Source organism: Zalophus californianus, chromosome 8 (genome assembly GCF_009762305.2).
Source record: "Zalophus californianus isolate mZalCal1 chromosome 8, mZalCal1.pri.v2, whole genome shotgun sequence".
NCBI classification, from domain to species: domain Eukaryota; kingdom Metazoa; phylum Chordata; class Mammalia; order Carnivora; family Otariidae; genus Zalophus; species Zalophus californianus.
This window is the reverse complement of record NC_045602.1, coordinates 78,117,542-78,177,185: the sequence shown is the minus strand read 5'-3', so window position 1 is coordinate 78,177,185 and position 59,644 is coordinate 78,117,542. Positions and strand designations below refer to the sequence as shown.

At 44.6% G+C, this 59,644-nt stretch overlaps 1 protein-coding gene across 1 annotated transcript; it reads right to left on the bottom strand.

Moving 5' to 3' along the window:
• Positions 1–11,348: 11,348 nt before the first annotated feature.
• CNGA3 (cyclic nucleotide gated channel subunit alpha 3) lies at positions 11,349–58,653 on the bottom strand. Its single transcript, XM_027620450.1, has 8 exons — positions 58,496–58,653; positions 57,769–58,023; positions 41,078–41,199; positions 33,078–33,191; positions 30,675–30,854; positions 19,391–19,495; positions 17,080–17,186; positions 11,349–14,401 (listed from the first exon to the last, which is right to left on the bottom strand). Exons 3-8 carry the CDS (start codon positions 41,161–41,163, stop codon positions 12,990–12,992), a joined length of 2,004 nt encoding a protein of 667 aa, XP_027476251.1. The 5' UTR covers positions 41,164–41,199; positions 57,769–58,023; positions 58,496–58,653; the 3' UTR covers positions 11,349–12,989.
• Positions 58,654–59,644: the final 991 nt, after the last annotated feature.

Sequence of the window (59,644 nt, the reverse complement as noted above, 5' to 3'; positions counted from 1 at the left end):
AAATATGCAATTATAGGCTCTCACCACGTACCAGCTCCTTACACTTCTCCCCCAGAGTCCTGTTTTTTCATGGGAAAGAAATATGTAATAAAAGTTTTGGGAGAAATTTTTCATTTTAATATGACTTTAAACTTTAATATTTCTGCTTGAGCAAGGATAAGTACTGGACTGACTATAAGCATGTATTTATTTTGAAGTCTTTAAGATACAGAGAGAGAGCATGAGTAGGGAGAGAGGCAGAGGGAGAGGGAGAAGCAGGCTCCCCGCTGAGCCAGGAGCCTGATCTGGGGCTAGATCGCAGGACCCCGGGGTCATGACCTGAGCCGAAGGCAGATGCTTAACCATCTGAACCAGCCAGGTGCCCCATGAAGTCCTTAAATTTTATTAGAAAAAAATTCTTAAGTGAAAACTATTTTAATTCAATAAGCCAGAACACTTATCAGTTCATATTCCTCAGCTGTAAAAGCAAGCATTTATAATTTGCTTTAAAAAGAAATTAATTAGGTAGAAACAAAAATTAAACAAGAATTCTCTAATCTCATTTGGAATTAGATCTAAGCCTCCCCGTGTCACCAAAATCCAAATGCAGGCAATAGTTTGGAATAAAAATAAACATAAAACTATTTTTAAAGTTCAATTTCCTTACTGACTTTTTATTTCTCCTCTGAAAAGGAATTTATTAACAAAACACTTTTTACTATTTCTTCAGATAAATAGAAAAAAAGATTGACTTAGCCCTAATATAAAATTACAACCAAGAAAATCAAACTTGTGGAAATGCAAAAATGTTTTTATATCTTATTTTCTAAAATTAGGGTGACCAATATACCTGGTTTACCAGGGACAGCCCCAGTTTACACCTTTTATCTAGCAAAAGTTTTAATAAGATCCGCTTTACATCTCAAAAGTGTTCTAAAAAGTGTTCAGACAGCCCTATGGCCCTCCTAGCATTAATCAAGCCAAGAATGTTTTTAAATCATAAGCTTTAAAAAAAAGAAACAAATTCACAAATATTTAAAAAATAGACATCAGTCCAATTTCAAAAATTCATTTAGCATAGTAATGAACACTGAATGAAGATCAGACTTCCAATAAACATTTGTCAATTGACTGGCATGTAATTCAGGATACTCTTAAAAGAATAATCACGTTTCAGTATAACAAAGAATGGGGCCCCAATTCCACCGTAGAGAGAACATTATCAAGAGAAAAGGGAACCAAGCTTGTTAGCATACATTGTGCTATGCATTCCCTAAGCATCACAACGTGATAGAAGAAAGTATCCTGTAAGTGTGCTGGGAGGAAATTATCCTTTAGAAGCTCTCAACATGAGGTCCCCAGCCAGCAGCATTAACATCTTCAGTAATTCTAGAAAGGCAAATTCCCAGGCCCCACACTAGACCGGCTAAATCAGAATCTCTGAAAGTGGGACCAAGCAATCTGTATTTCAATAAACATGTGGACCTAGATAATCTATATACAATAAATAAGCTGATTTAGATAATCTACATACAATAATTGAGAGCTGAGCAGTGTTATTTTGGGGACTAGAGCCAACCAACTTGAGAATTTCTTTTTGGGTCATTAAATATATATTTATATTTATATGTGTTTTCACTAGAGAATACATGTAGCCTTGAAAACCAACAGCCCTGCTGCCAAATAGCTGTGAAAAACAGTGGCCACATAGCTACTAGAAGGGGCCAAGGGATCTGGAGCACCTCGAAGAGCTCTATCCCCAGAGACATGTCACTATTGGACTCGTGTGGCAGCTCACTGGAAAAGCTCTGTTCTTGGGGCTTGATTTTAACCGACTTGACTCAGAGCTTACTCTCTGTGAATGGTCCTACCCACGGAGTATTTGGTAAAAGCAATCAGTGGCAATTGTTTAACACTGCAACTGCCTAAGGTAGTGATACCAGTTAGAGCCAACAAGAGACTGACCAAATAATAGGAAGTAATCAGTAATTGCTATCCCTTAGGGGACTTTGGAAAGATCTGACATACTTCTGGAAAGATTGTAGAACCTTTAGACTCTGGGAAGATTGTAGAATCTTTAGATTCTGGGAATATTCTAGAATCTTTAGATTCTAGAAATCTAAAAGGACACACACAAAGGGTGTCGGGGTGGCTCAGTTGTTAAGCATCTGCCTTTGGCTCAGGTCATGATCTCAGGGTCCTGGGATCAAGCCCCTCACTGGGCTTCCTGCTCAGCGGAGAACCTACTTCTCCCTCTCCCTCTGCTGCTCCCCCTGCTTGTGCTCTCTCTGTGTCTGTCTCTCTCTCTCTCTCTGTCAAATAAATAAATAAAATCTTAAAAAAAAATAAAAGGACACACACATGTGTGCAAATGTACCCATACTCAGGAAAGACTTGAGAAGACCATAATCTCTCACTTTTGGCTGACTTTGAGGCTTTGAGCAAACAAGTGAAGACTCAGGCAGAATTGTAAACTGCCTGCCTAAGGATTGAAGACATGCCTCAGCATATACACACAACTTCCCAATAAAGGCAGAAAGACATATTGGTTCCAGTGTTTGAGAATATCTTTGTCTAATCATTAGCAAATCATTAAGCTAACCAAGCCAGGGTTTCAGTGGCTAAAAATGACAAAGAATATAGACTTACAGAATTATTCCCATAGAGTTACTAAACAAACAAAAAGTAACAACAAACTTTGGGGTAGAAGGAAATATGATTTCTAGAATTGCCCTATTACATTAAGTGTCCAGTTTTAAACAAAAATTTATGAGACCTATAAAGAAACAGGAAAGGACCTAAGCTAAAAGTTAGTGAATAGAATGTCCATAAGAAAACACCAATGTTGGACTTACTAGATGAAGACTTTAAATCACTTATTATATATGTCCAAAGAAAGAAAATATATTCAAAGAATTAAAGGAAACTATATCTCAAAAATTAAAGAAAAGTACAAGAGCAACAAAAAGATATGAATAAAGAGACAGGAATTATAAAAAAGAACAAAATGGAAATCCCAAAATTAAAAGGTGCAATAACTGAAGTAAAAATTATCTCAGAGAAGTACAACAGCAGGACTGAGCTGGCAGAAGAAAGAATTTGCATTTTAGATAGGTCAATTGATACTGCCTAGTCTGAGGAACATAAAACAAAAAGAATGAAAAATTTGAACAGAGCCTCAGAGATTTGTGGGACACCATCTAGTATATCAACATAGACATACTGAAAGTTCCAGAAGGACACAGAAAGGTACATAAAGAATATTTGAAGAAATAATGGCTAAAAAAAAATCCCAATTTGATGAAAAACACTAATCTATTTATCCAAAAGTTCAATAAACTCCAACTAGGATAAACTCAAAGAGATTCACACCTAGATACATCGCAATCAAACTATCAGAAGCCAAAGATGGAGGGAATCTTAAAAGCACTGAAAGAAGCAACTCATTATGTACAAGGGATCCTCAATAAAATTCAGAGCTGTCTTCACACCAGAAACTGTGGAGGCCAGAAGGCAGTAAGATCCCATACACAAAGTACTGAAAGAAAAAGGCTATAAATATAGAATTCTATATTCAGCAAAACTCTTTCAAAAAAGGAGAAATTAAGATATACCCAAACAGAAAACTGATTAATTCATTGCCAGCAGAGCCACCCTATAGGAAATACTAAAGGGAGTCCTTCAGGCTGAAATGAAAGGACACTGGAGAGTAACTCAAGTTCACATGAAGGAATAAAAACTAAAGGCAAATATAAGGTAAAAGTCAGTTTGTAACACTTTTCTCTGATTTAAAAGACAACTATATAAGACAACAATATAATTTGATTTGCTGCTATCATAATATGAAAAAGATATAATGTGTATGGCAATAATAGCATAAAGAAGCAGGGATAAAACTGCCTGACTGGAGCAAAGTTTGTATATACCACTGAAATGAGGTTAGTATTAATACAAACTAGGTTCTTTCAAATTAAGATGATAATTATAATTCCCAGGACAAACACTGAGCATAGAAATAGATGTAGCTACAGATTAAGAGAAAGAAGGGAATTAAAATAGTTACTGGAACATAGCTATTCACTGCAAAAGAAGACATTAATAGAGGAACAACAGATAGGGCACCTGGGCGGCTCAGTTAGTTAAACGTCTGCCTTCGGCTCAGGTCATGATCCCGGGGTCCTGGGATCAAGCCCCGCATAGGGCTCCCTGCTCTGCGGGAAGCCTGCTTCTCCCTCCCCCACTCCCCCTGCTTGTGTTCCCTCCCTCGCTGTGTCTCTCTCTGTCAAATAAATAAATAAATAAAATCTTAAAAAAAAAATAGAGGAACAAAAGAGATGTAAGATATGTAGAAAACGAATAGCAAAATGGCAGGCATAAGTCCTACCTTATCACAAGTCATATTAAATGTAAATAAACTAAACTTTCTAATCAAAAGGCAGAGATTGGCAGATGCATTTTTTTAAAAATCCAGCCATGCACTGTCTACAGAAACAAACTTAAAATTCAAAAGTATGAATAGGTTGAAGGTAAAATAATGGACAAAAGTGTACCATGGAAACACTAACCAACGGAGTGCTGCAGTGATTACACTAATATCAGACAAAATAAACCTTAAAACTAAACAAAAACTATAAACAAAGAGGAACATTTTATAAGAGGGTCAATCCATTAGGAAGATATAATCATTATAAGGATCATGCATCCAAACACATGAGGCAAAACTGACAGAATTTAACTAAGAAGTGGACAATGTAATAATACTAATTGCAGATGTCAATACTCCACTTTTTGTGATGGATAAAACCATGAGGCAGATCAACAAGGAAATAGAAGACATGAACAAGATTATAAATCAACTAGCCTTAACAGATATCTATAGGATACTCCACCCAACAGTATCAGAACACACGTACATACTACTCAATTATACATGAAATATTCTCCAGGATAGAGTATGTGGCAGGCCATTAAGGAAATTCAATAAATTAAAAAGGACTGAAGTGATACAAAGTATGTTCTTTGATCACAATGCTGTTAAAATAAAAATCAACAACAGAAGGAAACAACAGGTAAGGGTAAATTAAACAACACAGCCCTCAATAACTAAGGGATTAAAAAAGAACTCAAACGGAAAGTGAGAAAATATTTTATTTTATTTTATTTTACTTTATTATTTTTTTAAGTAGGCTCCATGCCCAGCATGGAGCCCAAAGAAGGGCTTGAACTCACAACCCTGAGATCAAGACCTGAGCTGAGATCAAGAGTTGGATGGATGCTTAACCAACTGAGCCACCCAGGCACCCTGTGTTTTATTTTATTTTATTTTATTTTATTTTATTTTATTTTATTTTATTTTATTTTATTTATTTATTTATTTAATTAATTTTATTTAATTTTATTATTTTATTTTATTTTATTTTATTTTTTATTTTATTTTATTATTTTATTTTATTTATTTTATTTTATTTTATTTTTTTAATTTAATTTAATTTAATTTTATTTATTTTATTTATTTTATTTTATTTTATATTTTATTTTATTTTATTTTATTTTATTTATTTTATTTTATTTTATTTTATTTTATTTTATTTATTTTATTTTATTTTATTTTATTTTATTTTATTTTATTTTTTATTTTATTTTATTTTATTTTATTTTATTTTATTTTATTTTATTTATTTTATTTTATTTATTTTATTTTATTTTATTTTATTTTATTTTATTTTTTTATTTTATTTTATTTTATTTTATTTTATTTTATTTTATTTTATTTTATTTTATTTTATTTATTTTATTTTATTTTATTTTATTTTATTTTATTTTATGTAGGCTCCATGCTCAGCGTGGAGCCCAACATGGAAAGTGAGAAAATATTTGAAGAAAAATTAAAATAAAAACTCAGCATACCAAAACGTTTGGGATGCAACTAAAGCAGTGCTTAAAGGAAATTTTATGGCTGGAAACACCTATATTAAAAAAGAAGAAAGAACTAAAATCAGTAACCTAACCTTCGTCCTTTACAAACTAGAGAAATAAAACCAAAAGAAGCAGAAAGAAATAAAGATTAGAATGAAAACAAATGAAATACAAGTAGAAAAACACTAGAGAAAAATCAATAAAACTAGGGCGCCTGGGTGGCTCAGTTGGTTAAGCGACTGCCTTCGGCTCAGGTCATGATCCTGGAGTCCCGGGATCGAGTCCCGCATCGGGCTCCCTGCTCAGCAGGGAGTCTGCTTCTCCCTCTGACCCTCTTCCCTCTCGTACTCTCTATCTCTCATTCTCTCTCAAATAAATAAATAAAATCTTTAAAAAAAATCAATAAAACTAAAAGTTGGTTCTTTAAACGTATTAACAATTTTTACAAACCTTTAGGTAGAGTGACCAAGAAAAAGGAAGAGAGAAGATTAAAATTACTAAAACTGGGGATGAGAGGGGCCCTTGGATGGCTCAGCCAGTTAAGCATCTGCCTTCAGCTCAGGTCATGATTTCAGGGTCCTGGGATCAAGTCTGCCTCTCCCTTTGCCTCTGTCCTTCCCCCCTGCTCTCTCTCGTTCTCTCTCTCTCTCTCAAATAAATAAAGAAAATCTTAAAATAAAATAAAATTAGGAATGAGAGAGGAGACCTCACTTCTGACCTTACATAAATAATGATTACAAAGGAAATTCTGAACAACTTTATTTCAACAAACTACATAACTATGGAGAAACTCCTGGAAAGAAAGAAAGAAATGAAACAAACTCTAAAGGAATAGAAAATCTGCATAGACCTATGACCAAAGAAGAAGAAGAAGAAGGAGAAGGGGGAGGGGGAGGAGGGGGAGGAGGAGGAAGAATCAGTAACTTTAAAACATTCCATCAAAAAAAAAAATCCTTTCTCATGGACTCTGAGAAACAAACTGAGGGTTCTAGAGGGGAGGGGGTGGGGGGATGGGTTAGCCCGGTGATGGGTATTAAAGAGGGCATGTGCTGTGTGGAGCACTGGGTGTTAATAGGCAAACAATGAATCATGGAACACTACATCAAAAACTAATGATGTAATGTATGGTGATTAACATAACATAATAAAATTTTTAAAAAAAGAAAAAAATCCTTTCTGATGGCTGAGTAATAAGGCTGAACATCTACCATTTACATTGACATGGTTGGAACTGGAGGGGATTATGCTAAGTGAAATAAGTCAATCAGAGAAACACAATTATCATATGGTTTCACTCAAATGTAGAACATAAGGAATAGTGCAGAGGACAATAGAGGTGGGGATGGAGGAACTGAATAGGAAGAAATCAGAGAGTGAGACAAACCATATGAGACTCTTGACTGCGGGAAACAAACTGAGGGTTGCAGAAAGGGAGGTGGGTAGGGGGATGGGGTAACTGGGGGATGGGCATTAAAGAGGGCACAGGATATGATGGGCACTTGGTGTTATACTGAACTAGTGAATCATTGAACATTATATCAAAAACCAATGATGTACTATACCTTGATTAATTGAATTTAAATTTAAAAAATTAAATTAAATTAAAAATCCTCAGGCCCAGATGTCTCCACTAATGAATTTTAACACATATCTAAAGAATCCTTTACAAACTTACAGAAATTAGAAGAGGAGAAAAAACTTCCAAACTCTTTCTATGAGGCCGGTATCGCCAAAACCAAAACCAGACATAGACATCAGAATAATAATAAAAACTACAACCCAATATCTCTTAAGAATATAGATTTTAAAATCCTCCTAAAAATACACTAGCACACTGAATCTAGTAACATATGGAAAAGGTTATACACTGTGACCAAGTGGAATTTATCCCAGGAATACAAGTTTAGTTTAACATCTAAAAACCAATTAAGGTAATCTAGCATATTAATAAAAGACAAAAAATACATGATTATCTCATTAGAGGCAGAAAAATCAATTGATCCAATTCAACACCCAAAACTCGAAAAACAAGGTATAGAAGAGAATTTCCTCAGGTTGACAAAGAGAACTTTTGAAAACCCACAGCTGATGAAAGACTGAGTGCTTTACTCCTAAGACCAGGAACAAGAAGACAAGGATGTCTCCTGCCACGTCGATGCAACATTTTATTGGAGATACTAGCTAGAGCAAGTGAGCAAGGAAAAAAATAAAGGCATTCACACTGAAAAGGAAAAGTAAAACCATCTCCATTTGCAATAACATGATCTTGTATATAGAAAAGCCTAAGAAATCCATTTAAAAGAATTAGAGTAAACCAGATCAGCAAAGATGTGGGATACAAGATCAGTATTTTTTTTTTTATAAAATAGCAATGAACAACCTGAAAATGAAATTAAGAAAACAACTCCATTCAATATAGCGTCAAAAGGAATAAAACACTTAGGAATATATTTAACAAAAGAATCCAAGACTTCTATGCTGAAAATCCAAAACAGCGTTCAAAGAAATAAAGAAAACCTAAGTGAATGGAAAGACATCTGGTATTTATGGATCAGAAGACTCAGTAGTTATAAGATGGCGATATCTCCCCAAATGGATCTACAACCCAATGCAATCCCTATCAAAATCCAGCTGCCTTCTTTGCAGAAATGGACAAGGTGACCTAAAATTTTTATGAAAATGGAGGGGACCCAGAATAGCCAAACCAATCTTGGAAAGGATTAACAAAGTTGGAGGACTATCCTGACCAAAAATTACTTAGGTCATCATTTTACCCTAAATCCTTTAGTGAGGTTATGTCATATTTTTTAATGCAGTTAAATTCAATTGTCACAATCATCTTTCCATCCTGGGATTGTCCCACATCCTGGTTGATACTTTACAATTTGCATACATTAAAGGTCACTCTTTGTGATATACGGTTCTGAGTTTGGACAGATGCATCGAATCCTATACCCACCACCTCAGTACCACACATCACTCTAAAATTTCCCCTATGTGTCCTCTTTGTAATCATATGTTAAGTGTATTTTTAACTTTATAAAATATACCAAGTTGTTGTCCAAAGTAGCTGTACCATTTTGCATACCTACCAGACAATGAATGAGAATTCGTGGCACTTCACAACCTTGAAAACATTTGGCATTGCCAGTTCTTGTATTTAGCCATTCTAATAGATGAGTTTTAGGAAAGCAATTCTTTTTTTAATAAAGATTTTATTTATTTATTTGAGAGAAAGAGAGCAGGAGGAGGAGCAGAGGGAGAGGGACAAGCAGACTGTGCTGAGCGGGGAGCCCCACGTGGGGCTCGATCTCACAACCCTGAGATCATGACCTGAGTTGAAATCAAGAGTCTGATGCTTAACCGACTGAGCCACCCAGGCGCCCCAGAAAAGCCACTCTTAAACTCTGCTTTGCACAGAATAGGCGTACATTTAAAAAACCAATTAATGAATGATGTTGATTATATTTAAAGAATGAATGTCTAAGGAAAGACGTTTCCCCCAACAGGAGCGATTATTAACTGAGGAAATTCATACTTTAGCATGAAGAGCAATGCCCTCACACAGGAGATGCTTGAGGAATGATCCTTTCCCTTGTTCCCATCCTGCCTTTTCTCAGGGATTTCCGCATTCTCCAAAGGAAAAAGCTTCAGGACAAAGGAAAAAACCATTGACGGTAGGCTTTCAGACATCAGTCAGTGGGAAGAGGGTCTTCACCGCCTCGTCTAAGTACATCTGAGGTAGGGCCTCCAGTCTGCGGCAGACATTCTGTCAGCGAAGTCCAAGACCTCCTTCCTCTCTGTCTTCCCTTTCCTAGGACTCTACTCGGCAACAGTTAGGGACGAGTCCTGTTACATAGCCAGAATAGCAGTAGATGGCCCTGGCAGTGGCAGTTGGATCCAGCCTCCTTTGGGAACTTCTTTTGGGACTCCTCAGGACCGGTGCCACCACACAATGCCCCTTTTCAGATAATGTCCAAAGTCCTACCTCTTCCAAACTCCTCTGAGTTCCTACAATACCAGTAACCGCCAGCAACAGCCCCCCTTCAGAGGTCTGAGTTACAGCTCCGAGGGGCTCTCCTCCGAGTACCCCTTCTCCTTTGCTCCCCCAGCCCTAAGGGTAACAGCTGCTTTCTGTAGTTACTCTGGATAACCTCAGGGCTCCCTTTATGCTCTCTCAGCCCTCTGACGCCCATTCGATTAATTCCCTCTATTTAATTCTCTTTGGTGAAACACCTAACATATTATATATTTACCTAATTTGTTTTTAGATTCTGATCTGTGAGTTATTTCCTTTTTTCTATTAAAAAAAAATGCTGCAATGAACATTTGTACATGCCTCTGGGTACACATATCTGAAATTTTTTTCCTATAATATGGAGCCAGAAAGGGTTGCTAGGACACAGGTATGAGAATCTTCAACTTTACTAAACAAAATTCAAACCCTGCACTTCAAAGAAGCATTTTTATTTTCCATTTTGTTCATTACATTACATCTTCCCTTCCTCAGGGTATTACCAATGGCCCTGAGACCAAGAGGGAACTTCGTTGGCTTCTATTTCGTAACATCCTGGAAGAAGGGTCTGAGATGGACCTGAGTTTGCTGATAAAGCTATATTAGATCCCTGGTCCTGTTTAACTTTGATAGTTGGTACCATTAGATCTCTGAGGGCCAATGCTTCAGGGGGATGGAGCAGACGTCTCTCTTGATGAATCAATTGATTTACAAATATTTCCAGACACTTTTTATACTGGTTACTGACAAGATACTCTGTCCAGCTCTGTGTTGTTCCTTGTTGTCTAGCAGCTTTGGTATTTTCCAAGCTTGAGACGCTGGGATCTTTGCCAGGCTGGGTTCCCCAGAGCCAAAGTGTCCAGTCCTCTCATCCAAAGTCCTGCCACCTCCCACCTCCCTAGCGTTCTGCCAGACAGCCTGCATCCATCCACACCTGGGGGGTGCTCACCAATATTTCCTTCCCTTCTTGTCTCAGGGACTTTCTGTTCTGAGAAACACACACACACACACACACACACACACACACACACACACACACACACACACTTCCATGGGCTTAGACTCCCACAAAAGGCACCAAGAGAAGCTGTCTCCCTGTCTCCCAGCATGGCTCCCTGTGGCTGAACCCAGTGCAGTGGGAGGGATGGCCTCCAGTGGGCAGCCACAGTGGCTGGGAGAACACAAACCTTGTCTCAGGTTCCGAGACAGTGAATAGGAGTCCTGAAAACAGCCGGGGACTCAACCTCCCAACAATCTTGGCAGCTGGAGACTAATGACATGAAACCAAATTCATTTATTCCTCAAGGAAAACTGTGATGTTTTCTGCACCCAAGGGCTTTCACAGGTTATCCCCTGTTCACCAGCGCCTGTTTTACTCACTGCCTTAGACACATATCCCAGAACTAAATCTCCCCTTTGATAAAATATGAAGAAGGAGTCATTCAATATTTTTTTAATCCAGGTCTCTTTCCTGTGCAAATATAAATGTATATATAATTAATAGTTAAGGCTTTTAAAATATATGCATTTTGAGAATACATTGCTAGTTACAATTTGTTGATGGTGTGAGCTTGGATCACATCTTCCTTTAATAGTCCTTTTAAATTCATTTTAGAAAGTTAAAATGGCTAAATGATCCATAATAAAAACCAGAAGAGACCCATATAAATCCAAAATACATACTTGAAAATGCAGCACCTTTTGTATGAACTACATTAGGGCCCAGTTATGTAGCATATGGATTATAAACTTCAAAGTTGCTGAAGCAAAATGGGGCATTTTTTTTTTCTGAGAAGAAAGAGGAAGCAGAAGAAGAGGAGAAGTTGGAACAGCAGAGAAAGAGAGAAGGAAGGAAGGTGGGGGGAGGGAGGGAGAGAGGGAGGAGGAAAGGAAGGAGAAAGAGAAGAGAGAAGGAAACCTTCACATGTGGCTTCTCTGTATCAGAAGAATGACTCACCTTTGGGTAATTTACAATGTGTATTTAAGAGAAGGATAGGCCCTTAAGGTTATAATTCATAATCATAGAGCCCAAATATAGAAACATCTTATACAATGGTAATGGAATTCTATTTACTGGATAAAAAAAGTAAAAAGGGAGGTCCTGTCCTGGGCACACTTCCGCCTAGATGAGAGCTTTGCCACTGGATATGATTCCAAAGGAGAGTGAGGCTTCCTCTTGGAGTGGAGAGGCAGTTTGCAAAGATATGGCCTAAAGGTCTGGTCTTCTAAAAGTTCTAGTTGGCAGCATTGGTTGACTAAGGACCCCCACCTCCAACCTGAAAGGCTCTCCCCCGAACATAACTCTCCCCCTCAACCCAGAACAGGCTGCCCCTGTTCCTGACTCAGAAATGAGGGGAGAGGCTGTCTTCAAACCCCTCTGGTGAATTAGAAGATGTTTCTTTCCCTCATCGAGATGTTCTCGGGGTTTCACGGGGGCTGGACGGCAGGGAGTCTGGGTTTGCTTCAAAGGCTCGAAGTGACCTCAAATGGGGTGACTTGGCTTCATCCCTTATGCTTATCACAGCATGACCAAAGGCCAGGATTTCTAGAATCCCAAAGAGCACGCTAGGAGAAATGAGATTCAGAAATGTGCCCCAAACCGTCTCGTGTAAGGTTGAATTTGAGATCCCACGTTGCACTTCTAGCTTCTGTTACATCTCCCTTATCAGAAGGTGGTGGCGTGGGGCATGCGAGGGGGTGGGTGACTAAATAATCTTCCATTTACAAGAAAATAAGGTTCAAAAGTCTAAAAGTTCCCCATGGATTAAAAACAAATAAGGGTTCTGTGCCCACACTTTCGTATTCGTGGACTGGGGACACCTCACACTGCACCAAACCCTGCCCCATGCAAGTGTTCCATGGGGATATCACAATAACCTGCCACTTAACTGGGGCTGACAGGATGAGCCCCCCTTCCTAAATGAGGAAACTGAGGCTCTCTCCCAGGGCCACATGGCCTACAAAGGGTAAGGAGAACGGGAATGCAACCTCACCGAGTCCTGGGCCGTTTATCTGCGGTCACTGTGCATCACACCAACGGCTGACTCTGGGAAGGAGGACACGCATGGACCTCTGCCTCTCACTCTTGTTTGGTCTCTGTTTTCTCAGCCTCCCCAGGAGCACCCCCGTCAGACCGAGGGTCACTCCCACAGATCTTCACCTGGCTTTCCAGGTGACTGAGACGCTGCTTCACTTTCATCTGGGTGGCGTTATACTCAGCCAGGAGCCGTGCAAACCTGGTCTGCAGGGTGTCCAGGGAGGATTCCAGGTGCTCCACCTTCTCCTCGATATCCTTGGGGTCTGCTCCGGCCTTGGCCAGGTCCTCATCAATCAGGTTGTCCTTCAACAGGATCTGCCGTCCCTTCTCCTCCAGGGCCTTCTTGGCTTCCGGGTATTCGGTGAGAGCCTCCATCAGATCATCCTTGGAAAGGCAGAACAGGTCTGAGTAGCCGATGCTCCTGATGTTGGCTGTCCTGCGGTTCCCTGACTTGCTCCCCTTGATGTTTAAGATGCTGATCTCCCCAAAGTAACCTCCATCACTCAGGACCACGAACTGGGTGATCCCATCATCAGCCACCACAGCCAGCTTGCCCTCTTTGATGATGTACATCTCCCTCCCGATGTCCCCCTTCTTGCAGATGTAATCGCCTGGGCTGAACACTGCAGGCCGCAGCTTGAGCACAAGCTCTACCAGCAACCCTGCCTCACAGTCTTGGAAGATGCAGACCTTCTTCAGAGTGTCCAGGTGCACATTGATGGCGATCTCGGCCTTCAGTTTGTCTGGGAGACTCTTGAGCACCTCCTTCTCATCCACCGTCTTCTTGTTGGCCCACAGGTAGTCAAACCACCGGATCACCCGTGTCTCCAAGTCCTTGGTCACCTTGCGGAATTGCATGTACTGCTTAATAGAGTCAATCTTGGCCTGGAACTCGGCCCGTGAAGCATTCATGTTCGAGATCATGGAGCCCACATTGCCAACAATGGTGGCAAAAATCAGGACGCCCACTAGGAAGTCTATGACCACAAACAGATACTCCTCATCTTTCACAGGGGGTGGGGTCTCCCCGATGGTGGTCAGGGTCAAGGTGGACCAATAGAAACTGTAAATGTATTTCCTGGAAAGGCGTCCATACTCTGGGTTTGAGATGTTTGGATAGACCCAGGAATCTGTCCCAAAACCAATGAACTTGGAAATGGCAAAGTAGATGCAGGCATTCCAGTGGATGATAATGAGGATGTACAAGACCAAGTTCCCGATCCTGAACAAATTGGGGTAGTTGGTCCTTGTCTCTGTGCGGTCGAAGAACTCAAAGAGCCGGGCAAACTTCAATAGGCGGTTGAACCTCAGTTCTGGGTAGTTTATACCGAACTTAAAATAAGCCAGGTCTGTGGGGACCAGGGACAACATGTCCAGCTTGAAATGCACGGTCTTTGTGTAATTCTTCCAAAGCCTCTGGGCATCCCTGACCATCAAGCCTTGCTCAAGGAAGCCTAAAGAAAAAGACAGAGGTCACTTGGGCATTAAAGATGCTGTTTTTTTTGACCGTGGCCCACAGGAAAATATTTTACACTGTAACTAAAGAAGACGTAGTTATACATACATGACAGAAACAATTTCAAAAACCACATTTACCTCTTACTACGAAAATGCACTCTGATATTTTCTCATCTATGATATTCCGACCTATTTTATTCAGTTAGAAATGTGTATTAGTTGGCTAAATTTGAATGTGGACTGCTGTTAGATGATAGCAAGGAATGATTATTAAATTTTAAAAGATAAATGGATGTGTTAAATATATATATTTAAGTTTATTTATGTAATCTCTACACCCAATGTGGGGCTTGAACCCACCATGACCCCAAGATCAAGAGCCTCATGCTCTTCTGACTGAGCCAGCCAGGAGCCCCTGGACATTATATTTTTAAAATGCGTCCTTTAAAGTTAGAGATACATGTTAAAGTGGTTACTGTCTGAGATTGGCTTTAAAATACTCCCGCCAAGAAAAGGGTATGGGGGGAAGAGATGAAACAGCAAAATGTTGGTAACTGCTGAAGCTGGGTGAAGGTACATGGGGGTTCATAATACTACTGTCTCTGATTTTGTATTTGTTTGAAAATATTAATGATAAAAACTGTAGAAGCACATGGCCTATCAAACTGATTTCACCAGCCACCAATGGACCATGACCTGCTTTTTAAAAACATTGCCTATGGAAGCAGTAGCTCTCCTTTCTGGCTGCACATTACTGTCACCCCAAGGGCTCTGAAAACATATGCAGCATCAGACTGGTCTGGAGCTGAGCTGGACATCGGAGAGCCATGAGGTGTTATTACTGGTAAAATCAGTCAAGTAGGCTGAGATTTGCATTCTTCTTCTTCTTTTTTTTTCCCCCAAACATTTTCAAACATGCACAAAAGTAAAGAGTCTTTTAGAGTTTGGTAAGCATCAGACTCATACTGAGGGTTCTGTGAAACCCAGAGTCTGGGCCATCCCCACCGCTGGTTCCAGAGGTCTGGGGTCTACTTCTAACAAGTCTAGATGCTGCTGCTGCTGATCCAGGGTCATACTTTGAGGGCTAGATGGAGGCAGGACTACCCCTTTGTGAAAAGCAAGCATCAAGTTTGTGATCACGTGGTAGGGACACCCTGCCTCCCAGGCCCTAATTTTCTGTTTCGTTCTTTGGTTACCATTGTGTTTATTGAGCCCCTAGATCACTCCACAGCACTCCTGGCACCTTGGGACTCCTCCCTACTTCCTTAATAATGTCCTCTCTTGATTCTGGAGATTTTTTTCCCTTTCAAGTATGACCCATGGCCACTTGGTTTCTGTGCCTATCTGCCTTCCCCCCCCGAGGCTTCCTGCTGAATCTTAGATTGCCAGCGATAGTACCAAAGCACGGAAAGGGGGGGGATCCCTGTCTGAGTGGGGGTGACTTGTCCCACTGAAGCTTGGTTGAAACAGGAATAGCTGGCTCGATGACTCGGGGCACCCGTGGAGCTCTCGTGTCAAGGTGGGCTTATGTGACCACGAAGTGGCAGACCACCAGGACTGTCACTCATGCAAGCCTCAAGCTGCATATTTGAGGTCTTCTTCTTTTTAAAAGATTTATTTATTTATTTAAGAGAGCGTGCACATGAGCAGGGCGAGCAACAGAGGGAGAGGGAGACAAGCCGACTCCCTGCTGAGTGGGGAGCAAGACAGAGCTTGATCCCAGGGCCCTGAGATCATGACCTGAGCCGAAATCAAGAGTCGGATGCTTAGCTGACTAAGCCACCCAGGCACCCCAGAGGTCTTCTAACTTATGATGCTGGGCACTGCGGAGATTCAGGGAGTGCCAGTGGGGTACTTTGGACCAGTCACTCAGCATCTCTGGGCCTCAGTTTCTAAATCAGCAAGATGGAGGTAATCATGCCTGCACTTCCTGTCTCATGCAGCAGTTCTCATGAGAAACCGAGAGGTGCTTGAAATGCTTTGTACACCATGAAGCCATAAGGGAGGCTTGCTGCTGTGATGGGGTGGTGTTTATATTGGCAACTATGGCAAGGCTTTCAGCTCCAAAATCTTGAAAGTGACAAGCCGGGCCCCTGCCAGCTGATGTGATGTCTTCGTGCATATTAGAAAAAGGTGCCCCAAGGATATACAGCTTGGACCCTCAGACATGGGGGCCTCTTAGCCCCCACCCACAACCAGAGGCGATCTGAGGGAAGTCATCCTCCTCTCGGGCCCTGTTTCTGATTTTATTCCTGCATACATCTAAAACCACGGAGTGACATGTCTTGGATCCTCCGACGGTCCAGAAAAAGGAACTCCAAGATTGATGGAGCTCTCCCTCCTGTTTCCTGCCATATTGAATCGTCACTGCAGGAGGGGTCCTTTGAGAGACGACAGTTTGGCCTTATTTCATAGGTGATACAAATGAGGCCCAGAGAGACAACTCGACTTGCTCAAGGTCCCACAGCTCGTTGGGACAGCAGAGACCAGAACCCAGGTACCCTGACCTCTGCTAAAGGGCCACTGTAGAGGGGGCTCTCGTGGTCAGGGGGAGGTGAGGCCCGCCATTCTGGAACTCCTGAACCTGCCCTGTGGTCCCCGTGGTCCTCCTCCTGATGCATGAGGGGGCCCTGTGGCCTGGCCCAGAGAAGTCCCTGGGCCTGGACCCACTCACCTGTCCGGGCTCGCACCAGCACATCCAAGCCATAGAGGACATCTGCCGAGTAGTCCAGGACCAGCCACAGCATCACGTGCTCGGACTGTAGCTCATCGAAACAGGCCCTAAGCAAGCGAGGGAAGGAGTGCACGTGTCGGGCGGCTGGTCCGAAGCAGTCACTGGCTCCAGGCTGAACACAGTGGTGTTCATCTTGGAATCAGCCCTGCCTGCCAGGGTTTATGCCCCAGCGTTATCTCCCCAGGCTCTGAGGCGGACACCAGCTCTGAGAAGCTTTTCTGCCCCAAACAGTGAGCCCCGTGGCCTCTCAACAGTAAGGTCCGGGATGCCAGGAGGGACAGTTCTTCTAGGCCTCACTGGTGGAGTCATGTGCAGAGACGGAGCACTTGACCCTTCTGGGGCTAAAGGCCAACAAAACTAGAGGAATTTCTCAGAAATTGACAACGGAACAAGCCAGTAAATATTTTCTGCTTTCTAGATCCTTATGCTCACTATTTCTCATACAGACAATATCCCCTAAACACCCCTCTTCACCTCAAAAGAGCAGCAGCTGGGGCCTGCAGCTCCTCAGCAACCGGAACCCCCTGATGCCTCCTCAGAATGGCAGCCTCCCTGCAGCCCCAGCGCCCCCCACTCACACAGGAGCGGCTTGCCCGCTTATCCCCATCCTGCAGGTGGGCTAGCAGCGACCCCAAGTTCTCGCCCTTCTCACGCCCACACTTCCCCTCAGAAGAGCAGGAGATACCCCCACCTTGCTCAGATAATCCCCAAAGCCCCCACTTACACTCAGATAGTAGCATGTCTCCTCCCCATCCCCAAGAAGCAGCAGCTGTCTCTCTTGCAGCCTTGCTCAGGATGGTCGCAGAGTCCCCTTGCCTTCCCCGCACCTCCTCAATCCACCCTCAGGAGAGCAGTAGCTCAGCCCGCGTCCTTGTCTTGTAGGCCTGCTGGGAAGGGCCCTGCACCCCGTCAAACCCCGTCACTTACTCTCAGGGAGTAGCAGCTCCCCCCTATCCTTCCCTGAAGCTTGCTTGGAAAAGCCCCACAGCCTCCTCCGTACTTCCAGAAGAGCAGCACCTCTTGCCCCCCTGTCCTCCAACTGCTTGCTCAGGAGCTTCCCCGTTTAACCCCTGCCCCCTCAGAAGGGTAGCCTCTCCCTTCCCCTCCAGAGTGCCCAAAGCCTCAGCTGCCATGGGAAGGCCCATACTCACCCCTGCAGGCCTGTGTCATGAGCTGGCGCAGGAAGGCTGCAAAGCCCAGCATTCAGGAAACACAGCCTCTTCTCCCTGCACCCTTGCCCGGCACCTCACTCAGGCCGCAGACTCCCACCAACGCCATCAGAGGAGAGACAAGGTATCCCTACCTCTCTCTCCTACAGACTTTCTCAGAAATGCCCCACAGCCCCCGCTTGTCCACGGACAACAGCAGCCGGCCCTGCCTCCCTGGCCTGCAGCTTGCCCAGGGATGCTCAAAGGTCCTGTTTGCCCTCAGGAGAACATAGCCCCTTGGCACCCCCCCATCCTGTACACTTGCTCAGGGAAGCCCAGACCCCCAGCCTACCTTCAGAGGAGCAGCATCCTGCCCCTGTATTGCCATGCAGCAGATTTCCTAGGAGACCCTAAACCCTCCCTCGCCTGATCTCTTATTAGAGGAGTTAGCAGCTCACCCTGCACCTGCCTCCTACAGCTTGCTTAGGAAAGTTCCAGAGCCTCCAGCTCTCCCCGGAAGAGCAACAGCTTGCCTTGCATCCCAAAAGTACATTTGCGGGGGAACTTCCCAAAGCCCACATCTACCCTCGCCCTGCATCCCTGTCCTGCAGGCCTTCTCAGGAGCACCCCAAAGGCCCCGGCTGCCCTCACAAGGGCAGCAGCTTGCCCCCCAGCACTGCAGCTTGCTTGGGGAGACCCACAGCCCACAGCTTACAGTCAGAGAACTGTGCCCTTCCCTTGTGTCCTTGTCCTGTTGCTGCTCAGGAATGCCCAACCCCCACCCACTTCCCCTCGGAAGAGTAGCTACTCGCCCCTGCATCTTCCTCCTACAGCTGGATTAAGAATGTTCGACAGGACCCTCGCTGTCCATAACAAGCACAGGTCCTCACCAGTGCTTCAGAGAACTCTGATGGTACGCTTTTAGATCCTCCTTATTGATGGAGAAGCGGGTACACTCAGTTGGATGGTGGCCATGTGGCGCCCAGAAATCCAGTCCCCTGAGTGGGACCCAGAGCTCTGTCTTGAGGCCTGACTGCCCTCACCCTTCCTGGACCCTCCACCCTTACCCGCTCCTTGTGTGGATACCCTGCCCCCGCCCCTACCTGCACACCAGAAGACACCAGTTATAGAAGACAGGCAGGGCAATGATAGTCAACCAGCGGTAGTACATGTTGCCGGAGGGGTCCACCACCACGCTGTCCTTGTTTCTGGAAACATCGACACACAAACAATGCAGCGTGTTGAAAGATCACAACATTGGACAGTCTTCGAGATTCAGTTTAGCTTAGAGACCCTATGGCAACTGCAGGCTAAACTCAAGAGACACGTTCTGTCAGTCTCGGGGAGTCACATGGGGTATCCCTACATGGGGGCACAGGCTGGGAGAGGGCAGACTCTGGAGGTCCTTCCTTCCTAGCTCAGCTCCTCAGGGAGCCACAGCTGACAATAAAATCATGGTGATGACATTCCCATGTGCCCATGGTATCACCCATGTCCTTCAGCATGCTGGGAATCAAATGCAGCATGGTAATGTTGGAACCATCTGGGGGAGCTCTGTGAAAACGCTGATTCCCAGGGCCCACCCAGAACCCTCCAGGGCTGGGGCTGGAGATGTGCATTTACACACTGCCCAGTGGTTCTGAAGCAGTGCATTCGGGAGCTAATCGCATTTGGGCAGATGATCTGAAGACTCATGTCCAGGCACTTGGATCCTGTCTCCCCATCAAAAACCAACTAGCCTGGGAAACATCTAGGTTATGTGGGCCGACACTGAAGGAAGCAACAGCTTAGGGTGCTTTCTGTTTTTATTTTCAGGATTTTCTGAGGATTAGAGTTTAGAGGTGGTGCTGGAGATTCTTCTTTTTCTTTGGGGCCATGTGTCTTCTCTCCCACCCCATAAGCCCCACAAGCTGGCCCAGGCCTGCAGAGCTGCGCCCATGCCCCGGAGGAGACCCCAGGATGTCTTTCTGCCTTTGCCTGGACTCAGCGGGTGCAAGATCAACAGCTCACTGACAGGGCTTTGGAATGTTCCCAACGTACATCACTGCTGGGTTTGGAGTGAAGTTTGAGAATATAGTATTTCCTAGTGCCCAGGAGTAGGCCTCAGCTTACCCCGACCGTACAGACCAACAGAATGTGGGGTGGGGGGTGCACAGGAGCAGGCTCACAGGGACAGCCCCTAGTTGCTCACCCAAGGCTGCAGACAGCCCTCTGAACCTATAAGCCCCCTCTGGGTGCTCAGAGCTGGGGCAGGACTCTCCCTGCAGAGTGGGCCCCTCACACCGTCTCAGGAAGCCTGATCCCCACCTGGGACCAACTCTGCTCCCACACCACTAAGCAGCCCCTCTCCAGGGCCGACGCCAAGGCCTGACGGCGCGGTTCTCCGACTCCCAGGACCCAGGGATGGGCCAGGCCTGCTGTGATCTCTGCACCCCCTCGTTGGAGGCAGTTCTTCTCAGTACTTACTCCTCTTGTTTTGAGCAGTTTTTCTCTTTCTCTTCCTTTTTCTCCTTCTCCTCCTTTTTCGCCTTGTCACTGGATGATACAGGGGGACATTTAGCAATTTCCATAGGCCAAGGACACTACTCCTACCACAGTGGAGAGGGTGGGCAACAGTCACAAGGAGGAGAGGGCGCGGTGTAGGAAATGGTTAGATCTAGAACCCTGGGATGAAATGAGGTTACTGATTTTATTGCTTGGTGGTTTGAGGTAAACCACCCCCCTTAAAGCATACACCATATACGTTAAAGTATCCATAGTGGTCCAGTTTAATGTTCTACAATTTCTGACCGACTTTCATGAGCCCCTGGGAAGTCACAAAGAGCTTGAGACCAGAGACATTTTGAGGTAAAGGGAAATGAACCCACATCCACACATTGGGGGCAGAAAAGTCACCTGGAGTCACATGTTCTGAAGGGAAGGGCATGGCTTGTTGGCTGTTCTCAAAACCCACCTGTGTATCAAATGAAAGCCTGGCCCTCAATGAGGAAGCCAGGGAAGGAGAAGGGAAGCAAAATACACACAGGCAGGAACAGGTCTGCCATCAAATGGCAAATCTTAGAGTCGTCTGAGGCAAATGCCGCCATGTTCAGAGACTTATCTAGACGTTGCTGGACGGTGAGGCTGGGGGGCTGAATAGTCCCCTTCCATCTACATCTGCAGGGAGGTCCTGTGAGTGCAGGTGTCTCCTCAACACATGGCTTGACTCTGCTTCCTCTTTATGGCACATCTTTATGCGTTAGCACTATTACAAAGCTTGTCTGTTAATAGTTACACGAGGTCTGCAAGGCAGGCTTTATTGCTCATGGAAGGGTTGAGGAAACCAAGTGGAAAGGTAATGGACCCTGCCTGCCTCCGGGGAACCCACCAGAATCATCCACAGGCTCCTCTGATCCCCCTATTCCGTGTCCTGGAGGAAGGCCCCGGTTGAGAATAAGCACCTGTTAATTAAACACTCATTGAAAAAGACCAATATATTTTACACAGCACTTCCTAAGGAAGTAATCAAGGATGGGTGCAAATATGCATACGGAAAAGTAACAACCACCATTATTTCTAACAGTCAAAAGCATAAGCAATCTAATCCTGCAACAGGAGGAGATTTGTCAACACTGGAATTCTATGAGGCCCCTCAAAATGACGTTGCGGAGGAGTATTTGATGACACAGGAAAACATTTCTAATATTTTGCCAAGTGAAAAGCAGACTGCAATAAAAGCTCAGAATAATAGCTGCACGAACTTTCTATTGCTGCCAGAACAAACCGTCACCAATTATGGCTTAAAACAACCCAAGCCACAGATCTGTAGGTCAGAAGTCTGGTATGGGTCTCCCCGTAGTGGAACTGAGGTGTGGGCAGGGCTGTGATCCTTTCTGAGGATTCCAGGAGAGAAGCTGTTTCCTGCTCATTTGGATTGTTGGTGGAATTTAATTCCTTGCAAATAGAGGACCAAGATCCTCTTTTTCTTGCTGGCTGTAAGCCGAGGGCATTCCCAGCTTTTAGAGGCTGTTGCAACCTTGGTTCATGGCATCCTTCTTCTATGGTCAAAGCCAGCAACAGCAAGTGGAGTCCTTCTCCAGATACCATCTCTCTGGTTCTCAGCAGCTGGAAAGATTCTCCACTTTCAAGGATGCATGTGATTAGACCGGGCCCACCTTGATAATCCAGGATAATCTCCCCATCTCAGGGTCCTGAAATCTAATCACATCTGCAAAGTCCCTTTTGCTGTGTGACTAATGTAGTCATAGGAGGTGAGGATTAAGGCATGGACATTCGGGGGAGCCATTGTGCCACCTACCCCAGTCTGTCCCTTGGCCCTCAAACATTTACATCCATCCCATGGGCTAAACTCATTCACCCTCATTCCAAGACCCCCCAAAGTTTCATCCCATTAAAGCATCAATTCAGAGTCCAAAAGTCTCATCAGCTCAAAAGTCCCAAATCTTATCATCTAAACCAGGTATGGGTGAGACTCTGGGTGTGAGTCGCTCTACTTGTGAACCTGTGAAACTAAAACAAATCATCTGCTCCAAGGGTACCATGGGAGGGCAGGTATAGGATATCAGTTATAGATATTCTGGTTCACAAAGGGAGAAGAACAAAGGACAAGAGCGTGACTGGTCCCAAGCGATTTTGAAATCCAGCAGGGCAACAGTCATTCTGTCTCAAGGCCTGAGATAATCCTCTGTGGTTTTCATGCTTCCATCCTCTGGGCTCAAGGCTCTGCCCTCTGAGCTATCCTTTCTTCCTCCTTAAAGGGAGCACCTGTCTGTTTGTAGCTGAATATTCTAATCAACATTTTTCCTGCATCTAGAATTTAGCAGTCCCACAGTCCCCCTCCATTTCATGCTGTTTCTGCCCCTTCAGGTCCAAGCTGGCCATGTTTCAGGTGGCAGAATATCTTCCAGAACATTCCAGGTCATGTGTATCAGAGGGATTCACTGTGCTAGACAAGTGGCTCATCCACAGATCTGTCTGAGAAATCCCTTCTCTATCTTTGGCTTTTGCCGGGATGGCAGAGGGAAGCTATGAGTCACACCTTTCATCTCTTTAGGGAGTCTTTTGTTGAACTCAGAACTTTGGATCTTTCTGAGGTATTAGCAAAAGGTTGTTCAGCCACACCCTCGACATTTTCTCAAAGCACGCTTTCCTGACAGTTTTTAAAATTTAGTATCTTTTCCATGTGAGTAGGCTGAGGATTTCCAAATTCGTGAAGTCCTGTTTCCTTCTTTTTTTTTAAAAGATTTTATTTATTTATTTGAGAGAGAGAGAATGAGAGATAGAGAGCACGAGAGGGAAGAGGGTCAGAGGGAGAAGCAGACTCCCCGCTGAGCAGGGAGCCCGATGCGGGACTCGATCCCGGGACTCCAGGATCATGACCTGAGCCGAAGGCAGTCGCTTAACCAACTGAGCCACCCAGGCGCCCTGTTTCCTTCTTGTTCACCGTTCTTCCCTCAACGTATCTCTCTCCTCTTGGGTTTTACCATAAGCAGCAAGAAGATACCAGGCTGGACCTTCAACACCTTTGGTTGGAAATACCCAGTAAATATTCAAGCTCATTGCCTACAAGTTCTGCTTTCCACCCTTCCTGCAGGACATAATTGCACTAAGCTTTCTGCCACCATGAGGCAATAATTCCCCTTTCTCCAGTTTCCAATAGCCTGCCCCTCAGTTTTTTGCGAGTCCTCACCAGCAGCATCCTTAAAGCCCCGGGTCCCTACTAATAGTCTGTTTACAGTCATTCCAGCAACAAGGTTGCTTCTGAGTCCTCATCAGCAGAGTCTTTAATGTCCATATTTCTACCACCAACCTATTCAACCAGTCTAGGTTTTTTTGTTTTGTTTTGTTTTGTTTTTGTTATGCTCCTCAGAATTCTTCTGGAGTCTTCTCCGAAGCCACTCCTGCACTGTTTGGTATTTGTTTCAGCAGTAGCCCCCTCCTGGTATCAAAAGCTTGCATTACTAGTTTTCTACCGCTGCCATAACAAATCACCAAGAACATAGAGGCGTAAAACAAGCCACGTGTGTTATCTTACAGTTCTGTAGATCAGAAGTCTGGTACCAGTCTGATGGGACAAAAATCAAGGGGCGGGCAAGCTGTGTTTCTTTCTGGAGGCCCTGGGGGAGAATCTGTTTCCTGCTCACTGGGGTTATTGGCAGTGTGTTCCATTCCTTGAAGCTGTAGGACCAAAGTCCCTGTGTTCTTGCTGCTGAAAATGGAGGGGGCTATTCCCAGCTTTGTGAGGCTGCTGTATGCCTTGCCTGGTGTCCCCCTTTCTCCTTCTTCAAAGCCAGCAGTTGCTGGTTGGGTCCTTCTCACACTGAAAATCCCTCTTGTTCCTCCTTCCATCTCATCTCACAGACCCACTCTTCTCCCCTTTCTGCTTTTAAGGACTCATGTGATTACATTGGGCTTGCTTGGTAATCCAGGATAATCTCCAAGGTCTTCAAATTTAATCACACTTACAAAGTTCCCTTTGCCATATAAGGTAATCTCTCCACACGTTCCAGAGATTAGGATGTAGCCATCTTTAGGGAGGCGGTACTGAAATTGTTCTGCTTACCTCGCTAGTCAGTATTTATTGGGCACTTACTATGGACCAGGTACTGTTCTAATCATTGTACATGTACTCACATATTTAGTCTTCACACAACCCTGCAAGTAAGACATTAACACAAACCCTATTTTACAAGTCAGGAAACATGCACAGAGAGGTCAGGTAACTTGCCCAAGGTCACAAAGCTCTTTGTGGCTGAATTGGGATACAAATGCACCTAACCAGCATATATGTATTGAAAGTACATATAGAGAGAGATGATATATATTGATCGCAATATATATCTATATATCATATATGTAATTATGTGTAATTATAATAATAAAAATAATTATTATATAGGATATATAATAATTATAATATAGTATATACCAGTATATACATTATATATTTTTATATAATATATTCATTCTTTCTATGTATCTATCTATCTATCTATCATCTATCTATCTATTCAGTATATATAGAAAAACTTGGAGGGCTATTTCCCAACATGTTAAGAGGGGTTATCTCCGATAATGGGATTCCACTACTAAAACGAAGTATATTTTTTAAGGGTATATGCTCATGGGTGCTTTTCTGTTTTCCAAGTTTTTGAAAGTGAGTGCATAAATAAATTGAATAAAAATAAAAAAGTATTAAACTTATTAAATGAGAAGAGCAAAGACAGTCACCCATCTTCCGGCCTCTTGACTCAACTATGCATTGTTGCTTGAAGGGTTTACCGCCACTGGTCTTAATGTCAAGGCACCAGCAGAGGGCGCTGCCCACAAGCTTATCAGGCAAGCTTAGACCGGCTGGGAGTTTAATTACACCAGGCCAGGATGTGTGGCTGGGGGTTACAGGCCTTGGCCTTTTCCCTAGTTATCAACCTGCTGTGGGCCTATGAAAGACGCAGCGCCATCCAACTGCATCTCTGAATCCACCCAGCACTGCCCTGAAAGACCTATACAGAGCCGCAAAACAACGCCAGTTTGGGCTGGGAGCGGTTTGCTCCGGGAGAGAGAAAAATGATTCAGGACCCATTAAGACGAAGTGAAAATGCCAGAAACGTGGTGGAAGAATGGGGAAGGATGTCCGTAAGAGTTATTTCTGTAACTCTGTGCCCAGATGGTCACATTTTGGGACAGTCCCCAATTTAGTCCCTTGATCCTTGGACTGCAGTGTGGATCCAGGATTCGAACCCCTCTGAAAAGATGTATAAGAGCCTGATGCAGCCAACACTATCCCCCTCCATCCTCGTCTACATCCCAGCCCCAGAACAGGGAAGGCTAGAGACCCGCAGGACCTCTGTCCATGCTTTCCAGTGCCCTGAGCCTTTCTCAGATTGCAGGACCCAACACCAGGGTTTCAAGGGTGTTTAATATCAAGCTTGGCTTTAGATCAAGCACATATCACAATAGCTGCTGTTTTGCAGATTAAATAATTTCATTTATCTTGACTGCTGGCATTTGAGTCTCGGGATTGGATATCGATATTTATGCAAACAAAATGCAACTAAGTTTCATGGAGGAAAATGGGAAAAACTTCTTTCCAAGGAACAAAGGGAAATAAGAAAAAGTCTTGGCACATTTCTCTTTCAAATGGAAGTCAGGAAATTCAGATTTCTTGCTGATTATTGATGGTTTTTTCCCTAAGCTCCAACTGAGACTTCCTCCCGTGCCTACCCCCATGGTACTCCATAAAGAAGGCTGGAGAATGGTGCGCGTGCGCACACACACACACACACACACACACACACACACACACACGCTAACACACGTGTAAGATCACACACATGCACACACCCTCCCTGGACGCTTGAGTGGCACTTGCCAGAATCATACCTCAAACTGATCTGCCAGCTCAACATCTGGTGATAAAAAGTAATTACAGCAGGTCACCATTTCAAGAGGCTAGTCTCTGGAAATATTTAATTTTCCTCTTCCCACTGTCCTGATCACACGCTCCAAATTGGCCTGGATTGGCCTTAGGGTAGGGCATTTCACTGGGACCCCCTGGAGCTTGAGGTTGTAGAAAGGAAAATGCATTCTCATCATGAAGGAGAATATGCACAGCTCTGTAAAGGAACTCAGAGTTTGCACCCTCAAATACGTAGCGATAGAAGATGTCAAGACTTAAGACATTTATGCAATTCAACCCCTTTGCATTATAGATGAGAAAAATGAGGGGAAGAGAGAACATGGCTTGCTCCAAGAAGTCATACGGACCAGGTCCCTTCCCCATTTGTCCACAGGGATGGTATTTGGATGAAAGGAACGGGATTCTAGTCTAGCGGTGTCCCGGGAAGCAGACGTGTTTGAGCAGGGAGGTGGAGCCGGGGCATCTACGGGAAGGAAGGTGGCCGGTGGGACCAGGGAAAGCAAGGGGACTCTGCTGGGGAGCAGAGGTACTCACTCCTCTGAGTTGTTGCAGGTGTTGGTGTTGTTTCTGGCCAGGGGCCAGCCACTGCAGGGAAGTAAACAGAATGCAGCATGGGAATCGGAGCTCAGTTCCAACTGCTGGGGATCATTCGCCCTAGGTGGTTATCCCGGTACCCTACCCCTGTGCCCTGGGCCTTTCCACACAGCTTGAAGCATCCAGAACAAACACTTTTTTGTGACTGGTTAGCTGTAGTAAAGCCTTGTGGGAAGAGAGGATGAACTTTTGGCTAACCTGAGTCTTCTGAATAAACTAGAGTTGCTATGTGAATCCCAGCCAATCCTGGCCTCGCGTTCCACTCAATTTCATTCAGTTTAACCATGTGCCGGGCAGTGTGCCAGGAGCTACGAGGAGCACAGACATGAAGCCGAGTTGCACCTGCCATCTGGGGTGCACTCAGATGAAGCGGCTGAGCACCTTCAGCAGCCGCAGCAACCTGCTCCCCTCATCTGCGCGGGCAGGGCTCTCAGAAGGCGCCCTCCCCCCACCTTGAAAACGCAATCACAGCAGCTGCATCTGACTTGATTTGCAGGGCGAAAAGTAGACCCCACGTGGACAGAACTGTCCCAGTTTTGAGTCTATCTTGCCCTGGGCCCTTGTCCCCACATTAATCTTAACACTTCCAAGCCCACCACCCTGGTCTCTGTAAGAACTGGGTAGAGAGTGGAGGCTGGTTGCGCACCCAACTGCACGTTTATTTAAAGCTGAATCGCTGGCACCTGGGTGGCTCAGTCGTTAAGCGTCTGCCTTCAGCTCAGGTCATGATCCCAGGGTCCTCGGATCGAGCCCCGCATCAGGCTCCCTGCTCGGCGGGAGGCCTGCTTCTCCCTCTCTCACTCCCACTGCTTGTGTTCCTGCTCTCGCTGTCTCTCTTCTATGAAATAAATAAACAACATCTTTAAAAAAAAATAAAGCTGAATTGAGCAGTCCTCCTTCTTGGTGTTCTCTAGGAAAAGGCATTACCTCCTAGGGCTCGGTTGCTAATACATGTGTTGTTGACACAGCTAGTTTAAGAAAGTCAGCGTGGCCTCAAGCTGCCTGTCTATCGTCACTGCAGACCATTCACAGAGGACAGCCAGGACCAAAGCCGCTGGCTGGTGATACTCCTGCCTGGCTCTCAGGGAGCCTCTTCTCTTCTATGATGTTAAACATCGAGCCAAATGCCATTCCGGTACTTCTGCTCACCCCTGCTCAAGTCTCCCTCCTTCTCACCATCCAGGATGTGGCTCTAACTGTCTTGGGAGAGGTTCTGATCATCAGAAAGTGCCCCGAGGAATTTCCCAACCCCTGTGAAATTGAGAAAGAAAGTGTAGCTCCCTGCGATATAATGGCCTGTGTTTACCACATCTCTGTGTCTGGGGTCTCTGAAGGCCAAACCAACAGAATGACCAAGACCTGTCTTTGCATACATTCTGCTTTGCCAATGGGATTCGCCTGGAAAATCCCAAGTCTTCCTCCCTCAGGAAGCCTCCCTGATTGATCAGCCACCATCCTGCACCATCGCATACACCTACCCACTCTGAACCCTCAGGTGAGTGACCAGGCGTCTGAGGTAGAGTTGGGACCTGACCCTGATGAGGTCCTAGCTCAACCCTCTGCTCATCTGGTCACACTGGGAAATGGACAAAGAAGCCAATGTTCATCTTCATTAGGCTAAGTTTGTAGAGAAGATAATTTGATCATGTTAGCAAAGAAGTCTTTGCTTGCCCACCAGGAACTGAAGCAATCTGGCTGGCTCGGTAGCAAACCTCTCTCCCCTCCTCCTCCTCTGTCTTCTCTTCTTCCTTATCTGCCATCCCTCCTTCCTTTCTGGCTCAGCAGCCAACAGCACACAGGCCTTATAGTCACGGAGCCCCCTCTCGGTCTAGGATGCCTGGCCCTGGGAACCTGGGATGGCCCTGCACACGTCCCCACCAGCACCCAGGCCCTCCGCGGTCCCTTCCCAAGCCCAGAAAGCCTGAGGTTTTGTGGTCCAAGCCCAGGTGAAAACGTGAGCCCGAAAATGCCAGGCCTTTGCATCTCAGCCAGCAATTCCCATGCCTTTCCCAGCAGGGAGACTAAATGTTCCTCTCCTAGAGTGGTTGCTAGCAAGAAATTTCCTTGAACTCTCATATTTTATCTTAAATATGCTTGTATATTTTGCAATCTACTGCATAATCTACAATAAGCCTACAACACAAACATACAAACATGGAAGCAAAATGGAAGCACCCGGAAGATCCATCCTGCTTCCTCTGAGGCTGCATGACCTTCCCTCCCCAGGGGCCCTTGGATGCCTGTTTGAGCCACTCACACCTGAGCCCTTCTTCTGCTCATTTGACACAAAAACACGAAGGATTTTCTCTAGCAATTATATAAGGACCACCTGCTCTGCAACAACCATGCTTGTTTTCACCTTTACATCTTATAAATCTTGGCCTTAGAGAATTCAGCCAAAAGATCTTTCTAAGCCCCCTTTTTCAGAAAGCAGATTCTGAGCAAGAGGCTTCCTGTTGAGAGGCTGAGAGGTGATCAGCTTCCCCCTCCATACCTTACCTCTCTTCCTCTCTGACTGCCTAGAGGGTCCTAAAGAGACTTCTGTCGCTCAGTGTCACTGGATTCAACCTGTGGTGGCCCAGTGGTCTCCCTGCTGACCACAGGCTGGGGAGACTTCCCAAGAACAAGAGAGGAGGTGAGGCAGCAGCTCTGTGTGTGGGATGTGTGTGTGTGGGGGGGGGTCAGTAAGTCAGCACCTGCAGATTTCCCTCAAATGTCTGCACCAGCCACAGCCCCCAGTCAGGTGGTGGGCCATGCATGAAGATGCTCAGAGCCCTTGTTCTGCAGACCCTTCTCCTACCAAAAAGCTAACACTCTCCCCACGCCCCACCCTACCCCACCTACACTCCCCACTCCCATAGTTCCTATCCTGATCTGGGATATGGATGGCTCCTCTTGAACATTCTGACCAACCTTCAGACCTTCCGCCCAGAAGATTGTATGTAAACCTATGCATAAAATTATGGGTACCATTTAGGTACTCCCAAGGCTTATCAATTAAAGTCCCTGGTTTTTAGTAAGGTGGGTCACAGTGCAATCTAGGATGAGGGTCCTTTGATGGAGACAGATGGGTGAGGCCAGCATCCCCAGATGCACTTGAGAGCACCAATTCCAGGGGGCGCTGATGGAAACTCTGTGCAGGGTCAAAGGAGGCTGGGGACTCTGGTTAGAGGGTTTCCTCTCCTGCAATCCTTCTTGCACTCGGGGCGGTGACTGTTAGAGCATGCAGTACCCCCCACCCCAGACACCTTCCTCAAGGTCACGAGGCTGGTGCTCCAGGCCACCCACATAGTGGATCTAAGCTGCAGGAGCAAAGCAGTGCTTCCTGCCCCACCCCCGCCTGGTGTGGGTGGCTCATCCCTTTGGTTCCTTACCTTCTTCCTCTGTCTGGTGGCTCCTGGCCGCCCACATTTGACTGGGCATTGCTTTCTCGGCTGGACACCTCCTTGAGCTCAGCTCCACGGAAACGCTCCAGGAAGGAGTCCGTTCTCTGGGCCTCATGGTGTAAGTGCCTGGTAGTCCAGGCTCGCAGTGAGATGATCAGGCGAGACATCCTGGAAGGACATGGACGGGCAGCCAGTGCAGAGAGGAAGGAGATTGAAAGCCCTCTTTTCCAGGGCTGGGGCGGAAGCAGAGATGACTGGCAGGACATGGGTCCTGGGGGCCCTAGGCTCAGGTGTGCATCTCCTCTCTGCTGGGGCCTTGTTCCCTTCTCCTCCAGAACCTGCCATCTGGGACAGAGCTTTCTAGATAAAGGGCATTGTCTTCATTATAACTTTGTCCTTTTAACACTTGGACTCTGCCAAAGGCATGATCCTTCAAATGGGGCATTAGCAGCTTTTCTGCTTATCATTCCTTTTGTAGAGCTCTTTGTTATGACTGGTAAGCATAGGAATAGAAAAGAATCCAATCTGCAAATGGTGATAAAATTTAGAACAAGGTTTAAAGGAACAAGTGCCCAGATACAACTTAGATTATTTTCCTAACCCTTGTCTTATTGTTTGTTATACACACTCTTTTTTCCTCCCCAGGCTTGTACACAAGTTCCTTGGAAAGTTGTGCTGACCTGTCTCCTGGAGCCAGACCCTGCCGGGGCCGCAAGCACCTGAGACCGGTCAGCCCATGTCCCCAGAGCCCATCTTAGCTCCAGCTTTCCATGAGAAGCCTTCCCTCAGCCTTGCCTCCTGCCTTCCCTGTCTCTTCCAGAGGGGAACGAGAAGACAGCCTGACCTCTGCTTCTTGGTATCCGGTTGTCCTGACTTGGCACCTACGGTGCATGCCACTGTTCTCAATCAAATAAGTTCTGAGCAGTCTAGAACGAGATCATAAGCTGTCGTGTGCCTTGGCCCTAATCACACACTTGGGAACTTTGCCTAAGAGAGTAAGTTAAAGCAAGAAGACATTCCACGCACAGAGATGTTGACAGCCGCTGCTGCAGACAGACGTGGAGGTGCCTGTCCAGCCCAGCATCTCTGCTCTGGACACTCCTCGCCCCCACCCTCCCGCTGCTGAGGGGCTGGAAGCAAGGTCACGCTCCCCACTCCAGCTTCAGCCAACAGGCCCAGGAATGGACAAGACACCCACAGAGAGTCACTCAAGCCTCTGAACTAAAAACCACCCCAAGATGGGGTTGGGTGTTTCCACTCAAGATCGTATAGCAAAGGGCATTTTCAGCCTGTGCCTGCTGATGTGTGAACAGAGAAAGCCGGAAACAGAGGAGACATGCAGGGGAAAAAAAAAAAATCACAAAGATCATGACATGCCAGGAGAAAATGAGAGGGAGAGGGCAGGTGCCTCCCCGGCTCCCTCTCATGAGCCCTGTTGGCTCCCTTTCCTTGAGGCGGTCTGTCTGAGCTTGTACCAGCCTCCTGCCTCGGCCCTCCCCCAGGCCTTTCAATGTGGGCTGGTGTGAAGGTGTCCTCTTCCTTGGGGTCAGTGAGCCCTAAGACAGCATTTCATTAGTAAGACAAAAACACCGGAAATCATGGAAATGCCCAGCTACAAGGAGCCAGTGAAACAAATATTCCTCTGCAATGAAAAATATGAAGAATAACTAGAGGAATTGATTTTTGTAATAATCTTAAGCAAAAACTTCAGAACATGTGTCTATATAAAACTACAGCATTGGTTTAAAAAAAAATGGTGGAAGGAAATAACAAGCCCCACGTTTGTTGAGCACCTGTCGTGAGTCAACACTTGGCTCTGATGCCGGCCTCACGTTGTTCGATGCGTCTCCAGATGAGATCTGGAAAGGTAAGATGACTTCTTCAAGGTGGCACCGCTCTCGAAGCCAAGTGCAGATGTCATCAGCTCAGAACCTGGGTAATCTTTCAAATCCTTTTGCAAGGACGTGAGTTATGCACCCGAGAGGGCCTGCCAGAGGCTATCACGACAGTGTCCCTAGGGCCATCTGCGCACCACGAAATCCACCAGTGCTCTCCTGCGGCTGGCTGGTCTTGTTTCTCAATTCTTTTTGGAACCCTTCCTGGTTGGCTTTTTTCTAAATTCTTCCAGACTTGAGCAAGTACCTCAATATCACTTTATATGAAAGCAATTCCAGATAACAGCAGTTTTTCTTAGGTTTTTCTCAGCTCGGAACACTTGACCTGAGAGGATAGTACTCAGGGATAGATTTCTGACTGCTCTTCTCCAAATCTTCAACTCCGCCTCCACCACCGTCCCCTGCGCCCTCCCCCCATTTCTTCCTGAGACTCATCTACCTTCCTCCTGCCTCGGTCTCCCTCTTCCCAAGGAGAGTGCAGAGCCTGATCGGTTACCTAGCGGGCCCCTGGCTGGTGTAGGAGCTTCGCCTGGACTCTGCCAGTCCTCTGGTCTCCATGGCGATCTCCTGCTTCAGTTCTGACGAAGTCTCCTTGCTCGGCGAGTGGACCCTAGGAAATCAAATATGCAGCAGGCTAAATTGATTTCAAGCTCATTCCCTCCTGGACACACTCAGGGATGAGCTGGCCAGATGTCCTACTTAATGAGGAAAGCCGCCGGCACTGGTCTTCACTCTGTCAGTCCATGCTCCAGCAAGATCCAGCAGATCCCAGCTTTTAAGATAAACATGGCCTTTCTTTTACAGCAAGTCTGACCCCGGAAGGTATCTTGTCCAGCCACTGCCCATGGACTTAAGGGTGCAGGGCAGCAGCACACGGTCCTCATCCAAGCGCCGGGCGGGGGTGTCCCAGGGTCCACCATCAGGAACCACAGCAGCTGTTTCAGCACAGTGATCCCAGAACAAGAACTCTGGTTCAAACACCATTCTGCATACTGAAATCCTATCTGCTAAGGCCAGACTGTAGGTACACCACAGTCATACTACCTGGGCAGGTATTTGTGTGCTCGACTGGCAGCCTTCCCAGGAGCCCATTTGGTATTTGGTTAAGAGGGGTGTCCTAGAATATCGTATGGAATTGGCCTAGCCCTCCACGTGCATTTGTACAGCGATTTCGCATGAAAATTCATTTCCACTATGCCCTTTTGTCAAACCCTAACGTCTGTCCCCTGCAGTTGGGGGCTGGGCAAGTGACCTCGCCTGTGCAATTCAGGGCGAAGAGCATGAGCGCAAATAAGACAGGTGCCCACGGCTCGATATGAGCACCAGTCACATCAGCAGAGCCTTGGTGTTTGTTGAACTGCCCGGAATAAGACCAATGTGTTTGGGTATATTTTCCTTTCATTCCCTCTTTTAAAATCTCCTAGGGCTAAAAAATTTGATCAGCTTGATTAAAAGCCATCCAGGCACTGACCCCTAGGGATTTACACTTCATTCTCTGAGTCTTGAAGAGCCCAGGCAGGACAAATTAATTCCATCACATGATCCATTCCAACCTAATCAGCCTTCTTAACCAGGTGGCAACACAGTTGAGGAAGTAAGCAATAATTAATGTCAGGAAAATGCTCTCTGTCCTCAGTGAGGGACTGGAAGGCAGAGTCCTGAATCCCAGCTGCAGGTCTGCTGACTTCTCTTTCTACAACATCCCTGCCGTCTCTAGCCGCAGGGCACTCACTACCGTCCCATGGCCCAGCTGGGCCATCTTCGTAGTGGGCTCTTCCGTCCCTCAGCTTCCTCAGACCAAGGCTACTTCTTTTTTTGTGCTGGAACCACACAGAGGCGGGCCACTTCATCTTCTCCATGACCACCTTCATGTAGATGGGACACGAAGGGAGAGCTCTCACACCTGTGCCACATCTGGTTTTGCAGGCTGGAATCCCCCAGCTCACCCAGCCACGCCTCATCAGGTTCAAGGCTCTTCCCCATCATGGTCGTGCTCCTGTGAGCAGGTTCCCGCATTCCTGCCTGGCTGGGCATGGAGACTGAGACCACTCTGTTGTTACTGGACCCCAAGCCAGAGGTCATTGTAGGTTTGTGAATTTGTGGGCTTTTGGTGTCCCTATCACCAGCTACCATCAGCCAACACCCAGTCTTATAACACGGGCTGCTGTTAAGACAGAAGGTCCTGGGCACCTGGGCGCCTGGGTGGCTCAGTTGGTTAAGCAACTGCCTTCAGCTCAGGTCATGATCCCGGAGTCCCGGGATCGAGTCCCACATCAGGCTCCCTGCTCAGCAGGGAGTCTGCTTCTCCCTCGGACCCTCTTCCCTCTCGTGCTCTCTATCTCTCATTCTCTCTCTCTCAAATAAATAAATAAATTTTTTTTTAAAAAAAAAAAGAAAAGAGCTTACGCTTTAGGCTCTTAAAAAAAAAAAAAAGACAGAAGGTCCTATCTTGTGCATGTACAAATGGTTTGTTGGAAGTAAGTTTTGGACTTTCCATTTATCTGAGCCACTTGATGTTTTGGGACCCTTGGTATGCAGTGGTGCCATGCTAGTCTTTCCTCCCAGCTCCATCTGGTTCACATGCAATACACAAACCATAGGCCATTTATTAACTGTTTACTAAATGCCAGCCACATAGATCTTATCATTTAATCCACATAACCACCGCATAAGAGAGAAAACTGAAGTTCAGAGGGGTTAAATAACTTCCCCAAGATCATACGGCCAAGTGGCAAAGCGGAGATTTGAATGTCATTCCATCCCATGTCAAAGCCTGCTCTCGGGCCCCTGGGTGGCTCAGTCGTTAAGCATCTGAGGTCATGGTCCCAGGGTCCTGGGATCGAGTCCCACATCGGGCTCCCTGCTCAGTGGGAAGGCTGCTCCCCCTGCTTATGTTCCCTCTCTCGCTGTGTCTCTCTCTGTCAAACAAATAAATAAATAAAATCTTTTTTTTTTTTTAAAGCCTGCTCTCCTCCACTCTATGAAGCTGCTCTCTGTATTTTCACATACGGCACTGATTAAAGCAAAAGTTTAACAGGACGTGGCTGAGGACTGAGCCCTGTGGTATGCCACTAGAGACATGGCTCTGGAAAAACTCATGTTTTTCGTCCTTAGACTCATGGGAAACCCTGCCAGAGGGCCCGCTGCAGTTTGGAAGCTCTGATCCCCTAGCCCTTCTAATAATCTGTATACTATGAGGATAGGATGTGCATTCCAAGGCAACCTGGGCCGTTCCTAGAGGAGGGAGAGTGGGATGAAAGTGAGTGAGTCCATATCTCTAGTCCCTGGCTCCTAGCAGCTCGTGTGTGGTGGGGTTAGGGGTGCAGCAGCCAACAGCTGGGCTGCAGCTCCATCATGGCATGTGTGCCCGGAAGATCCAGAGGCAATCCCAAGGGTGAAGGTGTTCTGTCCCCACCAGCAGTTCCTCAGGGAGCTCTGGGCACCAAGAAGCTGGCCCAGCATTTCTGCCCAGTCTGCTTTCTGTTAATTACGTGAGGACACATCCTGAGAACAGATTTATTTGCATTAATAGCAAAAGAATCAATGACATCAGAGCTGATGAGGATGTGAAGAGGGCAAAACCCACCCCAGACTCCAAAGCAGGCCTGCTCCTGGCAGCAGTGAGGGCTCCCATGTGGGGGCTGGGTCTGGGACACTCGCTCAAAGGGCGGGGGCAAAGTGGGGAGCCAGGAGGCCTGGGTTCAAATCCCTATCCTAACACCTAACTATTAGTTGGGTGTTCTGTGGGCTGGTCACTTACCCTCCCTGAAGTTTTGTAGTCTTCAAAAAGGAACTAAAGGAAAAATTGGTGATTTAGTATCGACTTAAGTATTGCTCAAACAGCCAAGTCCAGAAAAGGCACATTTCACTGTGAAGAATAGGGAAAGCCTTCTAGGAAGTAAGTTCAAGGGACCCAAGCGGGCCTTTTCTTCTCTCACTTGTTTTTTTGATGCTTGAAGTTCTCTGATGTCTTCTAGCTCCCAAGTCTCTACCCTCGTTCAATGAGTGGGGGTATTTAGTCAACCCAATTAGTTATTCCTCAGAGAAACTGATTTTACCCAGCAGGTGGAAGAGGAGATGGGAAGAGAGAAGAGCCAGATGTCTGAGGTGACACTTTGAGTCCCTGAGGACCCACAGGTATTGAGAAAAAGGGAGCCACTTCTGGCAACCAATGGAAGAATGGGGATCCAGAACCTCCCAGAGAAATACAGAGGCAGGAGAGATGGGGGGCCAGGCTCCATCCTGCTGGGAGCTGGCGGAGGGGTCTGGGGCAAGAACAACCCCGAAGCTGCCCTCCCATTTGTGGACGCCGACTGTAGGCAGTGTGATGATGGCTTTGCAGGAAGGCGCTTGGTGAAGTTGGCGATTGGCAAGAAAAAGAGCAGCCGGCACAACACAATGATGTGGCTGTTTTCGAAGGAGAAGGGAATTTTCAACTTGTGATGCTCATCTTCTAAGTTTTCTTATAAAGAGGAACTTCGTGTCTGTGAGGTAAACGTTTCCCCTGTCCCTGGGAAGAGACAGGGGTGCTCATCAGAATGGCAACTTGTCGTCAGCTTTGCACTTTGCGGAACACCTGGTGTCTTTCTCTGGTGACTTTGGAGACATAAGAGTAAACAAAACCTTTGAGAGCAAGGGTGCGATGATCATACCTTGTTTTATTTTCCTCCTCTCCAGCCCTGAGGAACTTGACTGACCCACAGGCACTGCCATTGGCCACATGTGACCAGGGAACTAAAGTGAGTGCATTTTTGTCTTCGGTCCTGGGGAAGCAGGCTGAAAATGGTGTTCTTTGGTGATAATTGCTTTGGGCTCTGCTCAGAGAGCAGGATGAAGAAGGCTTCTCTTCGGTAGGACACAAACCCCGGTGCCCCAAAGCTCGCCTAAAATAGCTACACCGAGAGATTGATCTGAGATTTGAGGTGCCCTCGGTCCTCACGGTAATTCTCTGTCGCAGATTCTGAAGTCTCTTCCTACTGCATTATCTTTTCAAATATGCCAGACTGCTCTTAAATAATCAAGTCAACTAAACAGATCTAAATAGAAAAAAAAATTAAAGACAATTTTATTTCTGGTATTTCCAGCGTTTTGACTTTTTTGTTCAAATGAACAAAACATGTTCAAATGAAATGTTTTCATTTCACAGAGCTCCTTCCTGCAATGTTTTCATCTTTCCTTATGGTTTGTCACCAGGAAAGTGATCCCAATGATTTAAAAAAGGAGAAACAGAAACCTGGCTCTCTAATTTGGTGAAAGATTTTGGGACAGGGATGTCTCAGGGGATGGGGACATGATATCTCCTCCTTCCTGGGGCCATTCAGCAAAGGTCACAGTGACACACAGGTTCCTACTAGCACAGTTTCTTGATATCATTGAGGACAAAGAATTATTAATATGTAAGGAAAAACCCTCATAATTACTTCTCCCATATGCTTTCTAAAAGGATTTTAATTTTGTTTTTTATTATTTTTTAAAAGTTTAAGTAATCTCTATACACAAAATGGGGCTCGAACTCATGACCCTGAGATCAAGAGTCACATGCTCTACCAACTGAGCCAGCCAGGTGCCCCTAAAAGGATTTGAATTTTAAAGCAAGGATCTATGGTTTATTCAAACACCATTTCGTCCCCTAAAACAGTGATTTGAAACTTAAAAAATTTTGTGTGTACAAGCCAGAGTCCCTGTTCAAATGAATCTTATAGGGAAAACTAGTCTGTATTTAGACAGATTTTGGACTGTGCTGGGAAGCAGAGGAGGGGCGTGGACCTGGCCTCTGGCCCAAGGCTGTTCCATCCCCCAGCCTGAACACACATGCTCAATCCTTAGTAACGCCAAGGAACCCATTCTAGAAACTTCCATCTGTTAACCCAGTCCTGCCTCCATAAGATAAAGCAAATATCTGTCTCATGAAGGAAGCATTCTTTTTCTCTCTCTTTTTGAAATCTCCATAGTGTCTCCATGGGATTCTATATTAATCTGTCAACAAGCTTTTACCAGGAGAGTGGTTGGGCAAGGCCGCAAGTGAGGCTCAATGAGACCAGACTAGCGGTCAGGCTGAGAAAGCATGACTTGGTTACAGGCAGGAAATGGCCAGATCCAGATGTCAGGACAGTTGGAGCTATGTGAGGTCAAAGGAGGAGAAGGCTTCCAGCCTGGGACGCCAGGGAAGGCACACAGGAGGGAGACTCATTCCCAAGACTGACAGTGAGCACTGACTGAACACTTTCTACACAGCAGGGATGGTGCTGAGAGCATTCACCTGTTTTAACCTCACTACAGCCCTCTGAGGTCAGTACTAGTCCACTGTGCAGAGGAGAAAAGTGCAGTCTGGAGCAGTTGCACAACTTTTCAGAGCTGGTCAGTTGCAGAGCCAATGTTCAAACCCAGTCAGCCTGACCCCGAGCCTGTTAGTCATCATGCTGGTCAGGAGATGGGGGGTAGGAGGGAGAGTGGAGGGCTTCTTCCCATCCATGAAGATGGTAAATAGCATTGTCGAAGGGCATCAATTCAGAGCCCCTGACTTTGTGGCTGACCGACCCTCCGAGTGTGCATAAACCCAGCGCGAGCCCACAGAGTCTCTTGGAAGCCAGAGGCCCATCGCTGGGGTCCACGTGGCTTAAATTGAGCTAGCAATTTATTTTGCAAAGGTCATCTTCCAGGAGACCCGGTGAGCTCTCTTGAACAGCCCATGCCTCAGGCTGGGCTTGTAGGCCACTGGCTGAGGCATAGCCAGGACAAATCAGGCAGAGATGGACCATGGTGGTGTCTGGTCAAGCAGGCATTCTGGGCAGGAGCCCCAGTCCACCAACTGGGCCTTCCTTTTCTTGAATATCTAACTGTAAAGAGCCAGATTAAGACCCTGTTGTTCTTAGGAATCTGAAAAGTCCATGAGAGGCTCTGATGATGTCCCACTCAAGACAAAAGGGAGCAATGGGGGAAAGGTCCATTTTGCTTCAAATTCTTGATTCTAACAGCTTCTGTCCTTCTCCCGTCGGGCCCAAGGTCCCAGGAGCCCGATGTTGCCCAGGGAGCTTCACTTTACTGCTGTGCCCCATGCTTGGACCTGTTCTCCCCTCCACCCCAATCTTCTTTGAACACCCTGCCCCAAGAGGTTTATTAGCACAGATGTGAAAAAGAAGCTATTCATGCATACAAAAGTTTTAATAGCAGATATCTGTCCTAAGAGTGTTCTTTTTTTTTCTTTTAAATTAGGGGCAATGACTTAACCTAAAGGAATAAGTCCCCAGTGGTGGGACAGTGGTATTGACAGTAAGCCAGTTGGGAGGGAAAAATTTGAGTAGAATGAGAATTTCTGATGGCCCTGAGTCATATCAAAAATTCCTGGGGCTCCAGCACCATAGTTAAAATGGTTGGAGGCAATAAATATCTGTTGGAATGCTTTGAGATATTCCTCTCTTTGCCTGAAATCCCCAAAGGTGGGGTCCTAGGGCTACATAAATTTGTAGTTACAGGGACTCAATCTCTTTGGAAATTGTCATCCATCGCTCATGAGCTGAGTTAGCTAAGAAGTGGGACCAAGAATCTGGACAGAAAAAACCAAATGTGCATCTGAAAGAAGACATGATATACACTAGTAACTGAGGATAAATGGTGGATGAGGGCCCAATACCAGGGATGTGAGCACTGAGGGACTGTCATAGCAGTTTATGGTCATTGGATAATATGCCGTTATCATGGGAGGGAGAAGTTTTCAGTGGAAATAAAGTTTCTCATGGTTCAAGTCAATCAACTCATTGAGAATTTAAGAAACATAAAAATGTAAGTCCATTTGCACCAAATAGGCACGCTCCCACTTCCTCACCATTGTGCCAGGAGCTTGGAAAAGATGCTGCTCCATTTTGCAGTTGAAGAAAGGCATGGGAGATTAAGTGGCTTTTCCCCAGTCTACTAGTAAGCTATGAACAGGCCTAGAAGTAGAACTCAAGGCCCAGATTTCCTTATGGCTGCCTGTGTGGGGATGTCATTGATGGGGCAATTGGCTTCACTGGCAAGGCACAGCCCACTCTTTGCAGACCATGAGCACAGTGTGAATCCTGACCTTCCACTGGAAGCAAGGGACTGAGCATCTGATTCGTACTACATCCCTAGAGCCCAAGACAATGGCTGGTGCATATATTGGACTCTGTAGTCCAATAAATGTCTGATGTGTACCCAGGAAAGTATGGCAGTTTGGAGAAGTTTTTACAGTAAACTTAATTTAATTTGCTGTATTTGAATCTTCATTTTGTTACCTTTTAGAAGTTACATAACGTTTTGAGCCTCATTTTCCACCTCTCTAAAATGAGAATAGAAACTACTTCAGTGGGTTGTGAGGCTTAAGTGAGATGAAATAAGTGAAGTCAGAAGGAGCTCTGTGAATAGCCAGCACCCTCCAACCTGTGGTTGGCCACAGGCTAAGCCATTCTTTACCCCACAGTCTAGATCAGCTATGGGAACAACTCATTTTACGAGCATAAAATGGAAAGCCCATCTTACCTGCTGAGGCCATTTTCAACGTGGTCAAGATCTCTGTCCATGGTTCTTACCGCAGGGTGGGAGATCTGGGTGTTAATCTCGGCCATCTTCTTGCTTTGTCACGTTCAGCCCCAGGGTGGTTGCTGAAATGTGAACACAAAGCAGATCACATCAGGATGGGGAAGGAGCTGCAAACCCAGCTCATTGTAGGTAAGGGCTATTTCCCCAGGCACGCCCTGGCACACATATCCTTTTCCATTTCTCCCATAGTTCCAGATACACTGTTTTGTTTTGTTTTTTTAATAAATAGGTAACTTTTATTGAGTAAATACTATGTACCAGGCATCATTCTAAGCATTTTACAAAGATCATTTAATCCTCACAGCATCCCTATGGGGCAGATGCTATTATCCCCATTTTATAGATTAATATATATATATATATATATATATATATATTAACATATAATGTATTATTTGTTTCAGGGGTACAGGTCTGTGATTCAACAGTCTTACACAATTCACAGCGCTCACCATAGCACATACCCTCCCCAATGTCCATCACCCAGCCACCCCATCCCTCCCAGCCCCCTCCACTCCAGCAACCCTCAGTTTGTTTCCTCAGATTAAGAGTCTCTTATAGTTTGTCTCCCTCTCGTGTTTTAGTTGGGTATCTTTGGGTTCTTCTTCCCAGACTGAAGCACAAGCAAGGTCTTTCACTCCATACTGAAGAGCTGCTCAAAGTTAAATGATGATCCAGCCAATGAATGAATGATTGGCCAAGTTGGTATCTGATATAAGAAAGCTAAAATCCTCATGATTCTGTGGAATGATGTGATGTTCCTCTTGACTCTGGTTTTCTCATTTACTTATTTTTATCTTATAGTTTTTCACATGTTTTAGTAGCTCCCCCAAATCCCATTTTAAATCGAAACATTAAAAAAACAAACAATACTTGACATTCATAAAACCTTTACAATGTGATATTATGCTCAAAACACACTGCATCTCATTTAATCCTCATAATAACCTCATCAGATATTTACAATTTTTACCCCCACTTAAAGATGACTGAATTGAGATTCAGAGATGTTAAGCATCTTGTTCAAGCAAAGAAATAGGTAAAACCTGTTGATGGCATGATCCTGGTGCTAGAAATCAGACCGTGAATACTCTTACCTTCAGCAAACATTGGAAGATTCCCCTCTGACTGATGAGAAAAGAAAGTTGATGTGAGCACAGGGCTGGTGTGATGAACACAAAGATTGGCCAGTTCCCTCATCCTTGATCAAAACCTTCCAGGCAGAAGATGAATCCCTGAGGACAGTTTCTCTTAAACAGACAAAGACAGGCTCTCTCGAGCAGTCACATGGCTTGAGTATGTCAGATGTCAGTAGAGACCACTCTAGAGAAAGATGGTGATTTCTAGAAATAGTCCAGTGACTCACTCCAAGACTAAATTAATTCCATATCCAAAGGAAGGAGAGTGCAAGGAGCCTAGAATACTGCACCAAAGCCTGGATACATCCATACATCCTGCTCACCACGGCCAACCCACCGTGAGTTTACTCAGGGGCAGTTGTTTGCTCATAGGTTTTGGTTCATCTCTGATGTTTGATAATTTAAGTCTATGGTTTAAATTTTATACTTTTCTCAAGAGATCAAAAATTGTTTTGATTCTAAAAACTTTACTCATTTATGTAATGGTGAGTATCTGGCTGATCACAGGAGCAAAAAGAAATATAAGATAAAGACCATTTTCAAGGATCTTATAGTCTAGTAGGGCAGATGATGGATACCAGAGGGTCCTGCAGGCCATGTTAAGGAGCTTGGGCTTTACCCTGAGCCCAGAAGAGATGTGGTCCAATGTGTAAAGGCCATTCTGGCTGCACTGAGGAGGACATATTCAGGGAACATGAGTTGGTGTGAGGTGAGCAGCTAAATGCTGCAGTATCTCAAGAGAGAGAGGATAGTTGCCTGAACTAGGTTTGTGGTAATGAATCAGATAAATTAAAAAACTACTAAATGGATATAACCATTGGGACATGGTAATTAATCAGGTATAAGTTATAGGGTGATGAGGAGGACAGTACTGAGCATGATGCATGACTGCTGGTCTGGGGCATTGATGGTTCTGTACACTGAGGCAGGGAACTAGGGGAAGAAGCAGGTTTGAGAAAGAGAATGCTTCCAGTTTGAGATGTCTATGGAAACCTTAGAGCCAACATAAGAAATAAATGTCTTCCATTAAAGGCAATAAGCCCAATTTGAAATCATTCACCCAGTGCTTTTTTATTAAGCACTTACTATGTGTGAGACAATACGCAAAGAGCTAGGGTTTTACAGAGAAGGATATGCATCTCTGTCCTCAGGGAGCTTACAGTCCAGTGGGATCTAGAGCAAGTTTTAAAAAAGCTTTAGGACTCTGCAGAAAATCTATCAAATTATTCTTTTTTATACATTTCCAGGAAAGTTGCACGAGAGAAAGTTCATTGCCTCCAGCCTGTGTCCCTTCCTTCAGCCCCCCTCAGCTGCACAAACCCTGGCCTCAGATGCTATTGTATGGAGGCAGCACTTCTGGGCCCTCACAGACCTGCCAGCTATGGAGGGCTACTGTATGCCAGAAACAGGGTAGGTGTTCGTGTAATACTGCTCCTTTAACCCTCAAATAGCCTCCCCTTTCCTGCCCTTTTACAAGTGAAGAAGCTGAAGAGGTACGTAATTTCTGTAGTGTTGCTTAGAGCCTATGCCAGGATTGACAAAGTTCTGTATGACTCCAGAACCTGATAGTGTAAAGTTAGTGGCTGGCAAAGAATGGGCATTGCCTTTTGGCCTGAGCAGGAGGGGCCCCTGCCCGGGACCCCAGGCTTTAAAGGACTCTACTCTGACTCTCTTCCAGCCACAGAATACGAGGCCAAGTGGATTTGCCCCCTGCTCTAGATTATGCTCTGGGTGCCCAAGACTCCCAAAACTGTGCTCGGGGGCTCTGGACTGGTTCTACGGCCTGCCTGGGTCTCTTACCAGGTCTGTTTTCCTGAGAAGGGCATCAGTGTGCACTCCCCTAGAGCTGTAGATGGACAAGGAGCAGCTGTTTGGAGGAAGGGGTGGATAGAGCTCAGAGCTGTGGGGTGTCCACACGTGTGTGTGAAAGACCCCTTGTGACCTGGGGTAGACCTGGACTGAGCAAAGAAGGAGGCAGGTATGGATGGGGAACCAGAGATCAAATCTTCCCATGCCACCATATTCTGAGGCTGAACTCAAAGGGGCCTGAGAAATCTCTATTTGAATCTGGTCTTCCAGTCATTGCGAAAGTGATTTGTCAATGCAAGAGGATAGGGCATGTTTGATTCAACAGTGTACTAGTCATCTCCAGCTCTCTACCTCACATCCTTCCTGCCCATCTTTCAGTCCAGCTATTGCTATGACAACCAGTTGCCTGTGCGGTGACCCAGGAGCACCTTGCCTCAGCTACACTGTGGATTGCTCCCCTTCTTTCCTGGGGGCTTCCCTGCTTCCCCCAGAGAACATATGCTAGGATGCTCATGCCATTCTGACACATGTACAAAACTAGAAGTGCTAGAGAGGTAACTCCCCCTTGGGCAACCTTTGACTTCCAGAACTCAGGAATCAGCACTAAATATTCCCATCTTCTATTCCTCAGAAGGGTAATTCAATGGTACTCTACGTGGCTCTTTGGAGAAGCCCTAGAAGGATCAAGCCAGTTGCCCAGAGTGGTGATCAGTTTGATAATATACACTTGGGGTGGCTTTCCCTTCTTGCCTTGTTTTCTCTTCTAAGACCCCCATGTCTCTTCCTTGGAATCACTTCCCAAATAAACTGCCTGCCTGCATGCTTTTGTCCAAAGTTCCAGGTTTGGGATTTGTGTGTGTGTGTGTGTGTGTGTGTGTGTGTGTGTGTGTGGGAGGAGGTGATTACCTCAGCTAAGAGAATTTTTTTTAGATATTTAGACAAATGGTAGGTGGGTTATGTGAACTCCTGACCTGGGCCCCTGATGGGTAGAACAGGGCAAAATGTGTGTGATTAAAGGGAAATGTTAGTTTAAGGTAAGTCAGAAGATCTTTTTTTCCCTAATTATTCATAAACATCATAATAGTTGTATTTCTTAAAAAATTACTTTAAAAATCAGGATCCAAACCAGGTCCACATATTCTGATTGGCTGATTTGCATTTTTTAATCTCAAGTGTGTTTCTTAAAGATTGATTTATTTTAGAGAGAGGGAGGCGTGCTTGTGTGTGCGGGGTTGGGGGAAGAGGGCAGAGGGAGAGAATCTTCAAGAGCCACCCCCATTCCAATCTGAGCACGGAGCCCGGTGGTGTGGGGCTTGATCTCACAACCCATGAGATCATGACGTGAGCGGAAACCAAGAGTCAGTTGCTTAACTGACTGAGCCACTCAGGTGCCCCTAATCTAAGGTTTTGGATGCATTTCTCCTCTTTCTCTTTGTGGAAGAAACATAATTGTACTCCAGAGTTTCCTATGGTATGGATTTTTGCCAATTCCAAATTGACAATGTTTTCTGTAAGTTAGCAGTTGTACTCAGAGGTTTGGTCAAACTTGGGTTCAATTTTTTTTTTCAAGAATATTTCTTCGGGTGATTTCAGCAGCCATTAATGATCATTGCCTGGACCTATCATTTCATTATGAGTTGCAAATTGGTGATATTCTATTATTTCTTCTCTACCAATTAGCTAATATAGTCTTAAAGAAAATTTTACTTATTATTTGGCTCTTCAGTGGTACCATTCATACAGGAAAGGCAGGATAAACAATCCTTTCCTCTTATTTACCAATTTTTAAGTCCTGACATCCTAAGTGATTCCCGAACTGCCCCATGAATTTTCACATTTCCTAGCCCAGACAAACTCTGGGAGAACTCACAAATCATGAAATTATAGTCAATGATCCTGAGGTGGCTGTTGAAAATGAAACCTGCCATCCAGCCAGGGCTCCCTGAGTGTGAGGCACTTGCATATCCATTATTCCTTAATCTTCAGGAGCCCCAAGAGGTAATAGTGATGCTGGTTTTGCAGGCTTGGGTCTGTCTGACCCTGAAGTCCACGTAGTGGTTTGTTTGGTTTATCACACCCACTGCAGGAGATTATAAATGTACAAATATAATTTTAATTTTCAAGCACAGGAAGAAGCTGTATCCTGCCAACTACCAGGGTGACCTTGAAGTGGATCCTAGGCGTGAGTCTAAGAGTGGTTTGTGAACATGTCTCAAATGAATATGAGTTTTCTAGGGCTTAACTGGGGAACTAACAACACATCATTTCAGACAATTCCCATTTTTTTTACAGCATTACTAAATCCAGCATGTTTTCTTCCCCTATCCCCCACCCCCAAACACACTTATTGACTCCCACATCCCAGGCATCATGCCTGGCCCCGAAGATTATGAAGATGAAGAAAATAGGTCTCTGTCTTTGAAAGCACAAAACTGTATGGGGGAAACAGGAATGGAAATGGGGGGTAGGATACAGAGGTGCTGAAATAGAGGTAGAAGCATGGTGGGGAGCAACGGGGAAGGGGGGAGGCACTAATTCTGCCTCAGGGACCACAGAGGTTCGAGGCGGCTTCTCAGATGAGTGGCGATCACAATATTTGTTTGACATTATTCAACATTTACCATGTGTTAGCCATTGTGCGGGCACCTTTGAGGATTTGATTGTGACTTCTGTGTTCTGGTGCATATCTTTAACTTTCTACATTGCTTTTGGCTTGGACACCTAAGTAGGCCAGGAATCTAACACAGCTCACCTGCACTCCAGTTTTTCTCATACTATTCTCATTCCTTTATTAACTCCAAAAGATTTGAAGGCAAGAACTGTTTCCTTTTACTTAAAAAATATCCTCCTAAACACCAGCATATATACACCTGGTGGGTAATAAAAAGCAGGTGGCATAAATGGATGAAGAACAGGTGAGTAATTGCAATGATGATGCTAATAATAACAACAGTATACTTACTGAGCATTTACTCTCTGCCTGGTACTGTTCTAATAACTTTAAATGTGTATTAACTCATTTGATTCTCACCATGCTCAATGAATGAGTCAGACTGAACATTTCTATCTTACTTAAAAATGGATGGAACTTTATAAGGGAGAGAGCAAGTAAGCAAGAAAGGAAGTCAAAACATGTAAAGCTCTTTCTTCTAAACTAAAATGTGCTTCTGAAAAAAAAATCTTTGTCCCTACTTATGATGACTAGCTCTTTATACTAAAAAAAATATTGTCCATGCTCTGTCCTTTTTTATTATGGCTTAAACGTGAAAATCAGTCTGGTTCAATATGTGTCATCTGAAACATTATCATTTTCCAATCCCTAAATGTAGCTGAGACAATAAAGAGGTGCCAAGAGCCCAAGATGCATACTCTTCTGACCCATTGGCAGACTTTCTGAATTATCATTGCCTTTGGTTATGATTCCTATGCAGCCAGAGGCTGGCAGGTTCCATTAGTGAGGCACCAAGTCTAGACACAAAGCCATGCCAAAAGAACTGAAACCCCAATCAGAGGAGAGCCCCACAGGGCACACTGGGTGCCAGACCTTTATTTTCTCCAGCTGAGACAGATCACTTTTACCACTTGGGGTCTACCATCTTCTCAGAAGTAATATCTCTCTGGGTTTCATCCATTTCTGTTCTCTACAACTCAACTTTCTCAGCATCTCTCTGAGCAAAAGCACTCAGCAAATTCTCAGTAAATGTGAGGTTGGACAGCCTTGCTTTGTCAAACTAAACTCCAAAGATAAGTCAATAACTCTCACATAGTCTATGTGCCTTGGAACTTTTTCTAAAGCACACTTCAAATTGCCTTTCCCTTCTTCCCCTATCCCATCTGGAAACTGCAGGATGAAAAGAAACTACCCAATGCTAAGCCACTTAATCATTCTAAGAGCTGTGAACCAGCCCACAGAACAAACACAATACAACACAATACAACACAAACACAATAGAACAGATATTAGTATAGGCAATGATGAAGGCTGTGTGTTTTCAAGCAGTCCTAGGCTTATGTAAAGGGAAGACACTAGTTTTTTGTTTGAGACAAATGGCATTGGAAAGACAATATAGGAGGCCAAGGGCACTGTACTGAGAGAAGGGAAAGCTGGATTCTCTTCTTAGCTCAGCCTCCAATTTGGGCAAGTGACCTAGCATTTTGGTTTCTTCATCCAATGGTGGACATGGACTTATTGCAAATGAAATCTTCCACAGAAGCCCAACAAATAAAACATTTACTTGTAGTATTTTATTTAAATGTATTTTAAAACATTTATAAAGATAATTAGTGGGTATTTACCCCCTCCCTAAAGTAGAAATACTAGTTCAAAAAGATATGTGCACGCTTATGTTCATTGCAGCATTATTTACAATGGCTAAGATACAAAAGCAACCTAAGTGTCCGTCAATAGATATTCAGCCATTAAGAAAAAAAAAGAGATCTTGCCATTTGTGACAACATGGATGGACCTAGAGGGTATTATGCTAAATGAAATAAGACAGAGAGAGACAAATACCATATGATTTCACTTATATGTGGAATAAAAATCAAACAAATTAAGAAAAAAAAAACAGAAAAAAATCCCATAAATACAGAGAAAATCTGATGGTTGTGGTGGGAAGCAAAATGGGTGAAGGGGATTGGGAGATACAGGCTTCCAGTTATGGAATGAATAAGTCATGGGGATAAAAGGTAAAGCATAGGGAATATAGTCAATGGTACTATAATAGTGTAGTATGGTGACAGATGGTATGACATTTGTGGTGAGCACAGCACAATGTATAAAGTTATCAAATCACTATGTTGTACACCAGAAACCAATGTAACATTGTGTATCAACTATACTTCAGTTAAAAAAAAATCAGTGGGACACCATGGTGTCCAGTATATTAAAATTTGGAAAAAGTACATTAAAAAACCTTAAAATGTACACAGAACACCTTAGGGAATTCTGTGGAACAGAGCTGAAAACCAAGGCTCAGTTGATTATTAAAGGTCCTTCCATTCCAAGAGTTTCACGATGGAACAAAACTGTAGAGTGCAAATATTGTGCCTGACAGTCCTCTTATAGTTTGTGTGTGAATGTGATCCTACTGGAAGAAACAGAAATATTCCAGAATTTCAAAAACAGAAAGGAAAAAGCTATATAATGTTAAAATTCTCTGGACACGGTACAATATAAATAAAAACAACTTGAGGGGCACCTGGGTGCCTCAGTTGGTTAAGTGTCTTCCTTCAGCTCAGGTCATGGTCCCGGGGTCCTGGGATTGAACCCTATGTCGGGCTCCGGCCCCACGTTGGGCTCCCTTCTCAGTGCAGAGTCTGCTTCTCCCCCTCCCTCTGCCCCTCTCCCCAACTTGTTCTCTTTCCCTTGTGCTCTCTTTCTCAAGTAAATAAATAAAATTAAAAATAAACAAACAATTTGAGTATCAGAACTTACATGAGAGGGCACTTTGAAAATTACATTAGGATGCATTGAGCCTTCCCAAGAATGCAAACTTGATTTAACATCCAAAATCAATCAAGGTAATACACCATATTAATTAAATGGCAAAAGCCATATGATGAATGCAATAGACACGAGAAAATCATATGACAAAATCCAACATGTTTTCATGATAAAAATCAACAAAATAAGAATAGAAATTCCTTAAACTGATAAAGGGCATCTATGACAAAACCACAGCTAATATCATACTTAATGGTGAAAGACAGAACGCTTTCTTCTAAGATCAGGAACAAGACAAAGGTATTCACTCTTATCACCTCCATGCAACATTGTACTTTTAGCCAGGGCAATTAGACAAGAAAAACAAAAGCATCCAGATTGGAAAAGAAAAAGTAAAACTATCTCTATTTGCAGATGACATGATCTAGAATATATGAAATCTTAAGGAATCCACTAAAAAACTATTAGAACTAATAAATGAGTTTAGTGGTATGGCAGGATACAAGATCAGCTTATAGAAATTAATTATATTTCTATATGGTAGCAGTGAATAATAAGAAAATGAAATTAAGAAAACAATCCCATTTTTAATAGCAGCAAAAGAGAATTAAACACTAGGAAATTTAACCAAGGAAACTGAAGACTTGTACACTGAAAACTATAAGACATTGTTGAAAGAAATTGAAGATATAAACAAATGGAGAGATATTTCCTGCTCATAGAGTGGAAGGATTAATATTATTAATATGGCAATACTCCTCAAATTATCTACAGATTCAATGCAATCCTTATCAAAATCCCTGCTGGATTTTTTGCAGAAATTGACAAGATGATCCTAAATTTATATGGAAATTCAAGAAACCCCAAATAGCCAAAACAATCTTGAAATCTTGAAAAACAAAAACAAAGTTGGAGAACTCACATTTTCTGATTTCAAAAATCTTATTCCAAAGTTCCAGTAATCAAGATGGTGTGGTCCTGGCATAAGGATAGGTATATAGATTAATGGAATAGAATTCAGAGTCCAGAAATAAACCCCCACCTTTATGATCAATTAATTTTTGACAAGGATAATAATTTAATGGAAGAAAGAATAAATAGTCTTCTTAACAAATGTTACTAGGAAAACTGAATATCCACATGCACAGTATTATACACCTATACAAACAGGAACTCAAAATGGATCATAGACTTACATGAAAGCACTAAAACTATAGGATTCCTAGAAGAAAGCACAGGAGTAAATCTTTATGGCCTTGGGTTAGGCAATGGTTTCTTAGATATGACACCAAAAACATAAATTAAAAGAGAAAAAAATAGATTACTTCATCAAAATAAAAAATCTCTGCATCAAACAACACCATCAAGAAAGTAAAAAGGCAACCCACATAATGGGAGGAAATATTTTTATATCACATATTGATAAGGGTCTTGTATCCAGAATATATAAAGAACAGCTACAACTCAATAATGAAAAGACAACCCAATTAAATGGTGGGCAAAGGATTTGAATAGACCTGTCTCTGAAGAAGATATATAAGTAGTCAACAAGCACATGAATATAAGCATATTTAGTCATGGGGAAATGCAAATCAAAATCATGATAAAATACCACTGTATACCAACTACAATGGCTATAATAAAAATATAGTTAATAACAAGTGTTGACAAGGATATGGAGAAACTGGAAACCTCACACACTACTGGTAGGAATGTAAATGGTGCTGCCATATTGGAAGACAGTTGGGCAGTTCCTCAAAATGCTGAACATAGTTGTCATATGACCCAGCAATTTTGCTCTTGAGTATATACCTAAGAGAAACGAAAATATACATCTATAAAACAACTTGTACATGAATATTCATAGCAGTATTATTTGTAATAGCCAAAAAGGGGAAACAACCTAAATGTCCATCAGCTGATAACTGAATACACAAAATGTGGTATATCTACATAGTAAAATGTTATTTGACAATGAAAATGAATAAAATACTGACTCGTGCTACAACATGGATGAACTTTGGAAACATCATGCTAAGTGGAAGAAGCAAGATGCAAAAAGCCACATGTTGTATGATTCCATCTACATAGATTTTACATAGATTCCATCTATGTAAAATGTCCAGAATAGGCAAATCCATTGAGAGAGAAAGTAGATTAGTGGTTGCTGGGGGAAAGTGTTCAGGTGGGGGGTGGCCAGAAAAAAGAGTGACTGCTAATACCTACAGGGTTTCTTTTAGTGGTGTTGAATGTTTTAAAATTATGTTGTGATGATGGCACAACTGTAAATATTACTAAAAAGTGCTGAAATGGATACTTTAAATGGATGACTTTTATGGCATGTGAATCATATCTAAGGAAGTCATGTTAAATCTAATATCAAAACTTCTTTTATTTATTCATTTTTTAAATTTAAATTCAATTAGACAACATATAGTACATCATTAGTTTCAAATGTAGAGTTCAATAAATCATCAGTTGCATACAATATCCAGTGCTCATCACATCACATGCCCTCCTTAATGCCCATCACCCAATTACCCCAACTCCCCACCCGTCTCCCTTCCAGCAACCCTCGGTTTATTTCCTATAGTTAAGAGTCTCTCATGGTTTGTCTCCCTCTCTGATTTCTTCCCATTGAGTTTTCCCTCCCTTCCCCTATGATCCTCTGTTTTGTTCCTTTAATCCCACATATGAGTGAAACCATATGATAATTTTCTTTCTCTGATTGACTTATTTCACTCAGCATAATACCCTCCAGTTCCATCCACGTCAATGTAAATGGTAAGATTTCATCCTTTTTGATGGTTGAGTAACATTCCATTGTATATATATATATATATCACATCTTCTTTATCCATTCCTCTGTCAATGGATATCTGGGCACTTTCCATAGTTTGGCTATTGTGGACATTGCTGCTATAAACATGGGGGTGCAGGTGCCCCTTTGGATCCCTACATTTGTATCGTTGGGATAAATACCCAGTAGTATAATTGCTGGGTCATAGGGTAGCACTATTTTCAACTTTTTGAGGAGCCTCCACACTGTTTTCCAGAGTGGCTATACAGCTTACATTCCCACCAAAACTTCTTTTAAAATGCAAAACTAACAGTATCTGCTACAAGAAACTCACAAAATATAAGTGTATTAAAGGGGAGAGGTGTCAAAATATCACATTAATAATGGTATTGATCACATGTTTGAGGGCTTGCACTATGCCAGGTACTGCTCTACAGCTTTTCACAAGTCAGAACTCATTTAATCCTCACAATAACCCTATGAGGTAAGTTATTGTCCCAATTTTATAGTTGAGCATACCAAGACACAAGTTTCACACAGCCAGCGCTATCACAAGCAATTTAGTTGTAGAACTTGCAAAGTCAAAACCTGCCTCTCAAGAAACAAGGTCAATTTCTGGGATTAGTAGGTATTCAAAGCTGCCTCCATCTGCTCAATAAAAGTCCAAAAGGGCAGCTCAGGTCTTAGACCATGAGGGTGTGTCTAGTTGTGCTCAGATTGAGCTTCAAGGTGATGAGGGGAAATGGAGCTCAGAATTTGTGTTCTCTCTTTTCTGTGGAGTGGAGGATAGGCAAATCCAGGAATGTTCCCACACCAAGATAGAGAGGAGTCCAAGTTAGGGTTATTGTGTCTGATTTTCCAAGGAAACCTCTGAATGGCTCTGAGGTAGAGTTCTCTCCTTCTGAACTCAATGCATTTTTATAACACAAGAAAAGGGGAGTTTGGGTATGCCAGCTGCAGATTTTCAATTCCTGTCTGAGAAAAAATTAACATTGTTCCCAAGAACAGGAAGAGATTTGGGGTGAAAGAGAATGCACTGAAATTGTAACAAGGTTATCAATTATGTTACTCAACCACCAGACAGAGACATGTCTCATGCCTAGAAAGTGTCTTGGTCTTCTGCAGAGATGACTCAGAATTAATGGGACTCTGGTTTCCTCAGCTCTAAGTGTACTCAATTTCTAAGTGACTGCTTTGCAATAAGATTCAGCTGCTCAGGTTGAGATTCCAAGAGGATGAAATTGCTTTCCAGATGTTGCTAGAGCTGGAGAACTCAGATCTCTGTAGCCAGCCCTATAGAAGCTATCCTCAGAATTCCATCTCCCCCCACCTGACTCCCCAACACACACACACACACACACACACACACACACACACACACACACACACACACACACCCAGGATCAACAAGGCCAGGCAAGGTACCTTCCTTCCTTCCCCAAGCCAAAGATGTGTTTCACCTAGCCTAGCTGCAGGCACAGAGGTAAAGTGTTCTTTTTTGTAAATTAATCTTGGGGATGTGATTATAAAAGTAATGCACTGTCATTACAAAAAGCAATAAGATGTTCATATCTGATTTTGAGCACTTGGTGTGTCAGGTGCTGTGCTCAGGAATTCACTCTAATTACTTCACTTACTCCTCCTAACAACCCACTGAAGCAGGTATTATAACTATTACTTCCAATTTACACATGAAGAAACTGAGACTCAGAATGGTTGAATAACTTGTTCAAAGTCACCCAGTGGCAGAACTAGGGAACAAAAGCCTGTTTGAGTTTAACCCCTACACTGCATTGTTAAAATGCAAGAGGGAATGTGTGAAGTCCTGTAAAGGAGAGCAAACGAAGTGCTGTGTGGGCTAGATGAGGTCCAGGGTGCAATGTGTGAGGATGCAGCATAGGCAGCAAAGAGCATCACTGGTACAAAACTATCCAGACTGGCAGCACCCCAATGGCGGCCCTGTCTTGGTTAACATCATGAACACCAAGCTAACTGATCACCCAGCATGAGCCTCTACTCCTATTTCTCCCTCACTTTCCCAGATCCAAAATCCCCAAGTCCTCTTAGTTACACCACCAACTATCTGTCCTCTCTTTCCCCTTCCATCATTCATTCATTAATTCAGAAATGGAGTGAGGGTGGGAGTCCTGGCCTCCCTCCCCAGTATTTTTGAAATAATTGCCTCACCTCTTTAATGCATCCAAGGCTTGGCACTTAGGAGGTGCTCAGGGAGTGTGGAATGAATGAATGAATGAATGAATGAATGCGTCTTCTGCACTAACACCAGGGTCTTTCTAAAAGGTAGTTTGAATCATGTCACTCAGAAACTTTCAGAGGTCGCCTATTTTCTCCATCATGCAGTCTTAGCCTGACATTCAAGACTTTTCATAACCTGGATCATATCAGCCTAAAAGGGAAAGCTCCATTTAAACCAAATTACTCATGCTTTCCTTAAGGGTGTCGCAAATTTTCTTGTCCCTCCTATTGACAGACTCATTAAATCTCACCATGGTGAGATCTCACCATACATGGACTTCCTGTATTTCTCAGTCTCCCTTCCAGGCCAGGTGAGGGCTGAATAACAGGCTCTGGCCAGTGGACTCCTCCCATGATGCAGGGTCCCCCAATTCCTCCAAACCTCAGATGTTGCATAAGTGATGGATGGGCTAGACGCCGAGAGGTTCCAAGTCTACTAGAGTAGGATCTATCCTCTCCTGACTGCTCTACACATCTTTGGTCCCACTAGTCTGTCTAGAGAGAGATTTTTCCTCTTTCTCTCCAGTTGAAATTCCTGTCATCCTTCAAGTTTCAACTAGAGTATGACCTCCTCTGGGAGTCAGTCACTCCCAACTCTCTCTACTCTCAGAGCACTATCATTACCTCTATTTCACCCCAGAGCAGAGCCCAGCTGACAGGAAATATAAGGGCTTGTCAATCACGCAACACTGTGAGGTCAGAGAGAATGGACTGTGTTTGTTTAATTAATTCTGTCTCCCACTGGACTTAGCCTTTTGATTTGTACTTAGGAGTAGTTAGTGTTCACCTAATATTAATTAGGTCAGAGGAAAAAGTATTTACCCCTTGACCTCAGTGTATGCAATTGGGGATGGAAAATAAAAGCTTGACTCATCTGAACCTGGAGGGCACAGTGGTTGGCAGGGATCAGAGAAGGTTTCAGGTGAAGAGGGCTCTAGGCAGGGTGTGTATGTGGTGGGGGGATGCTGTTCACAGAGCCTGGTCATTGTCATCCCTCCCCCACTCCCCTAGGAAATCCGAAGCCTGTGCACAATCTGGGGGAGCTAGCAAAGAGCCTCTGCAGCTTCTAACTGTTTACCTCCTGGGTACCATGGCGACAGGAGATTGGTTACCATGGCAACCCCATTATTAACCAGAGGCAGCAACCGCTGGCAGATAGTGAATGAGGACAGAAAAGGCATAAAAATGGGTACATCAAAGACACGGGGCACATGCAGTCCTGGCCAAAGTCCCAGCTAAAGCGATTGAGATCTTGCTCTGACCAGTCAGTTACCCACAGAGCAGCCATTCAACCTCTCCTGGCATCCTGCGCCCAGCAAGGACCCCATTTATGGATGAACAGAGGCTGAAGAGGAAAAGTGCGGGTGCTTGGGCATTCATGTGAAGTAAGGACAGTTTGTGTCTTCCCCGCTCCCACCCTACCAAAGGAGCTCCCACCAGCTCAATGAAATCCCAGCTGGGTTCCCTGGCCTGGAAGAATGTCCAAGAATCCAAGACTTTGGCACACAAGACCTGGCATGGAGAGCGACAGCAATAGGAGTCACCTCCCCTCTCATTGCCCAACTTTTTACCGCCCCTTCCAGTGTTTTCTCACCGAGGGAATATGTGACTTTGTTCCCAGACAATTATATTATTACTGTGTTTTATGAAGGAAAGTGTGTGTGTGTGTGTCTCACACGGGAGGCGGGGTGGCGGCAGTGCTGGTGGACGGTCCATAGAAAAAAATTAGGGGTCTGGACAGCACAAACCCAGGTGGGAGCACCACTGCCCAGTAGTTTGGGGTAAAAAGGACCATGCCAACCCCAGTTTGCCCTCTGGAAGATTTGGAGAGGATCGTCCACTGTAGTGCTCTCTGGTTTCCAGGCGAGAGGTTGCAGAGCTTGCGAGGGAGTCCTGAGCAAGCAAATTGCTTGTTGGAGGCACCAGACCCATGGACAGAGGCCCAGGGGCAGGCTTCAGGTGCTTTCTGCTCTTCCCTCCCTTCATCCTTGGCCACATTTCTTGTCTAGCTGGAGATACCCGCTTTAGAATGACAAAGTTTAAAATCTCAGCAACTGCATAAAGTAGGGCAGTTGTGAATTGAGGAATCACAAGGGGAGAAAAATGAAACAACCTTTCATCTCCCGTCACCCAGCCCCAGCTCTTGTTGGGGACTGCTGAGACAGAATCCCGGGACAGCCAGAGTGTGAGGAAAGGCTCGACCAGACCCCTTGGGAATAGTGAGTGGAGGTGGGAGCTGAGCTTGGGAGAAAAGCCTGAGGACGAGGACAGAAAGCCTGTATGATTATCGGGTTAGGGGATTGCAAGGGATCAGAGGGCCTGCTGCCCTTCTCCTCAATGCCTAAGCACTAAGACCTGAGGCCCGGAATGGCCAAGATCACGGATTATGATTTTTATCATTAAAGAAAGGAGAAGGAGAAGGAGGAGAAGGAGAAGGAGAAATTGTGATTGCTCACTTCCCTAAATAATTTGAACTCTTTACCTCCTCAGCCCACCTGTCTCTGGATCCCCAACGCTGAGTAAGGTCTAGCAGAGGCAGTCCCTTAACCTGGTCCGCTGATCTCCCTAGCTCCTGCTGCTTCCAAACCGCGGACACAACTTCCCCACGCGCGCGCAGCATGGATTCCCGGAGACTCTGCTAGTCCCTGACCTGAAGCCACAGAAATGAGATGGCCAAAGAGCCTCTTGCAGGACGGGCGGCCATGGAGACGTGTAGCCCGGCCTCTGGGTTAGGGGTGTCTTAGGGAGGTGTTGCCGGGGTGGTGTCATGCCCAGACCCCCTACCTGTCCCCAGTGGGAGCCAGTCCAACTCCTTCAGCCTCCTGTCCCGACGGCTCAGCCCGGCTCGGCCCTGCGCGGTTGCCGGACGGGACTATAAGGGGTGCGATGTACTTGGGCACAGGGGCCGGCTTTGTCCTGTGATCGCAGCTGGAGGGGTGTGTGTGTGCCGGGGATAGGAACAGATGCCGGAGCGGGCCCTTGCTTCGCCTCTTTCTCGCCAAGACGTGGCCCGTTTCAGCACCGGGGATTGCGGACAGCGCCACGCCCGCATTAGTGCTTCGCCGCCCCACTGCCCTGCGCGGACTTCTTTAATCCACCTCTTGTCTGGATGGAATCAACGACCCAGCACATCTCCCAGCGCCCCAAGAACTTCCAGCTCAAGAGCCCTTACAATCCTTACCCGCCAAAGTTTGAGTTCTCTGCGACGCGCCTCCGTCTGGCAAAGCGTCTCCTCCTCTCTCCCTCCGGGTTCTGGGCAACAGCTCTGGTCTCACTCCCTCCCCAACTCTCCGGCCCCAGGACCGTCCTCTGCGGAGGGCGGAAGGAGTCTGTTGCCTCCCTCTCTGTCTCTCTCTGGAAAAGTCAGGTGAGGCTCTGGAGTCTCAAAGGAGGTCCCGGAAGAGGCAGAAGCCGCCCATTCGTATCAGCAACCTTTCTGAGGGAAAAGGGGGTGAGCCAAGAGCAACAAAACAGGAAAGTCTGCCTGTCAACTCTGGACTCTCTCCTAACCCGGAGCCGCCACGTTGGACTCTTTCCTGGGATGTTTTACCAGTAACGTAATCCACACTGGATGAGGACACTACGGAGATCTGGGAGTCTGAAGTTTAAAGGTGGGAATATATTGCCCTTTTAACTCGTTTGCAATCTTAGGGAGGGTTTTAGAAATAAATCTCTCTTAGGGATATTGTGTATTCTCCTTGCAGAGATTTGTTTCCTTCTGCCACAACAGACACCACCAGATTCCCTGATCTAAACATTAAAACCCACCAATCCAGCCAAAGGAACTTAAACCCCTTTTGGAGAAAATAACTTAACAAAGCCTCCACATTTCTCCGGACTCACTTTCCCCACAGAAACCATATATCTAAGGACACACCTCTCCATCAAGGATGAAAACATAAACTCACCTCCCCCTCACTCTTTGGTTCTGGATTGCAGGAGCAGGTCCCAAGGAGGAATCCAGCCGTCTTGTCTGGGACGAGGTCTGGAAGCCTTTTGGCTAACACCCTTATGGAAAGAAACTGCAGGAGCAGATCCCACAGGAGTCTGAAAATGAGAGGACTTGGAGCTCATGGTATTTCCTGAACATAGCTATTAAATTGTCTGTTCATGGAGCAGATTGTCTTTAGAAGGCTTAAATTCTTGAGTTCATGCAACACTTGGAGAGATCAAGTGTATATTATTCACTGGAGAAATAAAGAATTAGAATCACACACACACACACACACACACACACACACACACACACACACACCCTACCTTAAAGAAGGAAAGCAAAACCCAGAAAAATTCTCCCCAAGGAAAAGTCAAGCTTAATTGTTCAAATTCAAGGGATTTTGGTAGTGGGAATTGTTCAGATTCAAGGGATTCTGGTAGTGGGAAAGCAAATAAGTGGAAGTGGTGAATCAACCAAACAAAGTTGAAGCCAGAGAAGTTGGAGGAGAGGAGAGTTCTTGTTTTATTATTTGGGTTTCTGGGAGAAATCTGAAGTGAATTTAACACAAGAGAAAATATAATTCATGAGACTATGTTTCATCAAGACCTTTAGTATCCTTAATCCAGAGACTTTCCAGCATGCATACATCAGTTACCTTGTGCAATTTTTTTTTACAGCCCTCATTGTCAGGAAATACTTTATTTTCTCTAATCCCAGTAATTTACACTACAAGTTAAAGCTGTTTCTTGTAGGAAAGGAAGGGAAGATTGGAAGCAGATGGTTATCATTTGTTGTCCAGAAGCATTTCAGAGCTTCAAAAGAATCTTAAATACTGATTTGGAGAAAGAAGTAGTTACCATAAGACAATTTTAACACATAATCCTGAAAGTGAAAAATCCCTTTGGACTTTGTTTTTAAAATGCAGACCATTCCTAAAATCTGAGGGGGGGGCATGGAAACAAGACCTTACAAAATTAACTTATAAAATGAAATGGAGAAGTGCACTGAATCTGACAAAATGAGGTAGAGCATCCATGGCAGGATTGGGCACATAATTGGCCCTTAGGAAATGATGTGTGTGACAGTAGTTATTACTGAATAATTTTCCATACCTGAAAGG

Coding starts and splice junctions, on each gene's coding strand:
- CNGA3 (XM_027620450.1), bottom strand. CDS start 41,163: ATGGCCGAGATTAACACCCAGATCTCCCACCCTGCGGTAAGAACCATG. Junction 33,192..41,077: donor GTTGAAAATGGCCTCAGCAG/GTAAGATGGGCT, acceptor TTGATTTCCTAG/GGTCCACTCGCCGAGCAAGG. Junction 14,402..17,079: donor GCTGGTGCGAGCCCGGACAG/GTGAGTGGGTCC, acceptor CTTTTTCTTTAG/GCTTCCTTGAGCAAGGCTTG.